A 72,089-nucleotide genomic window follows, 5' to 3' on the forward strand; every position below is an offset into this window, starting at 1 on the left:
TGTCTGACTATGGAACTCATTCCCACAAGAAAACTTGCAGGGCCAGAAACACGCCCCACCCCCTCCTGCAAAAAAAAAACAAAACACCAGAACTCTCTAGGATACTTAGGTTTTCTCATGTTAGAATTGTTCAGCCTACATTTATAGGCATTCTGTAATTAGGAGGTGCCATGTTGCCATAGCCAACAATCTTCACATTATTTGGAAAGCAGACAGCAGCAACAATATTCTTTTAAAATGGCTTTTATTGAGACACTTTTAGGGATTCTGCAACATTTCCAGTTGGGAATCTTTATTTCCAACTCTTAGGGTGGCTAAACCCTTCTCTGAATGCCAAAAGGCACACTCCCACCACCTTAATGAGGAAACACACTTATCTGTCTCTACTCCGATATCCAACTGGGACCTGGACCCCAAGCCCCGTGGTGTCTTGTACGAGTCTCATTAGTCCTCCACGTACAACTCAGAAGCCTGTTAATCAGGGAGGGTAATTTCCAAATAAATGTGAGCTGGCCTAAATCCAGCTGGTATTTCTGATTCGGTAATCTACAGCATCTTAATTTGGGGACATCCTGTCCTAAGTTTTGGCTGGTGCATGTAGAATTTATAATCTACCTGTATAACAACAGATGTAACATAGCTCCGTTCCAGCCCCAAATTCCTTAAAGGTTCTAATCTATTCTTGCACTTCTTTCTGTACTGTTGTTGAGAAGCTTAACATTTTAGGGAGAGGCTGGTCAAATCTCTACTCTCTGGTAACAGCATTAACAAGAGTCTTTTGGAAAGGGACTCAGAAGTTATGGACATCAGCCACTTCAGACTTTACACCAGTATCCTTGACAGATGACTGACAGGCTCCAGCCTCCTCATGGACTGGAGCATCCCATCATTGTTTTAATTGCTGGAAATGTTGGCCTAATTCTGCTTCCTTGTAACTTTCTGCTTTTTAGTACAAGTTGCTCTTGGGAATCTATGCACGGTAAAAATACCAGCTCCTTCCATCTTTACAGCCCTGTAAGTGTGTGCTCTTCAAAGCCTTTCCCTTAATAGCAAGATGGCCAAGAGTGGCAACAGAGGCAGAGCTGCCTACACTACAATTGTTCCCATTGTAAGGTGAAAACGAACACTTAACTTCATCTACAAGGGAAAAAAAAAACCCCATCAAGGCTATTAAGATTCTGCTTGCAAATTAATGCCAATCCATGTTTACATTTTTTTTTAAATCACTGAGACATTTACATATATATCCAGGCTCTGCTCCTTAACAAAAGGTGAACTGAAAAACGCAAGGGTGTTTATTTTTCAGTTAAAAGAGAAAAACAAAAAACAAAAACGCAAAACAGATTTTGTACCAGGTGCCTCAAGAGAAAGCATTCTTTATGCAGATGACAGATCTTGGGTTTTCCACAAGTTTCCTCTGTGACTGTGGCTGCCATCTCTGATGAAAGAGTTATGGCATTAAATGGCAAAAGATATAATGGACACACAGAACTGTCATGGGTAATAAAGCAAATATTTACATTAAGCACAATACAGCAATTTATTTAGATGCTTAAAATGAATACAAAGGGAAATAAAGATCACAAAATTATACATACTACAACAGTGTGTCATATATTAGATGGTATAAATGAATGCACCATGATGGTGTTGAACTAAAGATAAAACTAAATATCCAAAATGCAGCACTCATTGGTTTGCTGCTTCAACACAACACACTTTTATACAGATCTAAAAGGTGTCAAAATTAGTAGCTGCAAAGTCAATTCTTGCATGTGATTTTAGCTTAAAAGATTTCAGAAAACAGATCTGAAATACCAGTTTTTGTTTTTGACAGCTGTAATGTCAAGGATATTCAGAACAAGAAAAATCCTATAATACAAGAGAGTCCAGATATATATCTTACGTGGCTGGCCTCTGTTGCAAGATTGTACAAGGTTATGTGCAAAAACTAAGTCTGTCCAAAAGTCCATACTAGCGCAGTTTTGAGCTTTTGCTAGGTAAACTAGATATAGCGTTTATTACACAGCAAGGGCAACACTAAAAAAAGAAATCTATGATGGGCACACAATAACAGTATCATGAGCATCACTTGAATAGGTCTAAAAGACTGTACAAATATACATTTCAACTATTCAGAATGAATACATGAAAAAAAAATCGCTTTTCCCAAAGTCTACTATACACATTAGACTGGTAGCTTGTATGTTGGCCCTACACTACCATGTGAATTAGGTTAACGCTTCTCAAAGACATCTGACCAATCATTTCACAGAGGGAAAGAAATGTTGAAAAGGCAGATAAAATAAACCTCTGCTTTTCCTCGTATGTATTCATGAGCCACCAGCTTATTGGTTTTTCACATTTAGTTACCGTGTCTGTCAGAGAAGGTTCTGAAGCAAGATCAGCCTGTCGTGTCATAGACTTAGAAATAACCACTGGAACTGCAGCGGCCACATGCCCCACAGTCCAACCAGTACTCACAAGGCAGTACCAGTGAGAAGACAGCTTTGCAGTCACACTGAATGGAGATCAGAGTTCCAGGCTGCAGCATGTCACCAATGCCAAGGAACCTGGCACTTAGGCCTGTTGGCTGCTCAGTTTAACTCCAGCTAAGCTGCCATGCATGGGCTCAGCTACTCCGTCAGTCATGTTGTCAAACTGTTCCCCATCCTCACTGTCAATTGTGCTATTCTGCCACTCAATCTGGGGGTTAGATAAGCGCTCATCATTCTCAGCTGCATTCTTCCACTGTGACTGGTCCTTAGACCAAAACCCTTCAACTTTTCCATAGGAACTATTCTTCCATTTCAACTGCTCTCTGTCACCTTGCATGGTAGCCTTTTTTTTGGCAGCTGGCTTACTGCTCCTTGCATCTTCACTTTGGGAAGACTCATCAGACCAGGTTCCTGGTTTCATTTCACAGGTATTGTCCTCAAAGTCTGACACTTGTTGGGATCCAGGCCCACTCTCAGATGGAGAAGCTCCGTCTTTCCACTCAACAACATCGTCTTGGTCAACCTCACTATCAGAAGCATTGTGCATTAGTTTGGTTGGTTCCTCAGTCAAATGAATAGTTTCGTATTTTGAACCATCCTCCTCTTTTTGGTCTAGCTTCTCCTCAGATTCTAAAGCATCCTCAGGAATTACCTTCAGTACATGTTCCTCTGGGTTACTGTTAGAGATTTTAGGCTCAACCTCAAAAACAGGGTCAAAAGGGCTACCACTTTCATTGGATTCTTCTTCCAAATTTCCAAAACTGTCTGAGGAACTGTCATCTTCTTTCCCAAGGTTAAGCTTTTTGTCAGCAGTCTTACTTGCGTTGACTCTGGAATCCTTCTCATCATGATTTTCAAATAGCCACTCAGCATCAAAATCCATCTCATGCTTGACTTTATTTAATTCTTTCATGTTAAACCCCAGCAACACGCCAGGCTTGTACTTTTCACAATCACGGACACATTTCTTCCTTTTGTTACTAAAATGGGAAGCAATGTCACTCTTCCATAACCATAAACTGGCTGCTAGCTTCTCAATTTCTCTCCTGGTGGGATAGGGCTGTTTGTTGAAATACTTTGTTAGAAAGCTTTTCCTGGCTTCATAGGAATCATCTTCATGACCCTTGGGGTCTAAAGCTAAAACAACAGGCTCTTCAGGCTTCTCCTCAAAGAAGCTGGGTGAATCACTATCATCATCTAACTTTCGTTTTTTCAGTAAGGGAAATTCCATTTGCTCATAAGTGCGCTTCACAGGTGCCAGGCTTGGAGACTGATTAAGCCGAGAGGGTGCATTTGTCTTATCCTGGCCATTTTGGGTCTTTCCAACACCCCTGCAGTGAACTAGATGCAGAGTGATAGTCGAGGCGGTCATGTTGCTGGTATACACACCAAGGCAATGGATACATTTGTAGGTGAGCTTTTTCTCAACTGGATGAACCGTCTGAATAACCTGGTGCCTCTCTCGTAAGTGATGTGCAAGTGCATCAGATATGGGTCCTTTTAGGATTGAAAAGCAAAGAGGACAAAGGGTTTTCCCAACATCTTTTTTATAGGGCACTGCAGCTTGAGGTGAACTTTTAACAGGGATATCTGCCTTTTCCTGAACTTTTGGCTGTGGCTTTGGAGGAACTGGAGGGTTATTCTGGGCATGGTAAGCAACAGATTCAGCTGGGGCATCCCTCAGATTGTATGTGGTCACCAGGAGATGGATGTTAGTGTGACTACCCTGCTGCAATGTCAAATCAAAACTCAAAGTAGAATCTGTTTTAGGTCCCATCTCTTCATCGATGTGAACCATCCGCATGTGTGCGGCCATCTTCTCCACATCATTGAAAGTTGAACGGCAATATGGACAAGACAGACCATGAATTAACATATGGTTGAGCAGAGTATCTGTGGGCAAATAGCGATTACAGTAGAGGCATTTGCTAGTAAAATTGTGTATCTTCATAATGTAGTTGGCTACTGCTGGGACTTTCTCAGCTTTATGTTCTTTTTCGAAGTGCACACTATAGACATTTTCAGGAAAAAGCTCATTACAGATTGTACATATTTTCCACTTTTGAGTTGAGGAAGTGTTACCTGGGGGAGGTCCTGTGGCAGCTGCAGCAGGTTTGGAACTGGACTGACCTAACACTCTGGATGCCTGGGACTGGGAGAGGGAAGGAGACTTTAACTGGCCCGATGAGAGAGAAGAGGCATTAGCAGACTGCAGTGAGTATCTTGCTGGTGCCTGGGACCTCTGCTCTGACCCAAGCCCGTAAGACCTTCCATTTCCACTTGGAAGTAACTGCTTTACAGACTGAGATTGTTGAGGAATAGAAACTGGTGCGTTGCCACCTAGACCCAGTCTCATTGACTGACCAACACTGTAACCCTGGCCTACAGATTTGACTCCATAGTTGTTCTGCTGCAGGTGAACACTGGACATCATGTTGACTCCTGTAGAATTTAAGTTAGGCTTTGGTATTGAGAGTCGATTCACCATCTGCTGTGATGGTAAAGACCGGACATTTCCAGAAGCAAGGGAACCGATTCTTGGTGGAAGTCCCATGCTCTTCTTGTCTTGAGGTTTGGGAGCAATTAGCATCAAGGGTTTGGATCGGGGAACCACTACATTTGTGTGCCCAATCATGGCAGTGACCTGATAGCCTATACGTTCATGGTCTTCGATGACATGCTGTACCAAAGCTTCATAGGACTTTGGCATGAAAAGGCATCGCTTGCAGTGAATACTACTCTCTTCTCGGGCATTTGAGCCTAAGGGGACTGCCCCATTGAGTGATTTTTCTCCTGCCTTTGCTATGTAAGGTGCTGCCACATGCTGAAAATGTTCCCTGTAAATGTGCTTCCTAACTATTTCGTAAAGAGGATCTCGGTAAGTGCACTTCTTACAGTAATAAACAGCTTGCTCTACACTGTCAGCCTGCTTAGGTTTAAGGCCATCATTTTTGTTTTTATCTTTGAAAGTGCTGAGGCTGCTACTTGGTGCGCTGGCGTTTGGAGCATGAAATATTTTAATGTGTGTTTCCAAAGTCTTTTTGTCTGCATTGAAGGTACAGTAGGGGCAATTAAGGAGAATCCTATTTTCAAAGTCTTCACTATGGACATTTCGGAAATGACTTTTGTAGGCAGAGAAGAATTTTGAGGAAAATGGACAAGCGCTGCAGCAGAAAGGTTTTGTCCGATAGTCCTAAAGTAAACACAAAAACTAAAATTAGAATGCCACTTCAGATAGGCAGTTAACAGATTCCAGATCCCCCCCAGACATTCTTAATAATGCATTTATTTTAGGCCAGGCACGGTGGCTCACGCCTGTAATCCCAGCACTGTGGGAGGCCGAGGTGGGTGGATCACCTGAGGTCAGGAGTTCAAGACCAGCTTGGCCAACATGGTGAAACCCCGTCTCAACTAAAAATATAAAAAAATAAGCTGGGTGTAGTGGGCGCCTGTAATCCCAGCTACTTCAGGAGGGTGAGGCAGGAGAATCGCTTGAAGCTGGGAGGTGGAGGTTGCAATAAGCCGAGACCACGCCATTGCACTTCAGCCTGGGTGACAAGAGCAAAACTGTCTCAAAAGACAAAACAAAAAAAAGCCACAGATTTTATTATGTTTTTTCCTTTTGTATAGTAACTTTATAAAATTGAAACTCAAAAAAAGCTATCCTAAACCAAATATTTTTGTCAGTGTAAATTAAAAAGTCAATGTTAAGTTCCTAATGTTTAGGAAAAAAAAGTCACATTTTAGCCAAACCAAAGACAAATGACTTCAAGATAAACATTTTGCAGCTAGAAATAACAATAACCTAAATGAAGGAAGTCGCTAAAGACTTCAGGTTTACTACACAGTCATGTGTTGCTAAACCACAGGGATGCATTCTGAAAAATGCATCATGGTGTGAAATCCTAGAGTGTATTCACACAGACCTAGATGGTGCAACCTACTACACACCTGGGTTACATGGCACAGCTTATTGCTCTTAGGCTACAAACCTGTACAGCATGTTTCTGTACTGAATACCATAGGCAATAATTAACACAACGGTAAATATTTGTATGTTTAAACATAGCTAAGTACAGAAAAAGTATGGTAAAAATACGATATAAAAGATAACTGGTACAACTATATTGGGCACTTACCATGAACAAAGCTTACAGGACTGTAGGTTGCTCTGGGTGAGTCAATATGAAAGCCTGGGGCATTACTGTACACTACTGTAGACTTTAAGAACACTTAAGCTACACAAATTTACTAAAAACAAAACAATTTTTTTGAGACAAAGTCTCATTCTGTTGCTCAGGCTGGAGTGCAGTGGCACAATCGGCTGACTGCAGTCTCAACCTCTTGGGCTCACGCGATCCTCCCACCTCCACCTCAGTCCTGGTGACTACAGGTGTGTGCCACCACACTAGGGTAAATTCTGTAGAGATAGGGTCTCACTCTGTTGTCCAGGCTAGCCTTGAACTCCTAGGCTTGAGCAATCCTCCTGCCTTGGCTTCCCAAAGTGGTGGGATTGCAAGCCACTGTGCCCAGCCCTAAAAAATATTTTTTCTTGAATAATAACCTCAGCTTGCTGTGGTTTATACACTTTTCAATTTTTAACTTTTTTACTCTTTTGTAGTAATACTTAGCTTAAAACACAAACAGACTGGCCGGGCACGGTGGCTCACGCCTGTAATCCCAGCACTTTGGAAGGCCCAGGCGGGTGGATTACCTGAGGTCAGGAGTTTGAGACCAGCCTGACCGACATGGTGAAACCCTATCTTTACTGAAAATACAAAAAATAGCCAGGCGTGGTGGCAGGCACCTGTAATCCCAGCTACTTGGGAGGCTGAGGCAGGAGAATCACCAGGAGGCAGAGGTTGCAGTGAGCCTAGATCAGAGCACAGCACTCTAGCCTGGGTAACATAGCAAGACTCCATCTCAAAAACGAAACAAAACAACACACATTGTACAGCTGTAAAAAAATATTTTCTATCTTCATATACCTATTCTACAAGCTTTAAAAAAAATTAAAAAAAAAAAAAAAAACTTTCCCAGCACTTTGAGAGGCCAAGGCAGGTATGGATCACAAGGTCAGGAGTTCGACACCAGCCTGGCCAACACAGCGAAACCCCATCTCTACTAAAAATACAAAAAATTAACCGGACGTGGTGGCAGGTGCCTGTAATTCCAGTTACTTGGGAGGCTGAGGTTGCAATGGGCTGAGATCGTGCCACTGCACTCCAGCCTGGGCGATAAGAGCAAGACTCTGTCTCAAAAAAACAAAAAAAAAACAAACAAAAAACAGAAAACCCAAAAACTTAAAAATACATTTTCTTCCTAAAAGCTAAGACACAAACACATACATTAGGCCTAGAGAGAATGAGGATCAACAGTATCACTACCTTCCACCTTTACATCTTGTCCCACTGGAGGGTCTTCAGGAACAGTAATACACATGGAACTGCCACCTCCCATGGTAACAATGCCTTCTTCTGGATAACTGTGGAAGGACCTGCCTTAGGCTCTTCTTGAGGCCGTGTCACACTTATCAGGAGTGAGTCCAAGGTGCTTTGTTTCCTTTTTTCATCACAGATTTGCTTGTAAGCAGATAATGAACCATGAATATTCTTCTCTATTAACGAAAAGCTTTTGGTATTGAGATCCATGTTTTCAAACTTTGTTGTTGTTTGAGACGGAGTTTTTTTTCTCTTGTCGCCCAAGCTGGAGTGCAATGGCACGATCTCGGCTCACTGCAACCTCTGCCTCCCAGGTTCAAGCGATTCTCCTGCCTCAGCCTCCCCGGTAGCCCACCACCATGTCTGGCTAATTTTTTTGTATTTTTAGTAGAGACAGGGTTTCACCATGTCGGCCAGGCTGGTCTCAAACTCCTGACCTCAGATGATCCACCTGCCTCAGACTCCCAAAATGCTGGGATTACAAGTGCGAGCCACCACACCCAGCCACGTGTTTTCAAACTTAAGGAGCTTGCTGAGGTCTGCACTGCTAAATCCTTCACTCTGAATTTTCTTAAGGGTTCTTCTTTTGCTTTTCCTGCAGTTTCCTTTTTCTCTTTCCTCTTCACCTATGCGTTCTTGTTCCAGTTCTCACAGCTCCTCACTAGTCAATTCCTCAGGAACCACCTCTAGGAGCTCTTCTATATCGTCCTCATCCACACTCAGGTTAAAGTTGTTTGCCATCTCAACCACAGACTTTGTGATTTATGCAAATCCTTTTAAGTCATGGACAAACCTCGAGTGTATTCTTCCAGATGCCATTCATACACTCCTTGATGATATCACCCCAAGCCCAAGCAAGATTCTTAACGTAGTCACAGATATTGTAATCCTTCCAGAATCGTATCGGAATCTTTAGTGTCTTCCTCAGCTGCGATGACAGGACAAAGGCCTTTCTCAGATAGTAGGCCTTATAAGCTGCTGTAACTCCATCAGTTGGATCAAAGAGGTGGTGTTTGATACTGGGATGAAAAATGCCACTTAAAGGAGGCATCTGCTTATTATCGACAATAAGCAAAAGCTTGAAGGGTATGTTATTCTCTCAATACTACTTCTCAATTTTGCAGGCATATCAATTCAGGACAGCATCTTGAAAGAGGAGCTGGGTCACCCACGACTTATGTCTCCTGCAATGCACGGGCCAAGTGTATGTATATTGATATGCTTGAAGCCCCTAGGGTTCTCACTGTGCCAAATCACAAAGGGTTTCAATTTGTAGCCTGCAACATTGCCCCCAAGCAAGGCTGTCATCCAGGCCTTAAAAGCCTTGAAGCCTGGCATTGCTGTGGTCTCCTTATGGATGAAAGTGCTTTCAGCATCTGTTTCCGGAATAGAAAGGTTTCATCCATACTGAAAATTTGCTCTGGCAAGTGATTTTCCTCCAGACTCAGCTTATCTAGAGTTTCCCAAAATTCTTCAGCTGCCTTCACATCAGCACTCACAAACTCACCACTTTCCCATTATGTAATGAAACTATTCTTTTTATAATTGTTTAAACCACCCAGAACTAGCAGTAAATTCAACATCACAGCCACGTCCAGCCTTTTCTTTCAACACCACACACACAGTTTTTGCTCTGTGATCATCGTGGTGCGGAGAGGTACACAGCACCGTGTGCACCTGTGTCTGCTCTTCACTCCAAGTCATCAGAAGCTTCTCTGTGTCTGATAAAGGTCCTTCTTTAATTTTTGTTAGTCTCATTGCCTTCAATGAAGCAGATGCTTTAACAGCTTCTGTCACTTTGTTCTTGTTCTTCCAAGATCGTAGCTATGGTAAAATGGGACATGCCTGACTGGCAAGAAATAACCATCACTGATTCTCTACCTTCGTAGTCCTTAATCACTTCTAACTCTGTTTTCAGGTCACTCAACATGGCCCCTTACTGGCAACATTATGGATTTTGTATGCTTAGGGGCCATGATGAACAAAATGCCATGAGATTAAACCAAGCACAAGAATATGATGCAATCAAGAGACATAGTAAACACAAGCTATATGAGGCTGCTACCAATTTACCATGAAAAGCTGTTTTAGAAAGTAGGAGTACACTCTAAAATAATAAAAAGTATATATAGTAAATACATAAATACAGTTTTTGGTAAGTTTTTAATTGTCATTGTCAAGTAGTCATGTGCTGATGTTTCCGTCTAGTACAGACCGCATATGCGACTATGTTCCCCCAAGATTATGATGGGGCTGAAAAATTTCTGTCACGTAGTATTTACTATATAGTTGACCCTTCAACAACATGGCTTTGAACTGCTTATATGTGGATTTTTTCCAAACAAATGCAGATCAAAGATACAATATTCTCGGGAAGCTCAAATCTCCTATACAGAGGGCTAGCTTTTGGTATATGCAGGTTCCACAGGGCCAACTGTGGGACTTAAGTATGCAAGGATTTTGGTAATGAGGTTTTTTTTTTTGAGATGGAGTCTTGCCTTTGTTCCCCAGGCTGGACTGCAATGGCACGACCTCAGCTCACTGCAACCTACACCTCCCAGGTTCAAGCGATTCTCCTGCCTCGCCACCCCAACCCCTTCCAACCCCGAGTAGCTGGGATTACAGGCACCTGCCACCACGCCCAGCAAATTTTTGTGTTTAATTAGCCTAGGCTAATTATGTGTTTGTGTCTTTTTTTTTTTTTTTTAACTTTTTGAACTGTTAAAAACTAAGTTTAAGACTAGTAAAAAGTCTGTAAGTATATGAAGACAAAATATTTTTATATAGCTGTACAATTTTTTTTTTTTTTTTTGAGCGGTAGCAATGTTCATTGTGAAGAGTGAAAGGACAAAGCTTCCACAGTGTGGAAAGGGGACCCAAGCAGGTTGCCGTGTTTGTGTTTTAAGCTAAGTGTTATTACAAAAGATTCAAAAGTTAAAAATTTTAAAGTTTTATTTTTTATGTAGCCTAAGTGTGCTTATAAAGTCTACAATGGTGTACAATAATGTCCTTCATATTCACTCACCACTCAGAGCAACTTCCATTCCCGCAAGTGCCCAATACAGGTGTACCAATTTTTCTCTTTTATACTGTATTTTTACTGCACCTTTTCAATGCTTCACTATGTTTAGAAACACAAATACTTACCATTGTGTTAATCACTCTTAGGGTATCCAGTATAGTAACATGCTGTTCAAGTTGGTAGCCTAGGAGCAACAGGCCACACCATGTAGCGTAGGGGTATACTAGGCTATACCACCTAGGTCTGTGTAAGTACCCTTTATGATGTTTGTACAACAATGACATCACCTAACAAGGCATTTCTCAGATGGCATCCCATCATTAAGCAATGCATGATGGTATTATGTGCTGTAAATAACTGTATGTGCTATACTTCTATATGACTGGCAGCACAGGTGTGTTTACACCTAGCATCACTACAAACATGAGTCATATGTTGCGTTATGTCATTAGGTAGTAAGTTTTTCAACTCCATTATATTCTTATGGGACCACTGTTGTAGATGTAGTCCATCACTGACCAAAATGTCGTCATGTGGTAAATGACTGCGGTAAAATTCAGGGTCCGGAATGTTTTAGTGCAATTAGACAATTACAAGAGATAAAGCTGTATCTTTTGTTCCTTTCCCCATTATGGATAAATTTTCATAGATAAAAGGCAAATCTCCATTTTTTTCTCTGATTAAAGTACAGTGTAGTATCAGATTCAGTGCTGATCAAAAGAAAGACTGATCTGAAAAGCTGGCTTTCTTCTATAAGCCTTGCTGTTCCTTCTCAACCAAGAATGCTTCAAAAGAGCTAATGAAGTAACAGCTGCTTTGATTCAAATCAAGAAGTTAAATAAAAATGTCCTACAGACTGTGAGGAGGGTGTGGTATTTAAAAGCCAATAATACATTATAGAATATACTGATATCAAAGAGTAACTTTCAGAATTATGACTGTTAACACTTATGCAGTCAGTCCCTTCGATGAAGACAGGTGAACTGACACATGCTTGGCAAGAGATCTTTTCTCCCTAGAAACCTACTTTGTTTCAGATACTGGTTTGAACCAAGATGAAATACTCTGCTTCTCCTCAAAGCTCAACTCTTCTTTAGTATTCAGCTATGAGGCTTTCAGATTGATAAAACTGAAATAAATGCCGTGTCCCACTGGAAAGCATTCTCATTCTAAGACTGCTGGTTAGTACCTCTGCCTGGGGTATTTAAAAAAAAAAAAAAAAAAAGTCAAATATCTGAGGTAAAGTTTAAAAGTACTAATATTTCATGAAGAGTATGTTCCAATAGATGAACAGATTATTAATGCAGAATGAGAATCACTCCTAAAATAGGTAATGGTAAAAATTGAATTGACAATTACCTCTCTCTATGCAAAAGGAAATACCACCTATACCTCCCTCTATCTGTATGACATCATCTTCATCTACTGACACCTGCTGGCACTGCTAATATTGTTTTTAATGTCAATTTGTAAAAAGTTTTCTCTGTCACTGACATCCTACAGAGTCACCTCCCCAGGCCTCCCATAGAAGTTGGGTGCCATTAACACAGAGAAATAAAAAAAGCTTAAATATAAGGAAGGGTCTTGTCTTTTTCTGTGCAGAAAAAATAATAGCAGCAACACAGATGCAGAAAAATAGAGCCAGAGCACTTTTCGGGGAAATGGTGGGATACAGCAGGCTTCATAACTTTTAAGTAACAAAATTTCCTTTTCTTCTTACACCTCAAGTTTCAGTCCAATGACAAAAAACCACAAACAAAAAGTTTTTCTTAGTCTTCCCACTGGTCGGGAAAATATGAAATGCAATTTTGATACTTTTGATGTTTGGCATTTGCCCACAATCACTGCATTGCTATCAAAGGCCTAGAGCTGAGAGGAGTACACCAAGCAGCTGCCATCTGAGGAGGCCTCCTGTGCCACCACACCAAGCAGCTGCCATCTGAGGAGGCCTCCTGTGCCACTACACCAAGCAGCTGCTACCTGAGGCCTCCTGTGCCACTTACCTGGTTTTTCGTAAGTGAAGGATCCCACAGGCCTACATCCTCCCATGTAGTGTTTTTCAAATAAAAGTCATTAGGTTCAAATTGTTTAAAATCCTAGAAAACAGTGAAAGAAGTTTACAAAAACATAGTGGTATAAATGCTAACCTCATCTTACATGTAAATCCCACCTCTTAACTAAGATGGGGAGAGGCACAGGAAAACCAACGTCAACAAGGACTTAAACTAGGAGTGATGAGGCTCTTAAATATAAAAAGGCATATGGAAGTTGCAGTCTACATTTTGCATCAACCAACCACTTTCCTGATGGTCAGCCAGGTTTCCAAGGAAACTGCTGGAAGTTCTAATTAAGTAAAAAAATTCAGCCACACACTAATATCAAAGCACTTTTCATTAGAGTACTGTAACTTGTCAGTTACAGTACTGGAATCACATCTAAAATAGCAATGTTTGCTTATAGCACTGCAGATATTTCTGGTTCTGTGCAAAAGAAAAAAAAAGTTTTTTGAGGGAAGGGGGCAGGAGATCAGATCAGAAAGAAAACTCAGAAATTTCAAACCCAAAAAGGCAGAAAGAAAGCTATTCAAAGAAAGTTAAGCAGTATGATGTTAAATTTATACTCTCATGAAAAAATTTAATGGTCCACTTCCCTCCAGACTAGGAAGATTGAAAGTCTTAGGGTAAAATCCCACTTGTTCCTAAAAAGTTCACAGTTCAAGGTGGAAAATGAAGTCTACACATAAATAATCATAGGAGGAACAAATCAAATGCATGATAGAAAATGTACTGTGATGTTGCAATTATTTCTATGAAGATGACCCCACAGAGTGCAAAGTGAATGGACTGTTTCATTTGGGCAGATCTACCTGAACTTTGGGGTTGGAGACGGGCTACTTCCACACTTGGAACAACATAACTAGAGAAGTCGACTTTTGAGCAGCTTCAGTTTCCATGACATACTCTTCAAGTGTTATTAGTGGAACTCAAAATAAGAAAACCTGTTGCATGAATGAATTTGCTTTTTTACTTCCAATTCCATTCAAACATTTACTGACCACCTATTATGTGCAAAACACTGTACTAGGTGCTGGGGCTAAATGGATAAACAAGGTAGCTATGGTCCCTAGCCAGCTAGAACTTAAAGGTTAGTAGGGGAAACAGCTTCAAACATTTCTTTTCATTCAGGGATTTTGACCAACAAACCATAAGACCTGAAACAGTGAGATGTTGAAAAGGAGGAGACCACTGCATGGCTATCCCACAGGGCTGTTATAAAGCTCATAGAATAAAACAGCTTGAAAAACAGTTGATAAAGCCCAAACTGTTATACAAGGGGGAAAGTAATAGTCTATGATGGGTCAAAAGGGGCAACAAATGCTCAAATCCTAAGGAAAGAGACGACAAGCACCCACACAAGCATGCCTCAACAATTAGAAGGTCAACCAGAACATTCAAGCGTATCAGAATGAGAACAGGCTTTGAGTCCCACAGACACTGCCACTTTCTCAGTTGCAAGGCTGGGCCTATTTATTAGTTCTTCATCTGTAAAGTGTAGATAAGAATTGCTACACTGCCTCCCACCTCCATGGTTGTTCTAAGGATTAAACGTATAGACAACTTTACGACACCTAGTTCAATGCCTGACATGCTTAAGTCCTCAATGGTAGCCTTTTGCTTCAGGATGCAAAAATGAAAAAGCCCATTTTAGGGAGAAAGGCACAAGTTACGCTGTTGAGAATGCTTTCGTGAGCTACTGCTGTGGCTGAAATTCAGAATCACATCTAAGATTTAGCCATCATGGCCACTGACACAAAGTAATGGATCAGAAGCTGAGTCATGTTAAAATTTAAAAATGACATGCTACTTACTTCTATATGTTCTTTACAGTATTCCAACCCAATGTCACTAAGTATTTTTTTCACAGTTTTCCGGGCTTTTCTTAAACTGCCAAGATTGTTGACAGGAAGTTGGAACATAGTTTCTATTGGAAAAAAAAATTTAAGTCAAAGTCAAAACACGTACAACTTGTAATATTCACTAATTCCACTGATGACAGGATCATAAACCCTACCCATCTGACAAAAAAGGTGCACAGGTATCCTCATCTAGTGTGTACACACACAGACACACACGCTTGCATGTGCATATGGCTCGACTTATCCATCCATCCATCCATGATCCATCCATCCATCCTTTTTTTAAGACAGAGTCTTGCTCTGTCACGCAGGCTGGAGTGCAGTGCAGTGCACTCATGGTTCATGACTGCAGTGCACTCATGGTTCACCACAGTCTCAACCTTCTGGGCTCAAGTGATCCTCTCGCCTAAGCTTCCCAAGAGGATGGGACTCCAGGAGTGCGCCACTACGCCCAACTAATTAAAAAAATTATTTTTTTGTAGAGACTAGGTCTCACTATGTTGCCCAGGCTGGTCACAAACTCCTGGACTCAAGCCATCCTCCCGCCTTGGCATCCCAAAGTGCTGGGATTACAGGTGTGAGCCACTGAGCCAGGCACGTATCTACTATACTTTGAATACTTAAAGCAGGCAGGCAAAATAAGTACTCTCTGATCTTCCCAGTTTTTAATAGGACATTTTGACTATGAGTCTAATCTGGCGTAATTCTGATAAGACTTTAAAAAAACAGTTCAGCAATGAACTTCAAGTTGAAAATTAGAGAAACAATAGCAATCAATTATTTTTAAATCAAGTGTTCTTTTCTCCTTTTGATGTTGAACATCTGAAAACAGAAAAATGTTTACCAGTTCATCATCATTATACAGTTTTGAGTGCCAGGGTAAAGAGGTTTTTGTTGAATTGGAACTGTCCTGCCTACTGCTATGGTATTCTTAAAAAAAAACAAACAAACAAAAACTAAAAACCTTAAGTTTCTGTATACTTCCCAAACTAAATACAGTAATGATATATGACTCGACCAACACATGCCCCCACTCCTGCAACATACCTGGGCAACATACCTGGGCAAAGGCACTCACAAATGTTAACTGTTACAGACTTTAAGGAGGATCCTTTTGAAAAAATGAAAAGCCTGTATGTATGTGAGGGAACTGAAAAATTATTTTAATGACCTCATACATTAAATTAGACCAACTTTCCCAAGTTCCTTAAAACAAAAGTTTGTCTTTAATGAGAAAATAAAATCAGTAAAACTTGGGCAACTATGTATGGTTTCTAATGAGATCATAAATGCTTTCCATAATATGGTAAAAATTTATCAATAATCCAAATGTAACACAATTTCACAGGATGTCAAGTTCTAAAACCCAAAATAGCAAAAACAAAAGGCAAAGCACCAGGAATTAAAATTTAATATATGCAAATCCAGTTTTCTAATTAATAAAGGCTGTTACTCTGTAATACTAATATCATCTGTAAATGGCAAGTCAACTAATCCAAATGTAATAAAATGTTGCCTCATTTATTACTCTAATCCAAAATCAACGTTAACTACAAAAAATGGGAAATAAAAGGAGAGCGTGAAATCTACCAAAATCAAACAGTAACCCCTAGAAATTTTCAAACTGGGTATGTTACTCTAACTTAGAAGTCTCAAAATATTCTATATAAAGTACCAAAGAATAACTGGGGCCAAAAATGAAAAGTATTTTGAAAAAACCTTCTCAGCCTTATCATACTCAAGATAGAATTGCTGCTCACTATGAAGCAATGACTGTGATGTCCCCTGCCCTCTCTGCTCTGCTAATAATCTGACTATTGTGAAGCCAACTACAGACTTAGAAGTCACTTCTGATATAAATTAAGACCAAATCAATTATTTTTCGTCTAAATTGTATTGCTAAATTATTTTAAACCATCTTTTTGTGGTGGCTTAAAATCAGCAAATTCTTTATCACTTGCTTCCTTTAAAACGATTACTACACGCTGGGCGCGGTGGCCCACACCTGTAATCCCAACACTTTGGGAGGCTGAGGCGAGCAGATTACAAGGGGTCAAGAGATCAAGAACAGCCTGGCCAACATGGTGAAACCCCATCTCTACTAAAAATACAAAAAATTAGCTAGGCATAGTGGCACCTGCCTGTAGTCCCAGGAGGCTGAGGCAGGAGAATCGCTTGAACCTGGGAGACGGAGGTTGCAGTGAGCCAAGATCACACCACTGCACTCCAGCCTGGTGACAGAGTGAGATTTCGTCTCAAAAACAAACAAAAAACAAACACAGTTACTACAAATCAGGTCTTTTAGAGAGAAGCACATGCTAGAAAAATATTTCAGAAATACAGAAAAGTGTCACAGGCTAATTCTGAAGAAACCAGGCATTAAAATGGATGCCCACAGATACCTAAGACTGGGAGGAGACGTCTTGTTTCTCTATTCATTTCATAAACTCTCTTTGGGCCAAAATTCAGTTCTTTGGGAACTTCCTGAGTTAACTCTGCTTCACACTTCATAAGAGATGTGTCCAGAAGCCAGACATTAATGGTTTCCCTGCCTCCTGGATCAGTGGCTCAACAATCTTAGAAAAACAAAGACATAAAGATTTGGAAATGTAGCCACCACTGGGGTCATTAGTCTACAGAAAACATTAAGAAGAATCAAGCGGTAGCTTGGGGGAAAGAAAAACCCATTCTCCTAAGTGCCTACCCACAGCTTAAAAAGTTGGTTTAAGACATTAAGATGAAGCATCTCACTGCCTGGTAGGTATTTTTTTCTGAAAAAGTGAGTATGACCATAAGGGAACTTAGTTGTAAGAAACTTGTAATTTATAAAAAGCGGTATTTCAGCCACAGAGTTGGTGTTGGGTTTACTTATCTATTTTGAATTTAAAAGGTTTATAAATAAAGCAGTGACACTGCTTACTGGGAAATGCTGTACCAAAAAAATGTTATTTTGCTGTAGGCTTAGTAACTAAGAGGAATCTGTATTTTTTTTTTTTTTTTGAGACGGAGTCTCGCTCTGTCGCACAGGCTGGAGTGCCGTGGCGGGATCTCGGCTCACTGCAACCTCTGCCTCCCGGGTTCATGCCATTCTCCTGCCTCAGCCTCCCCAGTTGCTGGGACTGCAGGCGCCCACCACCATGCCTGGCTAATTTTTTGTATTTTTAGTAGAGACAAGGTTTCACTGTGTTAGCCAGGATGGTCTCGATCTCCTGACCTCGTGATATGTCCAACTCAGCCTCCCAAAGTGCTAGGATTGCAGGTGTGAGCCACCACGCCCGGCCTTTTTTGAGACAGAGTTTTGCCTGTTGCCCAGACTGGAGTACAATGCACAATCTCAGCTCACTGCAACTTCTGCCCCCCGGGTTCAAGCAATTCTCCTCCTCAGCCTCCTGAGTAGCTGGGATTACAGGTGCGTGTCACACTAATTTTTGTATTTTTTAGTACAGACGGGGTTTCACCATGTTGGCCAGTCTGGTCTCAAATTCCTGACCTCAGGTGATCCACCTGCCTCAGCCTCCCAAAGTGCTGAGATTACAGGTGTGAGCCACTGCGCCTGGCCAGAGTTCCACTTTTCATCCAGGCTGGAGTGTAGTGGTGCAATCACAGCTCATTGCAGCCTCAACCTCCTGGGCACAAGTCATCTTCCCACCTCAGCCCCACCAGGCAGCTGGGACTACAGGTGCACACTACCACGCCTGGCTATATTTTTGTTTTTGTTTTTTGGTAGAGATGGGGTTTTGCCACGTTGCCCAAGCTTGTCCTGAACTCCTGAGCTCAAGCGATCTGCTGGCTTTGGCCTCCCAAAGTGCTGGGATTACAGGTGTGCACCACCATGCCTGGCCAGGAATCTATGTTCACGTTAACTCAGAACATTCTACATCTTTTCAGTGTAAAGATTATAATGCTCTTCATATGCCTATTTCTGACATTCCTAATAACCTTGGAAATTCCATAATGTCCCTTTCTCCAGATAAGTGTGTGCCCTCCATGCGTTTGCTCATGGAGGTCATTTCTCTAAGATTTTCTCCATTTGGAGCTGAAATAACAGTCATATACATTGGCACCTTCAAAAGCATTTGCAAATATTTTTGTTTTTGTTTTTGTTTTTTTTTTGCTTTAAATACTTTCTCAGTAGATAAAACAAGCACACAATTCAGAAATATAAGCAAAGAAGGCTTCCTTTTCACTCCTATCCCACCAGCCACGCAGCTCCCCATCCCAGAAGGGGCCATTGTTACCCTTTCTTGTGGGCTTTTTGAACTATAACAAGCCAAACAATTCCTTGGAAAAAGTTTCAATCAAACTCTATCAGTCAATCATTATGGATGATAAGAAAAACAGAAGGACCCTATGTTTCTTTGCATCTACTGCTTGCTGTTAAGAAACATAAGTTCAAATCAATAGCTGGCTCCAGGGTTCATTAATGTTATCTATTTGATTCTCCTTTACAAGTCTGGACAAGGGATCTATATTTAAGTAACTGAGGGGTGGGAACAGAATAGATAAGAAATTGTCTCTGCCTGAAATTCAGGGTCCTTTCCTCACTTTTGAATGCAAAGAGAGCTAAAAACTAAAATATAGATAATTATTACTCTTAGGGAGAAAGAAACCTTAACACTAATGCCAAAAATTGTCCCAGAGATGGGTTTTGACATGTGGAAAGATGGGCATACTGTCTCCCCAGATTTGCCCCTTGATAGCTAATCCTTTCTCTTTTGCCTCCTTATCAGCATGGCCATTAAAAAAAAAAAAAAAAAAAAAAAATTTGCCTGGTGTGGTGGCTCATGCCTGTAATCCCAGCACTTTAGGAGGCCAAGGCAGGCAGATCACCTGAAGTCAGGAGAGTAGCCTGACCAACATGGAGAAACCCCATCTCTAACAAAAATACAAAATTAGCTGGGTGTGGTGGAGCATGCCTATAATCCCAGCTACTTGGGAGGCTGAGGCAGGAGAATCGCTTGAATCCGGGAGGCGGAGGTTGCGGTGAGCCTAAATCGCGCCATTGCACTCTAGCCTGGGCGACAAGAGCAAAACTCTGTCTCAAAAAAACAAAACAAAACAAAAATCAGAGGAGCATCATTATTCCAATACCAAGGAGAAATAGCTCCCTTTAGCCAAACCTTTCAGCTCATGACATAAAAAAGGAAAAATATCCAATTTAACAAACCCATATATTGTTCATCTGTTAGACAATCATTTTTAAAGCACTTGCAATTAGCCACTCAACGCGCTAGGAATAGAGATGAATAAGACATGGTTCTTCCCCTTCAACAGTCCATTTCTTCCAGGTTGGAATACACATAGCCAGCCAGCCCTCAGTCAGTAGGGTTTAGACATTTGTTTTTGCCTGCCCAGCCTCCTCTTGGAGCCGCCTCTGCCACAATTGATGGAAGAGAGAAAGTCGCTTTTCCAGCAGAGCAGAGTATACATGACTCAGTTTGACTAGCTAAGAATATTTCATCTATGTAAGATAATGACCAGTAGAGTTGGACATGTCCCCTAAACAGGGCTGACACTGACACTGAAAACAAGAGTTGGGACCTGCCATCACATGAAGCAAGCAAAGAGAACAATCCCTATTGATATTGTTTAAGGTCCTCGATGCAGCTGTGCCTGAAGAACAGCACTTCCCTACGCCAGCCTTTTCCAATATATATAAACAAACACATTATCGTTTCTGCCTAAGTTCATGTCACTCACAACCAAAAGTCTTGACAGACCCACTGGGCAGTGGGACACAGAAGAGAAAGTAAATAATTAAGAGGGAAGATAGGGTATTTTTTTTTTTTCGAGACGGAGTCTTGCTGTCGCCCAGGATGGAGTGCAATGGCACGATCTCGGCTCACTGGAAGCTCCGCCTCCCTGGTTCACGCCATTCTCCTGCCTCAGCCTCCTGAGTAGCTGAGCATACAGGCGCCTGCCACCATGCCTGGCTAATTTTTTATATTTTTAGTAGAGATGGGGTTTCACCGTGTTAGCCAGGATGGTCTCGATCTCCTGACCTCTTGATCCACCCACCTTGGCCTCCCAAAGTGCTGGGATTACAGGCGTGAGCCACCATGCCGACCAAGATAGGGTATTTATGCAAAATAATTACACTTGTGAACTGGGTCTAGTAAAAAGAATAGGAGTTTGTAAGATGAAAGTTACTCTAAAAAATGCTTTGGCTCTGATTTCATCAAGTGAAAAAACAAAAAACACTATATGAAAAGAGTTAAACAACCTAAATTATAAATAATTCAGAGAAAGCTCAATGACCTATTAATAATAGAATTAACATTTTCAAGTGTTTTATTTACAACTGAAAGTAACTAGGTGTGGGTACAATGTCTCACACCCATAATCCCAGCATGTTAGGGGGCCGGGTTTGAGACCAGACTGAGCAACACAGCAAGACCTATGCAGAAACGGGTGTGGACCTGTAGTCCTAGATACAGGGGGCTGAGGTGGGAGGATCATTTGAGCCCAGGAGTTCAAGGCTGCAGTGAGCAATGATCGTGCCACTGCGCTCCAGACTGGGTGACAGACTAAGGTCCTGCCTTTAAAATAAATAGAGAGTAACTAGCTTTTTGGTAAGCACATGCCACCTGATGAACTACATGTAAACGTTCCACCATTATTATTTTTGAGAAAGGGTCTCACTCTGTATTACCCAGGCTGGACTGCAGTGGTATGATCACAGCTCACTGCAGCCTCAATTCTCCGGGCTCAAGCAATCCTTCTGCCTCAGCCTCGAAAGTAGATGAGACTAGAGGTAGACGCCACCACATTCAGCTAATTAAAAAAAAAATTTAATAGGGGTCCTCCCTATGCTGCCCAGGCTGGTCTCCAACTCTTGAGCTCAAGTGATCTTCTTACCTCGACTCCGTGAAGTGCTGGGATTACAGGTATGGGCCACTGTGCCCAGCCAACATTCAATTTTGGAGACTAACACTGTTGAGTGAACAAGATACTCATTCCTATTAGCCCTTGCAAATTATACCCACATCTACTGATTAGGGCCCAAACATTAAAGTTGTACTAATCCAGGCCCAAATCCTATTCATGTGCTTTCTTACAAAGCAAGAGTCAGACAGCTGGAATGAAAATCTGAGATTCATCTAGGCCCTAGGCTACAGATAAAGTAAAACCATATGCATAATATATGTATCTGTGCAGAAACTTTTCAGTTTAAGTCCCATCTTCTTTTGGTTTTGTTGGTTGTGCTTTTGAGGTCTTAGTCATGAATTCTTTGCCTAGATCAATGTCCACGAGAGTTTTCCCTAGGTTTCCCTAGTTTCAGGTCTCACTTTGAGTCTTTTTTCTATCTTGAGCTGATTTCTGTATACGGTGACAGATAAGGGTCTAGTTTCATTCTTCTGCATCATGGTAATCCAATTTTCCTAGCAACATTGACTGAATAAGGTGTCCTTGTACATTATTTGGGTGATGGATACACTGAAAGCCCAGATTTCTTTTTTTTTTTTGAGACAGTTTTACTCTTGTTGCCCAGGCTGGAGTGCAATGGCGTGATCTTGGCTCACTGCAACATCCGCCTCCCAGGTTCAAGCAATTCTGCCTCAGCCTCCTGAGTAGCTGAGATTACAGGTATGTGCCACCACACCCGGCGAATATTTGTATTTTGAGTAGAGACGGGGTTTTGCTATCTTGGCCAGGCTGGTCTTGAACTCCTGACCGCAAGTGATCTGCCCACCTTGGCCTCCCAAAGTGCTGGGATTAGAGGCATGAACCACCACACCCAGCCCTAAAAGCCCAGATTTCACCACTGAACAATATGTCTATGTAACAAAACTGCACTTGTATCCCTTAAATTAATACACATAAAAATTTTTAATTAAAAAAAATCTGATCCTCTCTCTCTTCCAAGTATCAAAAGTAAAAACATTTACTCCATGTACCAAGAGGTACAGAGAACCTGGCTCAAGAGGAAAAAATATTTGTAAGCTCACTGTATAGTGGAAGGATGATGACATAACATCGGTAACTGTGAACTTTAAGCAAAGAGGTAATTAACTGACCAACAATCACAATCATTTATGAAACAACTGCTCTGCCAAAAGCCCTGGATCTAGTCAGAGGCTGTACTCAGCTTCTTCTGGGTCAGGCAGACAGATAATCACCCAACAGATGACAGTCCTAGTTTAGCAGGCTCAAGGTAAGGTCTGCAGGATCTGACACACCAAGAATCAGTGGAACTTGTCTATGGTAGTTCTGCAGAGCTACCACATCAAGGATGGCACCGTATAGTCTGTATTTTTAGGGGAAGAAAAAAAGCAGAAAAGCATTTACTAGTATCATCTGAAAGTAAAACAAAACAAAGACAAAACAAACAAAAAGATAAACCTGTTTTAGATAAGCAAAAGACAACCCAGCCGAACACCTCTGAACAGGCACAGATGAGCCAGAAGAAAAAGCTAGCCTCCAAGTCCAAACTTGTCCAGATCACATTTTAAACTATTTCAAGTGCGGATCTAGTATGTCATAGTGTGTCCTACTTTCCTTCAACTGCAGGTATAACTTTGCTACTTTACAATGTTCGGGAACCCAAACCTGAACATATCCCAAAGTGATGATTAATGTATCAGTTACACTAGTGAATGCAAAACTTTCATTTCCACTAGGAAAAGAATCTCTAATATTTCACTGAGAGCTACACAAGGATCGTTACTTCTTCCTGGTTAACACCTAAACATAAGCTGCACTTAGCCTAAACCAGTGATTTTCAAATCTCATTTATTTTTTTGAGATGGAGTCTCCCTCTGTTACCTAGGCTGCAGTGCAGTGGTGTGATCTCAGCTCACTGCAACCTCTGCCTCCCAGGTTCCAGCGATTCTCCCACCTCAGTCTTTCGAGCAGCTGGGATTACAGGCACGTGCCACCAGACTGGCCTAATTTTTTTATATTTTTAGTAGAGATGGGGTTTCGGCATGTTGGCCAGGCTGGTCTCGAACTCCTGACCTCAAGTGATCTGCCTGCCTCGGCCTCCCAAAGCGCTGGGATTACAGGTGTGAGCCACTGCACCTAGCTTCAAACTTTTTTTTAAAAGCTGTGAAATCCTTGTTTCCAAAGGAATCTTAGGTGAAATATAAAAAAGATAAAAACTAGCAGTGCTCAGGTTGAAAGAGAGAAAAAAAGGTTCCCTGCCACCAGTACCTCCAGGAAATAGTCACTAATCTAAACTAAGCCTGTGATGCAAATTTATGCAAAAGTGGCAGGTTACCGAAATGTAGAATCTGGGCCTAGTGGGCAATCAAACCAAAGCATGAAGTTTGATGGCTACAGAAGAATTCTGACAGTTTACTGAAAATCTTCACCAAATAACATTAGTCTGATCAAAGTATGAAGTGATAGGGAATCCACAGTAAACCTACAGGATCAGAAAATAAAAGTTTACAGTGTGATTTTTTTAAAAAACATTTCTACCCTAAAGTTGTAAAGAAAAACACAGTCTCTCTGGGATTATCTTTTACCTGGGGTTGGGAGAAGAGAAGAGTGTGGAATCAAGGGCTAGAAATGATGCTATCACTAGTGAAGAAAACGGCAGCTGTCAGGATGGGCACCATGGCTCATGTCTGTAAACCCAGCACTTTGGGAGGCCAAGGCAGGCAATCACTAGAGGCCAGGAGTTGGCGACCAGCCTGGCCAACATGGTGAAACCCCATCTCTACTAAAAATACAATAAAATTAGTTGTGCATGGTGGCACATACCTGTAATCCTAGCTATTTGGGAGGCTGAGGCCTGAGAATCGTTTGAATCTGGGAGGTGGGGGTTGCAGTGAGCAGAGGTCACGCCATTGCATTCCAGCCTGGGCAACAGAGTGAGACTCTGTCAAAAAAAAAAAAAAAAAAAAAAAAAAAAGGGTAGCTGTATTTTCTAAGTTAATAAAAATGAGGAAGACAATCAGGCTACTATGATATAAACAATTTCATTTTTTGATAACATCAACCCAAGTTACTATGTAAAAATTTCAGACCCTTGATACTTAAATTACTCCAACTGATGCTGATGCAAGAATTTTTACATATATCTTATAACCCCCACTGGGGTTTAAGAGGAGGACTTTTGAAGTTTCTTTAAACCAATGATCTAACTAAAAAATGTCAAGTTACGCTGGCAATTTTCTAAGAGGGACAAGCATTTGATTCTCATGAACAGAATCAAAGCATCAGTTAACCGCTACCTGTGACGACACTTCTATTTAAAGAACAGATTTTGTTATGTCTCTGTGGAAACATTCAGTACCTGTTAAGATAAAAACTAATCAGAAAGAAAACATCAATCCTGGGAAAACAAAACAGAAGGGTGTGTGTCTAACCTAACGGTCTGCAACTGGGCCTACAGCGGAAAGCTGGAGGAGGTGAAGGAGAGGATTCTGGCTAATAAATCCCTGGCTATGAGAACTGACCAGGACACAAGTGCACTGCATTGGGCAGGCTCAACCAGACATACATTAAATTGCTGAATTTTTGTTTCAACTTGGAGTGCCAGTAAATGATAAATACTATGCAATGTTGGTCTCCTCTATAGACTGCTGTTTGTGCTGGCCAGAATGAGACTGTAAAAGCCCTTCTGGAAAAGGTGCTCAAGTGAATGCTGTCAATCAAAATGGCTCTACTCCCCTACATCATGCAGTTTCCAAAAACAGGCATGAGATTGCCGTCATGTTACTAGAAGGTGAGGCTAATCCAGATGGTAAGGATCATTATGAGGCTACAGCAAAGTACCGGGCCACAGCCAAGGGTAACTTGAAGATGATTCATATCCTTCTGTATTACAAAGCATCCACAAACATCCAAGACACTGAGGGTAACACCCCTCCACACTTAGCCTGTGATAAGAGTGAAGAAGCAAAACTGCTGGTGTCCCAAGAAGCAATATTTACATAGAGAATAAAGAAGAAAAGAAACCTCACAAGTGGCCAAAGGTGGCCTGGGTTTAATACTCAAGAGAATGGTAGAAGATTAAACAGCTTGGATTTCTTCTTACTTTATATGTTGTGATGCTGTCCCTAGTGTGCTGGAAAATAACGTACTTGGGCACAAGACATCATCTGCAAATGTTTTCTCACCTTCAAAGTCTTATAAACATGTTGACTATTGTTCCTGTTGAGGTTCTTGTTCTAAACTTACAGCTTGCTTTCCGGGCACTGAATAACTATTGACATTGTTCTACTGTTGTCATATATTCTTGTATACTGAATTTCGGCTAATTCTGAGTAAGTGATTCCGTGGCTGTTGTGAATCTTCAGTACCCCCCGAGCATGCACCTTGTATCAGTCTCTGAAACAGATTAGCTCCAATAGCAACAGGCTAGTTCTTCTGCTAGATGGTTCTAGATGGACTCCCTCCGTGATGTTCCTCCATACAGTTAAACATCCTAACTTTTTTTTCAAGCTCACTCAGGCCTATGCCAAATATTATTTTTCCCCAACCATGAGATTTTATTTTTGTGACAGGAGGAATATTTACATATTTTAGTGGACCACATTTTAAGTTGGGGGTTGTGCTCTAAAGTAATGAAAAACAACTCATGTACACGTGTATTTTTTTTTTTTGATAAGCTTTCCCAAGATAAAATGTATGGTTTTTAAAAAAGAAAGTTTTAAAGTACCTATATCAAGTCATTTTATATTGAAAAAAAGTCAAGCTTGTTAAAATGATATGTAACAAAATATATTGATGTGTGTTTCAGAAACTAAAAAATAAAATGTTGAAAGAAAAAACCATCATTCTTGTATTTACACATTGTCTTTCCTTCCTACCTTTCCCTCAGCAACATATTTAATACCTGTCTATATCACTCATTGAATCAAAAACTGTGGTCACAGTAAAACCCTATTTCTTCTTATAGCCAATAAGCCTTTACTGTTTCTATTTTAGGATTTGCATCTGAACTAGTGAACATACTTTATTTACATGTGCCATTAAGCCCTACATTTAAATCAAACCAGTTGCAAAAAGGTTTATATATTTGCAATTTAAAAAAATTAATTTTTTTTTTTTTTTTGAGACGGAGTCTTGCTCTGTTGCCCAGGCTGGAGTGCAGTGGCTGGATCTCAGCTCACTGCAAGCTCCGCCTCCCGGGTTTAAGCCATTCTCCTGCCTCAGCCTCCCAAGTAGCTGGGACTACAGGCGCCGCCACCTCGCCCGGCTAGTATTTTGTACTTTTTAGTAGAGACGGGGTTTCACCGCGTTAGCCAGGATGGTCTCGATCTCCTGACCTCGTGATCCGCCCCGTCTTGGCCTCCCAAAGTGCTGGGATTACAGGCTTGAGCCACCGCGCCCAGCCTAAAAAATTAATCTTATACAGCTTTGCTTTAAGATTGAGAGCCTACAGCCAGTCTGGAAATAATCACCCCACTCAATCTTTTTCTAAAATACACAGCCCTGAACAGAGGTAGCTGATTTCCATTCTCCTATAAGCTTGGGCAAAAGAGCCTCCAGATGCCGGAAACTCTTCATAGAAAGGCAGCTCTGATGCCTCCTCCTTTTCCTCTCCTCCCTCCCCCATCCATAAAACACATAATTCTGACTATCCAGGGCAGAATGATCTTCTGGATTAGCAGATAAAACTGTGCGGCAAGAGAGAGGTAAGAAAATAAAGTTTAGTCTCCTCTTTCCTTAAGCTTACTGGAAAATGTACAGTAGTACTGAGGCTGAAAAGGGGGGTGAGGGAGTTAGAGAACCAGGAAGATTAGAAAGAAAACTACTTTGCAAATGACGACACTTATGTACTGAAAGCTAAATTTGAACAATGAACATCAATTATATTGCCTAGGATAATCGTATTATAATACTCTTAATAAAGATAAGCGGTTTCTGTATTCCTCTATTTTTACTAGCTTCACTGGACTTTTACTATTTTCCCAGTTTGATAATAAAAGATAACCAAATACAAAACTGCCTCCAAAAATAAACACTGATTTTCTTCAAGTTTTTAACTGTTCTCAATTATTCTTTGTAATTTTTATAACCATTTCTTTAGTGTAAATTTATGCAAGGCGAAAGATGACATTTTATCTAAATACAGCATTCTATACAAAAATGTTTAGTCAAAGTAATATTTTTTGTCACTTTCCATCAACATGTGTGAATCCTTTCTACAAAAAAAACATGCTCTAAAAGATTGTTGCCTGATCACCTCAAGTGAGAGGGGGCACAAAATCCCACCAGGCAGCTCATTCCACACCGGACAGCTTTACAATGTTGTGTAACCTGCCCATAGCTCTCAGTTAGGCTATAAATTCCCCAGTCACATGACAGCCTTTCAAAACTTTAAGACACGCCCCTCTTCTCCCAGTGAACCAGGATCAGTTCTTCTCACCATTCCTTCCGTGATCTCACAGGCCACTCTCCAAAGTTATGCTCCAGCTTGTCAGTCTCCCCAGTTCCCTGAATAAACTGTTATTCGGATGTGACATATTCAGGAGATGTCAATTGATACAACACTACCCTAATTCTGGACATTATTTTTCAATTAATGCCCCTGAAAAGTGCATTTGTGTCAGTGGCATCCATTTCATACATATGACATAAAAAATATTTTTAAAAATATGCAGTGCCTTTTCAGAGTTAGCTTGTTCAGCTGGTGAGGAAAAAGATAGTTTGGACTGAATCTGAATCACAATCACCAGTCTTCAGTGTCTCCTCAACTGCAGGAACACAAACATTCTGTTTCTGAAATGAGGGTTGGAAAAACAAAACCAAAAACGAAAAAACAAATGTCCAGTACAGGCCTTAGGAAAGTCAAAAGACTGAGACTCATCTTCCAAATCACATCAGGAGAATTTCCTGAGCCCAGGAGGCAGAGGTTGCAGTGAGCCGAGATTGTGCCACTGCACTCCAGCCTGGACTCCATCTTTCAACTGAAATCTGTTATGAAAAAGCAGCACTCTGAATCACTGAACCCAGGGGTTGCCTAATCTAAACTCTTCTCATCTTACAAATTAGCAGCTGAGGTGAAGCAACTGCTTGCCCATGAGCGAGCTGGGTCTCAAGGCCACCCTCCATACCTAAGATGCAGCACTCCTCTCATTACCCATGCAGACTGAACTCTATCTCTGACATTCACTAAAAACAAACAGCAGCATATTCCCTACATACATCTGAAAGTGCCAGAACTTCAATACCCAAGGTTGAAATGGTCTTCAAAAATTAAAAGGCTCAGCCAAACCAGCTGAAGCAATAATACGGAGATTAAGAATCTGTACACATCTCAAGTCAGGCAGATGGTTCTATCACATCCAGAGAAGAAAGAATTCAGCTCTGAGGACACTTGTCTTAAATCACTCTTACCATCACCATGGAGGTCAAGAGTCACTAGATAGTCACATCTGAATAATCTGATTCTATCAAAATCATAAGGGCAATATCTTGTAAAATGAAAACCACAACCTTGATATCCTTAAATAACAGGCTAGCTTTTCAAAAAACAGATGTATCCTATGTCTCCCCTTTATTATTTTCCCATTGTTAATCCTCTAAGCATGTTCTTCTGAAAGTCCCTTGGGAAACTAGAGGCTTCCTTTTTTGAAAGGAGGGAGTTGATAGGAGGCTTGTCTGTTCTCAACTACCTCCAGGCTCCAGTCAAACTGGGAGAACAGTTAAAAGTCCAAAAAGTTACATAAGCAACTGGGAAGCGGGAACACAGGACCACACATAAACTTGTATATCAACGTTATCAGCAGCATTATTCATAATACCCCCAAAATAGGAACAACTCAAAACAATTGATAAATGAAACGTGTTTATATCCACATAATGGGATATGATTCAGCCACGAAAAGGAATAAAGTACTGATACATGTTCCAACATGAACCTTGAAAACATTATACTAAGTGAATAAAATCAACCACAAAAGGCCAAATATTGTATGATTCCACTCATGAGGTACTTAGAATAAACAAATTCATAGGAATAGAAAAGTAAAATGGTGGTTGCCAGGGGCTAGGTAAAGGAAGAAACGGAGTTATTAACAGGTATAGAGTTTCAGTTCTGCAAGATTAAAAAAGGCTAAAATGGTAAAGTTTATGTATACTTTACAACAATTAAAAGTAAACACATTCTTTTTTTTTTTTAAAGTGGTTACTGGGAAATTTAAGGCAGCAGTGTTGATTACGGAAGCAGACAAAGTCTGCTTATAATTTCAACAGCAGCGTAGTCTGGGTTCAAAATCAGGGGCATTTCTCACTGATGGGTCTCTTTACCAAAATGTGAGTATCAGGCATTTGTTAATACTCCCCAGTAAAGGACAGATCCTCTAGAACAAACCGTGGATGTAACACAGCATTTTGAAGGTCTATACAAATTTCCAGACCATTTTTAACACTATAATCATTTAATACGAGTAGTAATACATTAATGGAACCTAGGCGGCTCCAAAACCTTTAAGTACTTAAAGAAAAAAAAAATGGTAGAGAGTTCATGTTATTGGCAAATCTGCTCCACTCCAAGAGGCCAGGGACAGTGTATCATATTACTTTTGGCAATGAAGGCCCTGATTCACCCTGGCTTAACTAATAGATTTAATACAGCTGGGGTTCCTTCAGTGAGACATTCAACTACTTTGTTTCGCAGACTTGAGCGTGTGGCAGTAGAAAAAAGATCTTCAGAGAATTCCCACATGTTAAATTTTCAAATCACCTTAAGTTTCCACTACAAAAGCAGAAGTGCAAGAGAAGAGGTCCTGGGAAAAATGAAATGGAAAGCTTTTGAAAGGTAACAGAATGAAAAATCTAATTTTAGCACTTTAAGGAAGTTTGTTTTCTCTCATGCTGGTGTAGTTCATTAATAGCAAATAAATAATCTAACTGTAAACAGCCTGGCTCATCACATTACCTACCAATTATACAAAAATTATAATCACACTGTGATTTAAAAGATTTATTTTATTTTATTTTATTTTTTTTTTTGAGACGGAGTCTCGCTCTGTCGCCCAGGCTGGAGTGCAGTGGCGCGATCTCGGCTCACTGCAAGCTCCGCCTCCCGGGTTCACGCCATTCTCCTGCCTCAGCCTCCCAAGCAGCTGGGACTACAGGCGCCCACAACCGCGCCCGGCTAATTTTTTGTATTTTTAGTAGAGACGGGGTTTCACCGTGGTCTCGATCTCCTGACCTTGTGATCCGCCCGCCTCGGCCGCCCAAAGTGCTGGGATTACAGGCGTGAGCCACCGCGCCCAGCAAGTTTTATTTATTTTAAAAGCTCATCACAGGTGATCTCAGAGATTTAGTAAAATACAACCTGAAATAGTTAGCAGATACGGCCGGCATTTATGTCTATAAATTATTATCATTACATATTATCTTTTAGCACATTCATTTTCCTAACCTCAATTGATGGACTAAACAGAACCCTTAAAATATGCAGCAGGACAAGGGTGCCATCTCACAGGTGTGGCTCCCAGCTCCCAGCACTTTGGAAGGCTGAGGTGGGAGGACTGCTTGAGCCCAGGATTTCAAGACCAGCCTGGGTAAATATAGTGAAACCTCTACTTAAAAACAAATATATATATATATATACACACACACACACACATATATATATATATATATATGTATGTATGTATATAACCAGGTGTGGTGGTGCAGGCCTATAGTCCCAGCTACTTGGGAGGCTGAGGCGGGAGGATGGTTAGAGCTGCAGTGAGCTATGATGGTGCCACTATATTTCAGCCTGGGTTACAAAGGGAGACCCTGGGACTTTGGTTTTTTTCCCTGCTGTATCTCTAACATCTATGTCAGTGGCTAGAACAAAGCAGGCACTCAATAAATGCAGACTGAATGAATGAATCCCTGCCTAGAAAAGGCTTACAGACATGACATCCAATAAATATTTGCAGTAAAAGAGGCGATGTATCAGATGTGTCCCAAACTAAATCCTAAGAGGCTTCATGTTTAGTTCACTCTCAGCAGGAAGGGTGGCAACAGCTGCTGAGTTGGGGCCACTAACTTAGGTGGAGAATCTGCATTTACTGCAAAAAGCTTCTGGCGCAGTTCCAGAGGCCGGAAAGCAAGGTGATCTAGGAACTCCTTGCTCAACTCCACTGAGTCAGAATGGTTGCTATGTCAAACTTCTGAGTAACAAGGAACGACATGACTGGACAGGCAGGGTGAGAATAGGATGGGGACCCTGAACGTGAAGCTGGTCTGCTGCCATGTCTGGGAGGCACCGAGGAGATGCTGCAGATATCAAAGTACAGAAGGGACATGATTCTAATGGCACTTTAAGAGGATTAATCTGGGCCGGGCGTGGTGGCTCATGCCTGAAATCCCAGCACTTTGGGAGGCCAAGATGGGCGGATCACCAAGTCAGGAGCTCGAGACCATCCTGGCCAATATGGTGAAACCCCGTCTCTACTAAAAATACAAAAATCAGTCGGGTGTGGTAGTGCATGCCTATAGTCCCAGCTACTTGGGACGCTGAGGCAGAAAAATTGCTTCAATCTGGGAGGCGGAGGTTGCAGTCACTGCACTCCAGCCTGGACAACAGAGCCAGACACCATTTCCAAAAAAAAAAAAAAAAAAGGCATGAATCTGGTTGTATTCAGCAGATTCCATTAAGAAAGGTCCAGAGGGCCAGGCGTGGTGGCTTACACCTGTAATCCCAGCACTTTGGGAGGCCTGACCAACATGGTGAAACCCATCTCTACTAAAAATACAAAAAATTAGCTGGGTGTGGTGGCCAGTGCCTGTAATCCCAGCTACTCAGGAGGCTGAGGCAGGAGAATTTCCTAAGCCCAGGAGGCAGAGGTTGCAGTGAGCCGAGATTGTGCCACTGCACTCCAGCCTGGACTCCATCTTTAAAAAAAAAAAGCCCGAAGGAAGTCAATTAGGTAAGAGTACATACCAGCCCTACCCAACCCTCAGAATCACCTGAGGGAGCTTATACCCATGCCGCATCTTCTCAATCTGAGAGGTCTGAGAAACCATCACTGCCTTAGGTATGAGATAATAGGATACTGGGGTGATAGTAAAAGGAGGAGAAAAGAAAAAGTTCACAGGTGAAGCTTATAGCCTTAAGTCAAAATTTGTGCCAATAATACTATTTTCATGGACAAAAATTTACTGATCAGCCATATGTAAAAAAATTTACACCTTATAACTTCAAACCTCCTTAACAAGAGATAGGATGACATAGCACAGTAAAGCTTTTATTCGTTATGAAATAAAGATAGGATGCAGTGGTCCACCCTACAGTTGGACAGATCTGTATTTAAATCCTTGCTCTGCCACTTACTAGCTTTGTGATCCTAAACATGTTATTTAACCTCTAGAGGTCTGTTTTCTTATGGTATAAGCAGAAGGACACTGTCTAATTGTTTTAATGTCAGAAGGATTAAATGAGATGATGCAAGTTAATGCTTAAGGCAGTTACCATTATTACCTTAAACCAGATGAGATACTAAAATAATCACTTTGAAAATTCTGAGTTCACACCAGGGCATAACCTCTCCAAAAAGCTCAAACTATTATGACTGAGAATCAGATGTGGTTGCCATAACAACATCTGTTCTTGTACACATTACAATGTGCTACATGCACAGTAGTGTTTTTATATAATATTTTACATCTGTGTGAGCCATTCATACTCAGGTTAGCGTATTCCTAACTTTACAAGCTCAGTGACACTTAAAATATTTATGCAACAGAACATCTGCAACTATCTTAAACAAACCCAGGTGACTTACAGTTATGTAGAAACATAAAGCTGTCATCTCGATTTTGCATATCTTATGTTTTAAAAAATATGTGGAGTCACTGGTCTTTTAGGAAGATTTGCAGACTACAAGACTGGTGCCCACAACCGGAAAACTGCTACTGTGTTGCTGCTTATCCTGATGCTTTCCGTATTCAGATTTCAGGCAAGAATTCTAGCAGTGACCACCAGAATTTCCAGCACACCAGTAGAACCAGTTGTTTTCAGGTGGAACTCCTCTAAGAGTTTAAGATATGTATACAAATAGAGGGAAGATGATGCCTGAGGGACAAGGCGACAACTGGGCAGTCAGAGGTGACCCTTCATCAATTTAAGAGTTCACCTAAAATTGTATTTGAAAGCTGGGGAAGATGCCTCAGTACTTAAACAAGAAAAACAGACTGAGGATCCTTTATAATATACCGATCTAGATTTAGGAAGAGTGTGAGGTGAGGACCACTTCTCAGTTTACTTCACTCTAAACAGGTATTGCAGCAAGGCAGGGACACAGCACAGAGTGATTCTAGCACTCCACTGCCTACATAAGAACTCCACAGGGATACAGTCACTTGCTGTCACTGTAAGCGGACAACTTGGCTTAAGATCAATGTAAAAAAGGGAAATAATTCACAAGCAGCCCTTAAGGAGTGTTTTAGGGGAAGACTCTCAAACTGCATTTTTCCTCTGCCCTCACACCACACAGAAGTCGTGAAGTCGTCTTCTGTGACCAAACGTGTGGGTTTTTTTCCCAAGCAGCGGACACCAGCTGAGTGTCCTAATTTGGTTCTGACACTGTCTACCTGGATATAGTGTCATATTCCACAAGTTGGGGGCTCAGTCTAACCCCAAGACTGCTCTCTCCTTCTTCAGACACCAATTAGAAGTCTGCGCCTCCAGAACTTTTGACTGATGCTTCAAGCTGGGGTTCCCAAGACCCCCTCGAGTTCTATTAATTTGCTACAGCATCTCATAAAACTTGGGGAAATACTTATGTTTACCGGTTTATTATAAAAAAATACAGATAAAGAAATGCATAGGGGCACTGGGCTTCCGTGCCCTCTCTGGGGGCGCTACCCTCCAGGTGTGTTCAACTATCTGGAAGCTCTCTGACCCCAGTTCTGTTTTTGTTTTTCTAGATGGAATCTCACTCTGTCCCCCAGGCTGGAGTGCAGTGGCACAATCCCAGTTCACTGCAACCTCTGCCTCCTGGGTTCAAGCAATTCTCCTGCTTCAGACTCCCAAGTAGCTGGGATTATAGGCCCCCACCACTACACCCAGCTAATTTTTTTTATTTTTATTTTTAGTAGAGATGGGGTTTCACCATGATGGCCAGGCTGGTCTCAAACTCCTGAACTCACAATTTGCCCGCCTTTGGCCTCCCAAAGTGCTGGGATTACAGGCGTGAGCCACCGTGCCTGGCCTCTCCTGGGTTTTTATAAAAGCTTCATAATGTAGTCATCTCTTCTTACCTCCCTTCCTTGGGGTATAGGGCAACACCCTCTCTCTAGGGAGGGTCTCAAGACTTACAATCAGAAAGCTGGGTAAAGATTAGAGTCTTGCCTTGGGGCAGGTGTAAAGCGAGAGCAGAAGGTCAGAGATTATTTTCTGAGACCTAACGCACCCTATAACACAACATGGTAATGGGGTTATGGGTGGGGAAGCCAGGAACCGTGGTGGACGAAAACCAGTATGTATCACACCACCACGAGAGGACACATAGATACGTCCATTTATAAATTATTTCAGAAGCATGCCAAGTCTATCTAAATGACATAAAATGCATGCCTAGTCTTTCTATCTAAACGACATAAAATGTTATTTTAATCCCCTAATAATACATTTTTTACGCTCTACCAAAACTATTCAGAAATAATTTCCCACAATAGGAAATATATTTCTTTCACCATTCTTGAGTAACTATTTATTTAAACTATGTTCTCAAGTTTTTCTAAGCCATCTCCCAGGATCAAGGCTTCACCAAAGGCAGCTTTTCAAAAGCATTCTTGTACCAGGTTTTGCCACTTGATGGCTCACTTTTTTACAACTTCCCCAGAGAAGTTTTATTTGCATTTTTCTTGTTGCTGTTTTTATTTTTACTTTTTTTGAGACGGAGTCTCACTCTGTCGCCCAGGCTGGAGTGCAGTGGTGCCATCTCGGCTCACTGCAACCTCCGCCTCCTGGGTTCAAGCGATTCTCCTGCCTCAGCCTCCCGAGTAGCTGATACTACATGTGCGTGCCACCACACCAGGATAATTTTTGTATTTTTAGTAGAGACGGGGTTTCAGCATGTTGGCCAGGCTGGTCTCGAACTCCTGACCTCAGGTGACCCGCCAGCCTTGGCCTCCCAAAGTGCTGGGATTACAGGTGTGAGCCACCACACCCGTCCTCTTGTTGCTGTTTTTAAGTGTAACTGATCTTGAAGCAGGATTCTGAGCACTTCTTGCATTTGGATACTCCCAGTCTTAGCCCACTTCCTTCACAAGAGCAAGGATTCTGTCAACCTAAATTTATAATTCCAATTTAAAATTTTAATAAATTCCACCATATTTCCACTAGACAGGAGTTTCTTCAAAAGAGACCATTCAAAAAGTTCTCAAGTCACCAGCTTCCAGCAGAAGAGCAGAGCTTTACAGATCGTCAACTGAAGCACAGCCTTCGACAAGCTCTTAAATGGAGCATGAAGGATTCAGAAAAAGAAAGTGTAAAAGCCAGCAATTATCTAACAAAAAAATAACTGCTAAGGAGAGACTGTCTTAAACCAAAAAACTGGGAAAAGGGAACATAAAGTTTCTTTTTCGATCCATATACAGTTAACTTCAAAGCAGAAATATGCTACTCCAATTAACTGCCAACTGCACAATTTATACCCAGACTCTCCCTACTGGGGGTGTGGCTAGCTTATTTAAATGTAGACGCCATTGGGATCCTTGGGTGTAAGCTCACGTGGAAGCATAAAGCCTCACTATGAAATGGGAAGCATTCATGTGAGCCCCCCTTAGCCAAACAGCTTACAAGAGCACCATAAAGGCTTGTGTTCCAAGCACAGGCCTGGGAACCAGCCCAGACACATTCTGTGGCTCATTTCATCATTGTATGTGGTAGTGTCTTGATTTCCCTATTTGTGAAACAAGGATAGTCCTGACAGAATTGGGAATAGTTTATAAAGTGCTTGGAAAATAAAACAGGCAAGCCATCAATACTATCATCCATAAAGGCCAGTGAGGGGGCCTTTACACTTAAACAGCACATCCTTATTAAAGCCATCACAGTCACATGAGAAGTGACATATAAACACAACCCACAGCTAAGTGACTCAATTACAAATCTATACCCTACTGAAGAGGGTATTAGGATATACAGATTCATTTTTAATTCTAACAGCTGGTCAAATAATGCATGACTCTTTTAGATGTGTATGTATTTAAATTAAATCTTTAACTGAAATCTAAAACTGTGGCATATATTCAGAGCAGCCTTCCCTTTGTAAACTCTATCCAACGTTGTCTATACTTTCCTCTTATTTTCTAAATCTTTATTTCTAGAACACTGTTGAAATTCTTGAAGGGTTCCAGGATTTCTCTAGCTGCTGTCTTGGAACCAAGGTAGGGATCAATAATACCAAAGCTTGTGAGTGACTCTCAGGGAACTCCTAAAGGCAGAGGACTGAATTAATACACAGAGATGAGAAGACCCAGGACTAAAACAGTAATATGAATTTTGCATTTTTTATTGACTAGAATAAAAACGTGTGCCCTGCAATCAAAACTGTCACTTTCCATAGTTGGCTCAAATTTTATCAGTGATTTCCTACACACACACACACACACACACACACACACACACTCTCCATAATCAAGTTGGCTTATATATACCAACTTCAGAAGCATGGTAATACGTGAGGAGACCCTTCTCACTCCAGTGAAGCAGAATATGAATTGACTTAAGATGACCCCAAAACTGGCAGATAGCAAAGGTAGGTCATAATGTAACGCAGGTGTAAGGAGTACTAAGACACTGAGAGGATGAAAGAACACAATCATTCTCTCCTCACTTTCTAATTAACAGGATCAGACAAACAAAAAACCATGAAGTCACAATGGCCACCTATGATGGGCAAAGCATGGATGGTTTATCTAATAAAGTATCTCAAGAATCAAAGTGGAAAGTGCCAATGTAAAAACAAGAAACAGCTTTTACATTCAAAATATCAATTAATTAGCATGGGGCTTTGGTTTATACCAGTTTCAAACACCGAGTTTCCAAACTGACAGTAATGTACATAAGCAAACTACGACATCTGCTTCACAGTTAATATCACAAGCTCTTACAAAACTAGGAGAGGGGCTGGGCGCGGTGGCTCACGCCTGTAATCCTAGCACTTGGGGACGCCAAGGCAGGCGAGGTGGATCACTTGAGGTCAGGAGTTCAAGACCAGCCTGGCCAACATGGCGAAACCCCATCTCTACTAAAAATACAAAAATTAACCAAGCATTGTGGCAGGCACCTGTAATCCCAGCCACTCAGGAGGCTGAGGCAGGAGAATCGCTTGAACTCAGGAAGCAGAAGTTGCAGTGAGCTGACATCGCACCACTGCACTCCAGCCTGGGAGACAGAGCAAGACTCTGTCTCAAACAAACAAAAAACAGAAAAACTAGGAGACGAAAACCTTTAAGTTTATTTGATGCTAATAACAAGTCAAGCTCTGTGAATCTAACTATAATTAAATTATTTACACATAGGGGAGCAATGTTTCTCTTAATGTACATGCTTCTCAGGCAAGAGAATGAAGGTTAAACTCCCACTGAAAGTATTTTACCTTATGTAAGACATAACAGACTTTATGACACTCATTTAAAGTAAAAGTCCTTTGGAACTCCAGGTTGAACAAGTAGCTTATTTACACAACAGTCATGGGTACTCTGGTGTAAACCATAATAATGCTTCTAATGTTGTAAAATAAAAACTTCAATTTTTTTCTTTTATATCATTTTAAAAATCTTTATTTCACTAAGATTTAAATAGGATACTTGGAAAAAATATGTATAGAAAGTTTAATTCTGGTATGTTTTTTATTACACTTAGATGTATTGTCCCCAAACTACATCTCAAAACTAGGTGTACTTTCTCCCAAACTACACCTGATACTTGAACTTTTCATCTGTATTTAATAATATGACAATCATTTCCAGCTCTAGAAAACCCACATGTATTTTATGTGTATGTGTACATATAAACACACACACACCCCGATTATGAAATCAACTGGCCAAGGTCTATTACAATTTATGCAATTTTGTTACTTATGTATGATTCTCAAAAGAAACACAAATGCTGAAGTTTTTCTTTTTTTTTACCCTATGAAGCATCAATCCCTACTTTCTCCTTTACAAAACAGTTCTATCTTCCTAAGTTGCAATTTTCAAAATAAAATTTGTAGCCAGCATCATCCTATTCAACCAATATACTGCTGAGTATTTTAGTTTTAGTACTTTTATTAAAAAGTACTAACTTTTTAATACTTTCAAAACTTGTAAGTAGTTACAAGGAAAGCAACAACTTCACAGTATGCTTTATATACCTATGCTTTTAATAATCAAATATAAATAATAAGCCATTTTCGCCTGATAAAAGTCTACTGGTTGGTTACTTGCAAGTGGTACCAAAACAATCTGTTCAACATTGTGAAGTTCTTATTTTAATATAAATAGTATTAAAACTCTTCCTGCACTCTGGCATAAGGAGAAAAAGGTAAGATAAACGTAAGCAAAGCAAAGCAAATTCACAGCAGGCATGTCTAAAATCTACGACTTCCAAGGTTGGAAGGGCCAGGGATGATTAACAGATTTTCAGCCCAATCTCCTGCATTTTCTATACAAGGACTATAAGAACCAAAATCAAAGAGGTTAGTTTCAATATATAGCAGCTCCTGATAAGCTAGTCTCAGGAAATTTTTCAACAAAGGCCAAGATAAAGAAGGAATTTCTGCTTAAAGTTCAGCTAAACAGAATACCCATTCCCCACACTCTAGTTAATTGAGTCTTTTACTATACTTTAATGAAGTATATAGTTTACCTACTATAAATTCCAGTCTGCAAGCCCAATTGTCTCACTTTTTTTTTTTTTTTTGGTAGAGACGGGGTCTCATTATGTTGCCCAGGCTGGTCTTGAACTCCTGGCCTCAAGTGATCCTCCTGCCTCAGCCTCCCAAAGTTTTGGGATTATAGGCGTGAGCCACCTTGCCTGGCCTCACCTTATTTTTTGAGTGTTAAAACCAAGAAACCTTTGAAACTGTAGAATACATGCTTTCTAAGAGCTCACAGCAAGTTTTCCTTTAAGGGAAAATAGCTGTTACCACTTAGGACTTCATTCAACACTGTATCTCATTTGCCAAATCAAACAAAAGCCCCTCGACAATCTTTATTTCAAACATTCCCTCAAATAAGCTGCCTTCAAATTATATGCTCATTTTCAGAACTTAAATAACTGCATATAAAACACCAAATAAAGATCAAAACTATACCTGTCTACAAATACTATACAGTATTTAAAAATTAAAATAATTCCATTTAAATATGTGATTTTTCACAATGATTAAGAAATTGTAGAAGCAATGTCTCTAGTCAAATACTTGTACCAAAGGCCCTCCTTTTCACTCACCAAAATGTTACTTGGTAGCAATTCTCCAATGAAAAATTCTCCTGTTAAGCACCAACTGGTTAACTAGGTATCAAAGAATACACCCATTCCATTCCCCATAAACTTATCTTGGTGTATTTATGTAACATACTTGTAACAAAGTCTTAAAGGTACCCACAAACATCAACCACTGTCAATCTTTGGTAGTAAGAACAGGTTCATGGAAAAGCAGGTTTTCATCAGACATTTAAGGCTTTTAGAAGCTTAGCAACTCTAGAGATTGGGTTATCAAAATAACAGTAACTGAATACTTTATACACAAGGGTGTAGAATGCAAATGATTACAATATTAGCATCTGTAAAAATTTCTTTAAAAAGCTGTAAATCATTTCTTATGTTAATAAGTGTTCAGAACCCACTACTGCAACCAGCTCTAACCGGTTCCTTGAGGAATGTGGCTAGGCTGAAATTTTGGAAGTGTTGGTTTTGGTGGTGACCAAGGAGGAGGAAGTCTCTGGCTTCCCTGTTGCTGCAGTTCCCACCCTCCAAAATGAATATACCCACCGGTGTGAATTGACAATGTGGTCCAAAGAGCAAGGCAGGAAACGGAGTCCAGATCCTCAAAATGGTAGTACAGGGCATAACCACTAGGCCACCTATCAGTTCAGTACAAAAAGTACAACCCTGCGCATCATGGTGTAAAAGCTGGGGCCTAGGTTTCGCATTGTGCATCTCACACCTATGGAAATAACAAGAGGAGTAAAATCTATAGAAATCAACACACCCTAAGAAGGTGGGTGCTCACAGAAGACTGGTATCAACATTTTTGTAAAGGTAGTTGGCTGCTGGGATAATGAATGGCAATTACAAGTCCAAATTTGGAGGGAAACGAAATTTTTACAATCAACACTTGAGTTCGACAATGAAGAACCCAACATGGGCTTGATATTTACCAACAAGGCTTTGCAAATCATGACACCCATCTACACACTTATAACTATTACTACCCCACAAAAATCCAACATCTCTCAAGAATGATTTTTAATTCTCAAAGAATTGGAAAGATTTGGCCTATGAAGAAGGGAGTTAACCAGCAATGCCCCCAAACCTGTTACTTTCAGGTTTCAAACCTCCTTTACCACCAGACTTAGGAAAGATATGGTGACACATTCAAAACTTGAGGTGGAAGAATTCCAGAGGAAGGGAATCTGAACCAAGGATGTGCCAAGGTGATTCGTCAAGAACAAACATGGACTAGGGGCCAACAGTTTTGAAAAAGTAAAAGGAGAAAACTTCTGAAATGCAGGGTGGGCTCTTTAAAAGAAGTAAAATCACTGCTCTTGACTCACTTAATCCTTCGCCATGTTGCTGTCAGCTCACCAACTAAGAGTGCGAGTGTGTCTTGCTGGGCCCATTTTCCCATGGTCTGTAGAAGGCGCTGTGAAGCACATCCTGTTCTAGCTCGGGGGCCCTTCCCCCCTCTGCAGCCTTACCCAGTGCAGAGAATGCGCCCCCTACTGACTCCAACACTCATCGCCTTTAGCCGACTTGGCTGCGGTGCATTTTGGGTGGGGGCTGGTATTTTCTCCATGGCCATAAACCAGAAGCAACAATGCAGATTTCTAAAGAAACTGTATCAAGCTATCCAAGAGATTTTTTTTTTTTTTCATTCTGAAGGTTCAAGATACAGGCACAAGAAGCATCAGGGATGGGAACTGGGTGTGTGGGGATGGACATCATTAACATGGCAAACACTGAAACAGTTTGTTTCTTTTTCCCTCCTAAGCCTTTGTCTGTGAAATGGGGTTATGGCAAGAAGTGTCCAGAGGAACTGGTAAATGCAAGAAGATTAAGAAGACTCGTGGGTGTGTGGGGGGTGTGTGTGGCTAAAAAGGATATCAGACCTACAGTCTTGGTCTTGGGCAGAAGAGGAAGAGAAGCAATCGCGCCTTTTCCAGCAGACAGGGATCAAGGTTGGGGGGGAGGGGAAGGCAGGCAGGCCGCCCAGAGGAAAGAAGAGGTGAATACGAGGGTGTTCACAAAAACTACTCCCCATTCATTACATTAAAAGAAGATCTTTTTGCAGCTCTCTGGATTTCCATTTTCTACCATCTTACTGCAAAGTTGGGGCTCAGAATGTTCGAAAGAGGTGCTGACCAGGCAGCTGAGACTGGGGAAAAGGGATGGTGGTGAACTGTGGTCAGGATAGGAGGGAAGCTGGCAGGTTGGGGAGGAAGGATTGCACAGGGGAGGCAAAGACTTTCACTCCATGCCATGCATGCTCCCCGCCCCCCCCAACCCCGTCCCCCCTCCCCCAGGTAAGGGTGGGCAGACCTGGCAGAAGGCTCGTTCCAGGCATGGGGGTGTGCGTGGGGGGGCTCCTTTTGGGGGTGGGGGGCGGACAGGATTAGTTCCAGGGATGGGAGAAGCTCGGTTCTGGCTGGGGGCGGGGTGGGGGAGATGCCCTTAGCTGCAAAAGCTCCCGGCGGCCAGGCAGGCTGCTGGCCTCGGTGGGCTCACGGAGCGGAGAAGGGGGTCGGGCTGCAGGAGGAGGCGCCTGGACCTCCAGAGCAGAGTCGGGTAGCGGTCCGTGCCGGGACGGGCGACCGGTCCGCGCCGGGGTGTGCAAAGGAGCGTGTGTGCGGCTGGAGGGCGGCGATGCGAACAACAATGCGCCCGCGCCCGGGGCCGGGCTGGGCTGGCGGCCGCGCGGGCCGGGGTCGGGAGGCAGGGCAGGGCCGCGGGTCCGCGCGCGGCGGCGCCGGGCTTACCTTGACTCGGCCTCGAGGCGCGCGCGGGGCCGGCGTGCTCGGGGGCCGGACAGCGGCGGCGGCGGCGGCGGGCGGATGGCGGCGGCACAGCGGTGGCGACAGCGGGGAGGGCGCGCCCGGGGCCTCGTCGCGCTCCGGCTCGGCGGACTCCGGCTCGCGCCGCGGCCGCGGGTGCTGCCGGGGGGCGCGGCGGGCGCAGCAGAGCGGCGGGCGGCGGCGGCGTCGTCGAGCGGTGCAGACAAAGGAGGGGCGGAGGGAGGAGACGGAGGGTGTGGGAGAGGCGGCTTCACCGGCGCGGGCGGCGGCGGCCGCGCTCCTCTCGCTCCTCAGCAGCGGGGACCGAGAGAGGGAGCTGTGTCTGAGAAGACGCCAAAATCCCCCTTAGCGCTGCCTGCGGGAGGGGGAGGGGGCACAAGATGGCGGCGGCCGGGGGGGCGGGAGTTCAGCTCATGGATCCCGGCGGGCGGCGGAGGGGAGACCGGGCCGGCGGCGGCGGCGGCGGCAACGGGCGGGGGAGGGGGCTGATCCCGCGTCTCCCCTCAGCAGACAATACAAGCGCCTCGGACCGAGTCCCCGAACCTGCCCTAGCCAAAATGGCGGCCGAGAAAGAGCGGAAGTGACGTAAGTACCTCATTAGCATAAGAGGACTCATTGTCCAGCTAAGTAGGGGGGGCAGTGGAGACAGCACCCCAACCCCTTTCTCCCCGGGGGGGGGTTCCTCTCACTCCCACCTGTGCTTGCACCTAACTTTTCCTCAGGGAGTGTGCTCCCAGCACCCCCACCCCCGCCTGAGGGAAATTATATAATCCCCACTGAAGGGGGGAGCTCTCGCGAGAACCAGGCGGATTTGCCATTGACCCACTAGGAGGCGCCGCAGATAATGGCCGCAGTGCGCTCCCGGGGCCCGTGTGCTTGGCGGGCGCCTTCCTCTGGCCGCAGCGCCGGCGGCGGAGGCAGAAGCAGCGGGCCGCAGCACGCCCAGCACTCAGTCAGGTGGCCGTGCTGGGGATCCCTGCGCGGGCCCAGCTGGGCCTGGACTACATCTGGCGGGAGGGGTGTGCGGGGCGGCCTGGGGCGGCTCCACGTGCTCAGATGCCCGCGCTTCCACGGCTGAGAAGCGGCGGGAAGGCGCCGGGACACCTGGCCGGTCGCCCCTGACGCCTCCTTCCTTAAATGAGGTGTGAGGGCCTCGTGCTTCACACAGCGACTGGAGATGAGACACAACCCCATGGATGCCTTAGCCCTTCCTAGTGGGGTATTCGGTGCAGAGGGGCCGAGATTTTATTAAGGTCCGCCGTTACCCTGTGACTTGACATTCTTCCCAGTCACAGGATGGACTCTTCTCTTTGACCTGAATTAAAAAAAAAAAAAAAAGGAATCCTAGTGCCTTGAGGCCACCCAACTGGTGAAACTTCAGGATGAGAAGTGATGTTGCCAACAGGCGCATTGGCTCTCTGCACGATCCTTAAAACAACACACTTTGTAGTCCCAGGGACATAGCTTTTGGTCCTCCCGCAATCTGGGTAGCATAAAACAGCACATGGTTGCCTTGTATATTTAGGTCAATCCCAACCAATACATTATCTCCTCAACACGTTTGAACCAACCTTAAAAGGTTGGTTAAAGTATCATTATGATTTAAAGTATCACTGCTTGGTTAAATGTATTGACAAGTAATAGATGTCAATACTGAAGAATTAACCAAGCCTATTTCCTTAATATGTTGATTTTTACGTAAATACACCTGTCCTTTGCTGTTTCTTTACATTTCAAGTTAACACAGTTTCAGGCCATACTTAACATCCGAAAATAATCTGAGTTCGCTGCAAGTAGTATAAATTGTGGTTACACATAGCTGTTCAACGCCTAAGACTTCAGTTAGCCCTGTTTAACAAACTTTTATACAACGCATTTCTGCAACTGTGATAAAATGTATCTTTAAAAACCAAGTCAGTACTTCAAGGGAAAACAGCTGAAAAAAGTCGTGGAAAAAGGGGTTGGGGCAAAGCATTTGATTCAGAGAACTAAGATAAAGAATCTAATTACACACTGCAGAAGACAGACAAAAACTAATGAAATAAAGTAAGTTTAAGTTTAGTTTTCCTTGGATATACGTAGATTTCCATATAGTGATAATACAAATACAAAGGGAAAACATCTGGATTTCATCTTTGGCCTCATTTACAAAGCAAAATGGGATGCTGAATTCAGATGTAAATATTTAATTTTACAGTGTTTAAGCACCAGATTTACTACAAAAATGCATCTAAATATTCCAGATTCTTTTCTAAATGACTTCCAAATGCTTTGAGTCTTCACTGCTCAAATACTCTCTATGGTAAATTCCAAGAGTGACAGTGTTGTGATAATGATTGTGGGAATAACTGAAAAGATTTAAAGGGCAAACATTATCTACTTAGTATCTGAGAAGGCAGTACTATCTCTATAGTAGGTTCTCTAAGGCTGTTACTTAATTTCTGCTCCACATACTTGACACTGAGAACTCAACTTTGAGTTTAGGTTAAGAAAAAATGAATTCTAACCACTCCAAAAAACCTGAGAATATTACATTTCTATTATCTTAGCTTGAAACTAATTTCACATCAAGCACTGATGAATTTTCTTGTTATGAATGAGAGAAGTCTCTTCCCCAAGGCAGGCAGGTCCCTCACTGGCCAGCTGGACAGTTCTGGACATAAGGGAAACAGAACAAGAGTGGTCCTTATTGGAATGTGTACTATGGGTTCAACTATAGAAGTGTGGGAAGGGGTGTTTTTTTTTTTTTTTTTTTTGAGACGGAGTCTCGCTCTGTCACCCAGGCTGGAGTGCAGTGGCCGGATCTCAGCTCACTGCAAGCTCCGCCTCCCGGGTTTACGCCGTTCTCCTGCCTCAGCCTCCCGACTAGCTGGGACTACAGGCGCCCGCCACCTCGCCCGGCTAGTTTTTTTTGTATTTTTTAGTAGAGACGGGGTTTCACCGTGTTAGCCGGGATCGTCTCTCGATCTCCTGGCCTCGTGATCCGCCCGTCTCGGCCTCCCAAAGTGGGGAAGGGGTGGTTTTAATATTCAAAACGACACCAGAGGTTTTATAGTCTGGGATTAATTTCTGGTAGAATCTGTCAGAAATGCAAATGAAAAATTAGACTTTCAATTTTTTTTTTTCTTTTAAAAAAGACAGGGTCTCACTCTGTTGTCCAGGCATGATCATAGCTCACTGCAGCCTTGACCTCCCAGACTCAAGTGAGCCTCCCACCTCAGCCTCCCAAGTAGCTGGGACCACAGGTGAGTGCCACCACACCCAGCTTATTTTTTTATATTTTTGTAGAGACAGGATCTCCCTATGTTCCCTAGGCTGGTCTCAAATGCCTGTGCTCAAGCCATCCTCTTGCCTTGGCCTCCCAAAGTGCTGGGATTACAGACATGGACCACTGTGCCTGGCCTCAATTTCTTCAGCAGCCAAATTAAGCCAGGAAAATCTAGTAATTACGAATATTGTTCAATAAATAATTTAGAGACACCTCTTACTTTTATTTCCAGAAGAAAGTCAACTTAAACTTACTTGCTCAAAGCACGCCCTTACTCAAATTTTAAAAGATACTACATGACCATAACCTATGCTACAGTTAGAAATTAACTGATCTCTTCTGAAACACCTACTTTAGAGAAAGTGGGTAAACGTAATATTTGCCCTGGCTTTACTGGATAGCTTAGCCTGAATTTTAACTGGCAGAACACTTTTCTAAATGGAGAGAAGAGCTTAAGGCAGAGATTTTTCAAATTAGTGGGGATGTGAGCTTTGCTGAGGGTCTTTAATATGAAAACAAGTCTTTTGAGAAAAAAATTGTTATATAATTCAGTAAGATGTTTAATAATGACTGTAGCAGCTAAAGTTTCTGCCTCAGTGTCATTAATATTTTTCCTTACTGATAGAAGTTATTGCTCAAAAGAGAAAAAAACGGCTATGTAATCAACTGCTGCCAAATTGTTTCCCAATTCACAATATGCATTTTAAATAGACCTGCTTTGGTAGATGAAATGGTTCATCAATTCAACAGCTGAAAAGAACCCAACTGTAAATGCCTGCTCTAAATGCATTTTCTAGTTTAAGAAATTTGAGATACATTTTTAAGGAAAGGGCAGAGGTATGTATTTCTTTTTCAATTCCTACAGACACAGCCACAAACATTTCATCAGATAACATTATCTTACTTCTGATACCTATTAGGTATAAAGGTCTATGATTCCAGTTTTTAATAAAGACTATTTCAAATTATTCCCCATGTAAAAAATTCTACATTCACATACTCTAATGAAGGCAGCAATACTTTATGCAAAAAAAAAAAAAAACCATATATATTTATTTATAGGTCTCAATACAGCAAAATGTAAACGAAAATTAAGAACATTGCTCATTAGGCCAGCAACTTTAAAATCATTTAATTTGAAATATAAAATAGGTGGTCTTCATAAAAAGATGCATGAAATTTACCTTACCTTATGTTTTATACTTTAAGAGTACATTTTATAAAAATCAGTAACCAGGCTTCTTTCATGTATAAACTGAAATGAACATAAGTATAAATGAGTATCTTTCTTTTACGTAGTAGCAAAAAGAGTCAATAATCCTTTCAAGAAAGATACTATTTCATTTCCTCCCAACTTGGATTCACCATAAACACGATCCACAAATGATATTGGAACCTAGTTAAAAAAAAAATAAAATTAACGTTAGTCTTTAAAAAAAAATTAGGCAGTTTAGCAGGTATACCACATTACCAACACAACAGAAATAGGATTAGTACTACAACAGAGGTCCTTAAAGTAAGTATAAAATTAGGGGATTCTTAAAGCAACTGTGTGTATCTCCAAGTCTTTAAAATTAAACATGCATTATCTAAAGATAGGTCATATGAACCAAATCTACAACTTTAAAAAGCACTGATTCTAGGTATTATCTTGGTTTACTCAAGTTTCAGTTGGCATTTCAAGGAAAAGTTATACTCCAAAAGTAAAATGGCCTTTTGCTCAGATTTTTCAGTTGTCAAATTTAGCTATAATGGTTTAGCATTAAGTAAAATAGCTTGTAACTTCTACAAGAAAAGTGACATTCCAGGTTAGGTATTTTCTTGCTCTGAGTAAGAGTTTTACTATTAAATGAGGAGAGTCTCCCCTACCCTAAGAGCTCACTCACTAGCCCTAAATAGTACAGATCACCACTCCCTTTGCTCTGTAATTCCTGATCTTCACTGACTAACAGGAAATGGACATACAGAACTCATCATTCATTTTAAAGTATGGTGGCCATTGGCTGTGACAAAAAGAAGAGAAGCAAAGAGACTCAGTCCATAATGCTGACTGGTTAGAAGAAAGGGCTAGGATTGAGAAAGTACCAGGAACTTTTAATTATTTAAAAGAGAATGCTGACTGTTAATGTTTTAAATCTTACTGTTCAAATGTAAATTTTTACCCTTTGTGCCTGAATATTCTAAACAACTAGAAGACCTCTACAATTTAGCAGTTATGGAAGTTAAACTTTTTATTACAAAAATTCTAAACCTTACTGCTCCTTTACCAGGAACATGACATACTATTTAGCATCAGTTGCATACCTCGCCAATAGTATAATTCAGCTGTCTTGCCCGAACAATCATCTCCATCTGGAAGACGTAGCCTTTAGAAACACATTTTTCTATTAATTTCTCTAGAACTTCTTTTCGGTATAATCTGTAAGAAATCAAAAATATATATCAACATCTGGATAAATACACGTGCCTACATGTATCCTGACCTTTCAAAGAGTTCACTGGTATGTATAAAGCCTAAAACTTTCACTGGCCATTGGTAAACAGAAAAGCTTGCACACTTGATGATTATGATACATTTCTCCTAAGCATGAAAGGTCATTAAATATTTGCTAAATAACTTAGAATAATTTTGAAAATGAATTATCAATATCTTTTATAGAATTATTTTCCCATACTATCAGAAATTAGTGAAATACAGTAAAATGAATCATGTGATGCAGAACCATCATTATTTAAGATTTTCCTAAAATTTAAAGTTGAAAGAAACTGTTCCAAATATTGAAACAACTGGGTGGACAGATGATGATGAAGCAACAATATGTATTAGATGACAAGAAAGAATCTCATATTAACAGTCATTTCCCAATAAATGTTTATGATGAGTTTCAATTTCTCATGATTTCCTTTATAAATTCCCTAGGATAAACTAAGTTGCTCTAGGATGAGCTTGGGAAGCTTGGTTAAAACAGGAACGAGGCATCACAGGATAGAAACAATCCTGGTGGATTCACCTATCACCAATTGAGGTCACAGATAGACACTTAACAGCGGGTGAATGTGCAGCCTAACTTTAGATGGACTGCAGGCCAAACACCAGATTTACAAAGATAGCGGAGTTGGGCAGTCCAGGGGTAAACCCAAGCACTTTCTTCAGTAACTAAATAGCAGGGAGCTCCCTATTTTCAGAGTCACAGACACTTTACTTTTTTTTTTTTTTTTTTTAAAGATCAGTGTTTCAGTTGGTAGGGAGGCAGCGATTTCTACCTTTTTTTGTGGGGAGAGGGGAGAAAGCAGGAAGAGGCAGTTTGGTGTAATTTTGTTCTCTTCAAAGTTAAGGCTATCTGGACCTACTATGCCTCAGGGTTTCACTCTGAATCCACATTTTTTTCCCTCAGACTTCTAACGCGACCTTATCTTTTGACTATGAAGTGGGTATAGGACAGTACAGCCCTTAGAAAAACATGACAGCTTAGTGTGTGCATTCCTTTATCCACATAGTTTCCTTAAGGATTCAAAGGAATAAATTTGGAATAAATATGGAGAGAGGAGAATCTGATGGTAGCAGTATTTATTCAATAACAAATATTTATTGACCAATGTACTGAATATCAGGTACTATTTTATGTTTTGGGGTTAAGGAGTGAACTTAAAAACTCAATAAAGATATATAATATGTCAGATGCTGTTAGGGGAGTGAGCACTGGGATGGTGGGCTGCGAAGAACTATGATACCGATGGGACAATGTTTCCGCATTACCTTTATTTATATATTTGTATTTTTGGAGACAGGGTCTCACTCTGTTGCCCAGAGTACAGTGGCACAACCATGGCTAACTGCAGCCTCAACTTTCCAGGCTCAAAAGATCCTCCTACCTTAGCCTCCCACATAGCTGAGACTACAGGCACGTGCCACCGTGCCGTGCTAAGCAAGAAAGGCCATTAAATATTTATCCTAAGCAAGAAAGGTCACTAAATATTTGCTAAATGATTTAGAATAATTTAGAATTTTTTTTTTTTTTTTTTAGGTTTTGTAGAGATGGAGACTCACTATGTTGCCAGAGCTGGGGTCTTGAACTCCTGGGCTCAAGATATACTCCCATCACTGGCCTCTCAAAAGTGCTGGGATTATAGGTGTGAGCCACCACATCCAGCCAGCATTACTTTAAAATTGGGATTAGGCTATGAAGTATTTCCTGACTTTAAGAGTTGCTTTATTCCCCTTAAGAATCATTTTCTAAGATTTCTTTTCACTGCCACTTCCCTCCTCCCCATCCACATGATATATTTAACACTGCGGCCAGTAAAGTAAAATGTTACATGAAGCCATATAATCCCATAAATAGGATTAGGATCCAGGTGATCTATGCTATTAAATGGCTTTATATTAGACTGCAGCCTTTCCAGGATTCCTTTTCTTATTTAGTAAAAAGCACCTGCTTCCTAAATCTAGGGATTTAATGACAAAAATGAACTTTGTCTACCGACAAGTGAACTTTAATGCATGTATTTAAGAAACCACCACTCAAATGAGAAGACAATGAGATTTAACTATTTAAAAAGTTTTTTGGGCCAGGTGCGGTGGCTCATGCCTGTAATCCCAGCACTTGGGGAGGCCGAAGTGGGAGGATCACCTGAGGTCAGGAGTTCAAGACCAGGCTGACCAACATGGAGAAACCCCATCTCTACTAAAAATACAAAATTAGCTGGGCATGGTGGCACATGCCTGTAATCCCAGCTTCTCGGGAGGCTGAGGCAGGAGAATCTCTTGAACCCAGGAGGCAGAGGTTGTGATGAGCCAAGATTGTGCCATTGCACTCTAGCCTGGGCAACAAGAGCAAAACCCTGTCTCAGAAGAAAAAAAAAAAAAAAATTCTGCAATTAACAGGTTCATTTTTGTCTGTTTGGCTGCTCTGTCATTTATACAGAACACAGTTAATCACTGCTCTCAATATATGAAAATCCAGAACTCCCAGGCCATCCTTCAACCCCATCCCCTCCACTAATCCTTGTAAGGTTCTGATGCAGCAAAGCACCCTCACCCCATTCCTCTCCGTGTGGGTTTTTCTTCACAACCTCTATCTCCACAACCAGTTACCCTGAGTTTTTATTCAAAACCATCAAAACTGTGGCCTGTGAAATCCACACTGGCCCTTCCCTCTGTAGAGAGATTTTGTGAGTGCCACTATTCTTTGCATTGTTGCCACGTGGCAATCACAGAGAGAGATATATATATATTTTTTGAGACGGAGTCCTGCTCTGTTGCCCAGGCTGGAGTACAGTGGCGCGATCTCAGCTCACTGCAACCTCCACCTCCCGAGTAGCTTGGACTACAGGTACACCACCATGTCCGGCTAATTTTTTGTAGTTTTAGTAGAGACAGGGTTTCACTGTTAGCCAGGATGACCTCGATCTCCCGACCTTGTGATCCACCCGCCTCAGCCTCCCAAAGTGCTGAGATTACAGGCATAAGCCACCATGCCCAGCTTTTTTTTTTTTTTTTTTTTTTTTGACAGTCCTCCTCTGTCACCAGGCTGGAGTGCAGTGGCGCAATCTCAGCTCACTGCAACCTCTGCCTCTGGGTCTCAAGCGATTCTCCTGCCTCAGCCTCCTGGGTAGCTGGGATTACAAGCACACGCTACCACACCCGGCTAATTTTTGTATTTTTAGTAGAGACAGGGTTTCCCCATGTTGCCCAGGCTGGTCTTAAATTCCTGACCTCAAGTGATCCACATGCCTCGGCCTCCCAAAGTTCTGGGATCATAGGCGCAAGCCACTGCCCATCCACCAGCCACCGCCCATCCGCAATCAGAGATCTTCATCATATCACAAATGACTCTTTAGCCTTAGGGTATAGCCTCCCCTCTCTTTCATCCCCAAGTTCAGCTCTCCAGTCTATTTGCTTTTTCGTTCCAGAGAGGCTTCATTTTTCTTTTTGACTGTCAACAGCCAGGTCCTAATTTGTGTGTGTGCGTGTCAATTCTCACATTTAAGGACTTAAATTTTCCTGCATCAAGCAAAGGACCGAACAATCAACATTATTTAGTGGAAAAAAGTATCAACGAATATAAATTATTAAGTAATGTATGGGGGGCTTGGGGCCACTAAAGTAGATGCAGGGGCATTTTATAGTTTCAGAGATTAAAAAAAACATCTGGCAAGTTTTGTCATTTGCCATGGTCAGTCACACAAAGCAGCTCACATCTACTACAGCAAATCTAGACCACCACCCCATACACCCAGAAACAGACACACAGAACTCAGAGGGACTGAAGCTTTGACCAAATTAAACAACAACAAAAATTTCCTTAAACATGGAGAACAAGGTAAGTGAGAGAGCTCTATATAAATATTAAAAAGTTTAACCTTTTCTGTGGACAATGCTGTTAGTATTCATATGAAATGCAGAAAATTACTGAAGTATGTGCTGTTCTTTGGAACAAATTATCAGTAATAGCAATGTTCCAAAGAGCAGTTGAGCCTTAATACTAATGTTAAAAAGCACACAAACCTAACTGCCTTCAACTTTTTCAAGGAAAAGCACAATATGTCTCCCGATATGTTTAGGTTTCATTAGCAACTTTTAGGAATTTTAGTCTGCCTTTTTAGTATCCCAGTATGCATACAAGGTGGAAATGTAAAGTGTTTCTTTAAAATATCCATTGTAAAGAAAGTCAGCCAAGAAGTTATATAAAAATAGTGGAAATTTTCACTGTACCTGAAACTTCCTGTTAAATCAGATGCTCCTGGTCTCAGCAATATCTGAGTTAAAAAATTGGCCCCACGGCTGCCAAATAAAACAATCAGATTTTCTTTACAAAATACAATTTATAAACAAGAGAAACACATTGAAGAACAGTGTTAAAATGCTATACTAATTTCATAAATGTAACATTAATTTCATAAAAATGTTATTTATCTAGAACAAAAGAGAAATTTTTGGTCAATGAAAGGAGACCTGGCTAGGTGCGGTGGCTCACACCTGTAATCCCAGGAGGCCAAGATGGGTGGATCACTTGAGCCCAGGAGTGACCAGTCTGGACAACATAGCAAAACCCCATCACTACCAAAAAAAAAAAAAAAAGTATACATAAATATATATATAAAAATACATATATAAACATAAATACATATATATAAAAACATAAATATATGTACATAAATTAGCTGGGCATGGTGGTGCGTGCCTGTAGTCCCAGCTAATGGGAAGCTGAGGCAGGCGGATCACCGGAGCTCAGGAGTTAGAGGGCAACCTGAGCAACATGGTGAAACCCCATCTCTACAAAAACAAAAATTAGCCGGGCATGGTGGCGCGTGTCCACAGTCCCAGGTACTTAGGAGGCTGAGAAAGGAGAATCGCTTGAGCCCGGGAGGCAGAGGTTGCAGTGAGCTGAGACTTTAACCCAGGTCTGTCTGAAATCGATCTTAATTAAAATAACACTATAATTATGGAGAGAAACCCTACATATTTAGTCTACAAGTATGGGACAGGTCACATAAATTAAAACTGGAGGTCCAGTATAGTAACTTTTGCTGAATGAGGCCATTTCTACCAAAGGTCCAAAGGTTTATACTGATTTTTCCTTAATAAAAAACATCCAGGCTCTAATCACAGGAAAAACTGTAAGGAACTATCTGGGAATATTTACCGGAAATTATAACCTGATCCCACAAATCCCAGGCAGCATGATAGCTAATCCAAATACTTGCTATGAATACACTTCCAGTAGTTATACTAATAAAGAAGTTGTAACACATGTACCTACCTGATTATTTTTCTTTTCAAATCCCAGCCATATACACCTCCATTTCCTTTGTAGCGAGTTCCAGAGACAATATCAAAATTGCCCTCCTTTTGCTTCCTGTAGAATAAATTAGCTGTCAATTAGAAAAAGCCATTTCAACATCATTTTCATGAGCTACACAAAACTTTTAAGAGAAGCCAACACAGGCTGGGTGCAGTGGCTCACACCTGTAATCCCGGCACTTTGGGAGGCCGGGGCGGGTGGGTCACAAGGTCAGGAGTTCAAGGCCAGCTTGGCCAAGATGGTGAAACCCCATCTCTACTAAAAATATAAAAATTAGCCTGGCGTGGTGGCGGGCGCCTGTAATCCCAGCTACTCAGAAGGCTGAGGCAGAGAATCGCTTGAACCCAGGAGGCAGGCTGCAGTGAGCCGAGATCATACCACTGCACTCCAGCCTGGGCGACTCCATTTAAAAAAAAAAAAAAAAAAGTCGGGCACAGTGGCACATGCCTTTAGTCTCAGCTATTTGGGAGGCTGCAACGGGAGGATCGCTTGAGCCAGGGAAGTTGAGGCTGCAGCGATCTGTGATTGTGCCACTGTACTCCAGCCTGGGTGACAATGGAAGACCTTGTCTCTCAATTTCCCCAATACCCTTCCATTCTGTTCTTGCCTTCTCTGAAGCAAATAATACTAAAAAACAGCCTGATGTCCTGCCACACTTTTCTTTGCCTACAGAAAGATAAAGACACACATATACCCCTAGGATTTTTGTCTGCATTTACAAAATTGGAATGCAAAAAAAGTACATTTTGTGACCTGGCCTTTGTCAGTTAACGATACAAATCATGGAGTCAGATGTGGTGGCTCACGCCTGTAATCCCAGCACTTTGGGAGGTGGGTGGATCACTTGAGGTCAGGAGTTCGAGACTAGCCTGGCCAACATAGTGAAACTATCTCTACTAAAAATACAAAAATTAGCCAGGCTTAGTGGCACATGCCTGTATTCCCAGCTCCTCAGAAGGCTGAGGCAGGAGAACTGCTTAAACCTGGGAGGTGGAGGTTGCAGTGACTGAGATTGTGCCACTGCACTCCAGCCTGGATGACAGATCGAGCTTCCATCATAAAACAAAAACAATGCAAATCATGGAATCATAGACATCCCTATAGGTCAAGAGAGCTCTTTCCCATTCTTTTTAATAGTTGCAAAACTACTTCATAGAATATTCAACTCACACACCTCTGTGGTTGTCTTCATGGTGCCCCACCCTCTCAACCACAATAAACAGTGCTACAATAAACCTTTCTTTTTTTTCTTTGAGATGGAGTCTCACTCTGTTGCCAGGTTAGAGTGCAATGGCGAGATCTTGGCTCACTGCAACCTCCACCTCCTGGGTTCAAGTGATTCTCCTGCCTCAGCATCCCAAGTAGCTGGGACTACAGGCAAGTGCCACCATGCCTGGCTAATTTTTTGTTTTTCTAGTAGAGACGGGGTTTCAGCATCTTGGCCAGGATGATCTCTATCTCTCTTTTTTTTTTTTTTTTTTTTTTGAGACGGAGTCTCACGCTGTTGCCCAGGCTGGAGTGCAGTGGCGCGATCTCGGCTCACTGCAAGCTCTGCCTCCTGGGTTCACGCCATTCTCCTGCCTCAGCCTCCTGAGTAGCTAGGACTACAGGCGCCCGCTTGACCTCATGATCCACCTGCCTCGGCCTCCCAAAGTGTGGGATTACAGGCATGAGCCACTGTGCCTGGCCACAATAAACATTTTTATAAACTGCTTAGACTCCCCAAAATGGAATATACTGGAATTGCCCAAATGAAGCCTGAGTATTTTTAATTCTAACACGTGTTTTCCCAAATTCGAACACATATTTTCCAAAAGGGTTATAGCAACTTATATTTGTGTGTCCATTTTTTACCATCTTATTGGTACTGGATATTACTGCTCTGAAAGTTTTTAACTTTGTTAAACTAATGGATAATAAAATGGTAACACGCAGTTATTTTGTGTTTATTTCCTTGACTACATCCCAGGAAGAACGTCTTCTTTTATTAGCCATTTGGATTTCTCCTATAGATGGTCTGTTTGTATCTTTTTGCCCATTTTCTACTCTACACGTTAAAGAGGCTTTTGCGCACTGGAGATATAAGCAAAAAAGGTATAAGGTGACTTTATGCAGAGATCGAAGGATGAGCAGCAGACAGTCATCAAGGAGCATGGAAACAGCATTTCAGGCAGAGAAGCATGCTTATGGCATGGAAAGGAAAGGAAGGAGCACAAGACAGAGGAAGGAGCACAAGACAGAGGTCAGAAAGGGAGGCAGAGGCCAACAAACACATAGGGGCTTGAGGGACAAGGGAATGCGCTTGAATTTTTCCCTAGATGTTAGCAGGAACTCCCTGAACTATTCTAAACTGGAGGGCCAATAATCTGATTGTTTTTGTGTATCTAGCTTAAACTCAGAACAGCTTCCAAAATCTTATTCACAGAGGTTTTGTGATCTTTGGGCTAAGAATATAATTATATTGCCTACAAATAAATTATGTATACTTTACTAATATTTAACTAAATTCTTGCGTTACTGTATTAACATTTCCATGTTTAATGATAGCTAGCATGCCTATCTTAATGAATTTACTGGAAATGATTCAGCATTTCACTATTTGGTGTGATATTTGTATTAGGACTGGGTTATTTTTATTATGCTTAAGAGGTTTCCTTCTATTCTTAAAGTTTTAACTAGAAAATGGTAGTAAATAATATCTCTTTTAGCATCTACAGAGTTAACCACACTACTCATGAATGAATTATGAGTGATTACCAATAACGAGCCATTCTGGCATTCCTGGAATAAACTCTTTTGTTCATGGTGTTTTACTCTAATAACTCAAGGCTTAATTCCATTTATCAAAGAAGCCGTCTTCCACCTTTTTCTGTGGTCTGAAAGAATTCAGATTAACAAAGGAACTACCTATTGATTTGCTCCTCAGGACTCCTAAAGTACATCATTTAGTCTCAAATGTGTGTTGTATGTGTGTGTGTCTACTATCTATACAGATAAATATTTTAGAGACAAGGTCTCACTCTGTCTCAGGGTCACCAAGACTAGAATGCAGAGGCATGATGATAGCTCACTGCAGCCTTCAAGTCCTGGGCTCATGTGATCCTCCCACCTGAGCCTCCTGAGTAGCTGGACTACAGGCGCATGCCATTGTGCCTGGCTAATTTTTGTTATTTTTTTTGTAGAGATAAGGACTTGTTTTGTTGCCCAGGCTGGTCTCAAACTCCTGACTTCAAGCAACCCTCTTGCCTTGACCTCCCAAGCTTTGTTTATATTTTTGATAGAAAAAAAAAGTACGTATATTTTTGATTAATAAAAAATGAAAATAAGCCCAAAACCAGTAAGATAAACGGTTCCAGTCATATTTCTTTCAAATATTAGAAATAGTACCTACCTAATAAATTCAGGAATAAATTTTGGCTGAAATTTGGAAAGAATAAACAGTAAAGTCAGTAAAATAGGCTAAGATTATCATAAATAGCTAATAAAGAAACATACCACTTACATGGTGTGAGAGATCAGCATCCATAATAATTATGTAGTTTCCTGTGGCATGTTTCATTCCATGAATATATGCAGTTCCTAAAAATGAAAGTATATCCATTCAAGAAAGTCAACAGAAATCTTAACATATACATTTGAACATGGAGGAAACTGTTTAGCACCTGAAGAGCATACATTAGTCCTCTAAAAGTGGTATTAATAAATCGGTATTTTTCACCTTAAGTACACAGGTTCATGTATATTACATATATAATCAAGAAGGTAGCTGGCCACACACCCCCATTCAGATGTCAATTTAATAGAAGAGATCATACCTCTATTTCAGTTGAGCAAATAGTTTATAAGTTCAAAAGTCTGAGATTATGTAGCAATTATCACATTCTCATGCTTTAAAAACCCATCTGGTGTTTCCTTAGCGTCCCCCTAAGAGACTGATGAAGTCAGACCCTTCCTTAGAGCTCCACATTTACAAACCAGCTTCCTACTTAACATCTCCTTGTGGGTATTTCAGAAATCTCAAAGATAGCATCGCAAAATCATCTTCCAATTCTCTACCTCTCTCTTACAGGCCACCTCTCCAGGAAATGGCACCAACTATCCAATTGCTCCATCCACAGGTCTAGAGATGACTCTTGATTTCCTACTTTTAACCATAACTTCTAAACTATAATTAAGTCCTATTGATTCACCACCCAAAACATTTCAATTCCCTTTTTCTTGTCGATCGTCACTTAGTTCCAGGTGCTACCTTCTGATGCTTAGATGACTACCTAACAAGCCTCCCTGCTTCTGCTCTTCCTAGCTCTAAGTCCACTTCCACAAAAGCCACACACTGTCTTTTACACCGTACGCCTGGTACGCTAGACCCCTGCTCTGGTATTTGAGGCCAAAGGCCTTGCTGACAATTACTTAGCCAGCTCCATGCCTCAAAGTCCCACAGGGACTTGGCAGGCTAGGGTAACTGGTCAGGAGCAGGACTTGGGGATTCCTGCATTCTCTAGTCCAGACACCTCACAGGTGTTTTATAAGCAAGGCTGAACTCTTCTAACTTATTTTGTTAAGAAGTGAGTATCAGCTGGGTGTGGTGGCTCATGCCTGTAATCCTACCACTTTGGGAGGCTGAGATGGGTGGTCACTTGAGGTCAGGGAGTTCAAGACCAGCCTAACCAACATGGTGAAACCTCATCTCTACTAAAAATACAAAAAATTGGCCAGGTGCGGTGGCTCACGTGTGTAATCCCAGCACTTTAGGAGGCTGAGGCAGGTGGATCACCTGAGGTCGGGAGTTTAAGACCAGCCTGACCAACATGGAGAAACCCTCACCTCTGACTGGGAATTTCCCACAGTTCTAGCTCCTGCCAGGCAGCCCCCACCCCATCATTCTAGCTCCCTCTGGGCAGCCCAGGTTCTTAGGCTCTTAAAACATCTCTTCCTGCTGTTGCTCCATCCCTAGGGGTGGCAGTGACCTCCAGCTGTTACTAATCTTAGTAGCCTCACTGCTCCATTTGGTTTCTCAGGAACTCCTTCACCAGTGTAACCAGCGACTCAGTATTAAATTCCCTACACCGAAAGACTTACAGTGGTTTCTATCGTCCTGAGTGGGCCTTGACTTATACAGGCAACCCAAGTTATACCATTTAAATGTCATTAAGATCATTAAAAACCATCACAGTAAGTTACTGTATTTTGGCCCTATTCCAAACTGGGCAAATACACACTGGATCATGTCACCAGGCAAGTAGCAGGCATGAGGGGTTAGAGGTTCCGCGACTTACCTAGTCCCAACTTTTTCTCCCGTGGTTTTAGAAGCTGTAAAATAAGAAACAGCATTTTACACAAAGAAACAGAAATGTTATCATGTTAAATTTTATTTTATTCAAAAGTGCATACTCATTTTAATAGAAATATAGTTGCACTTGTTAGAACTTAAAGCAGAGTATGGTTAATGTTTTTTTGCCAAAAGGAAAAAAAAAAGCATTTGGTAACAAACCAAATAGTTTAACATAGCTTCTGAGGCAAAGCAACATTCTTTAACCCCGACCCTACAATCAAAATTAAATTTTTTTTTTCTGTTGTCACTCACTCTATTTTAAATAACATGTCCTTACATCTATACTTGAATTTCCTTTTAAACCTATTGATTCCTTCCTAGAAAAATGTAGGACTTACCTCATTATTTCACACCTTCTTGGGAAATCTGATGTTTGTTCTCTCAATTCCCTTTGGGTTTTGAATACTAATATCACTCTTCCTCTATTAACTTATCTTGACCTTATGCTTGGATGACCTCATCTCCTCTACTGGTCCAAGGACATGTCATATTCCTAATTAAATTCTTTCTCTTTTTATTTGTCATTTAGTCCTTCTTAATATTTTTGCTTAATAATTGGAGCCTGACTTTATTTGTTTAGTTTTTCCTTTTGGCTGGACACTTAAAAAGTCGAATGCCAAAGTTCTCACTGTGCCCTATGTTTCTGAGGTATGGGGTTCAGGTAGACTCATTAGTGAGCATGTCTTGTCTATCTTGTCCCCTTCTACACTTGCCAGTATATAAGCAGGTTGCCTCTGACTGCAAATCTCTCAACAAAGCATTTTCAATTAAAGCAGGATGAATTTTTTTTTTCACTACATGCAATCTGCTGGAGGTTTTTATTTGCATGGAATGTTTTTTTCCATCCCTTCACTTTGAGTCTATGTGTGTCCTCACAACTCAAGTCTTTTGTGGGAAGCATATAGTTGGCTCTTTTTAAAAAAATCCATTCAGTCACTGCAGGTCTTTGGAGAATTTAATCTCTTTATATCCAAGGTAATTACTAACATGTAAGAACTTCCTACTGCCATTTTGTTAATTGCTTCTAGTTGTTTTGTAGATCTTTTGCTTCTGTCCCTTTCTCCTTTCCTTTATGATTATTTTCTGTACTGTCATGCTTTGATTCCTTACTTTTTATCTTTTGTGAATCTACTTTAGGCTTTTCCTTTATGATTACCAAGAGACTTACAAAACCCATCTTATAGTGATAACAGGCTATTTTAAGCTGATAACAATCTAACTCTAACTGCTAAAAAAAAAAAATCCTCTACACTTACTGCACTGTCCTCATATTTAAAAATTTTTAAGTCATAAAACCCTATTGTTGACATGGACTATAGGATTGCGCTGTTATCCCTAGGGTAACTTGTTCCGTTGGTCAAGTTATTGGGTCAATTGTGTGTTGCGCTTTGGCTGGTGTAGTCTTGGCATAGGTTGTTCGGAGGTTGGTGACTATAGTTAATAGTATCATATTATATACTTGAAATTTACAGAGAGCAGATCTTAACCGTCCTCATCACTGTCAACTCGCCCCCAAGGGTAACTAAGTGAGGTGATGGACAGATTCATTCTCCAAATGTGGTATTCATTTCAGAATGTATACGTGTATCAAACCATCGCATTATATACTTTAAATATATGTAACTTTGTCAATTTTACCTCAATAAAGCTGGAAGAAAATATGACAAAATATCAATGACTTTATCTGATCTCAAGTTGGGGGATGAAACAAACTACATAAACCAAACATAATAGAAGCACTCAACATAGGGCAGTTGAAGTCCTTCACAATTTCAGATCTCTGCCTTGTAAGCATTGTGAATAGTTCAGAGTAAGTGCCCCAAATTTCTCTATGGTCCTACCTAGTTAGGTCATTAAAAATGACCTAACCTCTTGCTTCAGTTGTGTCACTTACAGAATTTTAAAAAATATCTTCTTTGGCTTCTTTTCTGAAAGATTCATTTCAGCCAGTTTGAAAGGCTGACAAAGCATCTGTGGTGAATACTTTATCTGAGGTATTCTAACATGGTTTCCATAATCCCTCATCTTCCCAACTAAACATACGTATGTCACTGAAAGCAAGTGTCATCCCTAGCATGGATTAATACTGTTTTTCTTTTTTTAAAGTCACTTTCTTCTTAACTTATTTAAGTGTCATAAAACAATGAATGAATAAGGAATTTTATCTGGTAGTAGAGGGAAATCACAACAGTGAATGCAAATTCTTTTCTCATTTTGAATTTTATCGGGTTGATAGGAAAAATGTCTTTGAAGACAACCTTGTTTCAAAATTTGAAAGGTTTAGTAACCATTCCCTAAAATCAATCAATCACATCCTAAGACTGAGGTTTTATGACAAAAGTATTCAAAATGTTGTCTGGTTGATGGTCCCAGATTAAATGGCAGCACATAACTCAGAATGTTGTGAATCAGTGGCCTTCACCCTGGGCTTCTAAAAGAAAACCTGGGGAGCTACTGGGCAGAAATTCGAACCTCGCATTACCGAAAGTCTCTGCTAGAAGCCTGAAAATTTGTCAACTTTTTACCTCCTTCTGTATTCCTATCCATTAGAAGATTTTCAGAGGAGACTTGAGGTGTGACAGACCTGAGTTACTCATCTGTGAGACAGACTGAAAGATTTTCTAGTATAGATTTACCATGTAGTGAGTAACACAGTTCCTTTAGAACTTTTGCCACTAAGACCTCATACAACTGACACTGACCTCTATGTAGAAAGTATTTCTATTACTGAGATTTATCAAGACCAGATGACTGTTTTTTAAAAATGATGATTAATTTACCATTTCTTGAATTGTAAATAACAATAAAGGTTCTCAAAGGGACTTCTTTCTCTATACCAATGGTTCTGTACTGGAGGCAAAGGATAATTTTTCACCTAAGGAAATATCTGACAATATCCAAACATTTGCGGTTGCCAAGTGGGGAGGAGGGTTTCTAATGGCATCTAGTGAGGAGAGTCCAGATACGGTGCTGAACATCCTACAATGCACAGGACAACCCCCACAGTAAAGAATTAATCTGTCCACACGTCAATAGTGCCAAGACTGAAGAACTCTGGTCTGCAATTATTTATGAATATAAATTATAAAAGCACTCACAAGCATACATAAACACTTATAAATCCAAACCAGTGACCAAAAATAAAATTCATGAAGCCATTATAAAATAAACTCTGTATTTGCCTAAGTAATTTCTATATTAGAATAACAAGTTTCAAGGTGCAGTGGGAAAATCTAAAGTTTAGAACTAAGAAAGTCAATCTACTTCCACAAGACTATTCTATAGACTAAAAATGCCAAGTACTCTGAGAAGTCATTAATGTTTCACAAGAAAACAATAACTTTTTCTACCTACAAGCTCTTAATTTCAGGCAGTATTCTCTAATGAAAATATGAGAATACTTACCGAAAGGGAACAAGAAAGATTAAAAAACACACACTACCAATTACAACCCAATTCTATAATATTCCTTGTCAATTCAGTATCATACTTTAATTTTTGCCCTTCAAGAATATTTACCTGCAGAATTAGTCATAAACAGAGTTTATCCAAAAGCACACTCTTTGCTGTAAAATGACCATTGACCCAACATACCAAAGATACGTAAAATTTTACGGACAATGAAAATGCATTTAAATCCCAACTGTGTTAAGTTGCTCTTTATCTTTTCAGTTTCTAAACAAATAAGTTGAATTTAAGCATTGTTCATGTCTCATCTTTCCCCTACATAATCACAATTCATATGACAGAAAAATGTTTGTATAGCTTACAATTCTGTCTGACCCATAGATCTTCTCCAACTGTTCAGCAACATCCCTTGTTCCATCTGGGCTTCCATCATCTATGATTATAATTTCATAGTTGATTCCACTAAAAAAAAATTAAATTTGTATTAATAATTGATGACAGTGTTCTCAAATTTAAAAGTAATTTAAAAATTACTAATTCCTTAAACGTGTAAGTGGAGATTTATTGCTATATTGATCATTGAGGAAAACTTCAATTATCAAATGAAATAAATGTCAAACATTTAGTACTTTACCTGCAAACCCAGTATGTTGCTGAAACATGCTAATGTCCTGAGATATTAAAGAATTCTTACCCAGAGAACATACATTTTAGTTCAAAAGAAAATCAGGTAATGACCCATGTATCACATGAAATTTTTTTTTGAGATGGAGTCTCAAATTTTTTTTTGAGATGGAGCCTTGCTCTGTCGCCAGACTGGAGTGCAGTGGCACAATCTCGGCTTACCTCTGTCTCCTGGCCTCAAGCGATTCTCCTGCCTCAGCCTCCCAAGTAGCTGGGACTACAGGCACCCGCCACCATGCCAGGCTAAGTTTTTGTATTTTTAGTAGAGACGGGGTTTCACCGTGTTAGCCAGGATGATCTCGATCTCCTGATCTCGTGATCTGCCCGCCTCAGCCTTCCAAAGTACTAGGATTACAGACATGAGCCTCCGTGCCTAGCTATATGAAATTTTATTACCTACTTCGGAAATAGAATTCTGAACCTTAATAGCAAATCTTAGTTACATAAAATATTTCAAAAGTACTTTACACGTTAACTCAAACCAAACTGAGTAACTCTGAGTGATTATTCTTGTTAATTTGATCCAAATAGAATAATCAAATATAAATCTGATTTAATTTCACCTTTTAAAAAAACCTATTTTAGAATGGTGACACAATCTTAAACCACAATTTCAAATAATTGTGCCTATTACTTCACATTATCAAATTAAAAAAAAAAAAGCAAAGTAGCATTACAAAAGATTCCACTGCGCTTCAGAATTAACACGTTACTTCCCATTAACCTCAGGTGGTACGTTTCTAGTCTAAAAACAAACCAACACAATACTTGGTGGATAAATACTACATGGCTGTACATGCGGTCACCCCTACTCCTTCCCTTTTCAAAGACATTTTAAAAATTAATTTTATAAGGAAAAGTTAAGGAGAAAGAAGAAGAGACACAGCCCAATGACCTATGACATAACATTCCGTTTTCTCTTGGTCCTGCTCAAAGAAACATATGCAAGAAAATCAACCAGAAAACATATTCCACTGTTAAAAGGCTTTAACAAGTCAGCCCCAGCAAACTTTTAAGACAAGAAAGCAAAACCCTGTGTTATCTATTCTCCAAGAGTAGACACAATGACTTTGGCTTCCCACTGTGCCTTAAATTTGGGCGCTGGTGCCTTTACATGCCAAAATATGTAAGGTGATTTTAATAGACGTGCTGAAAGAGAAATTCCATAAACAAAATGGGGTCGTTAAAAGCAAATTACTGTCCCCTACCACTTCAAAGCAGCTACACCACCTGAGGGTGAGGCAGCTTAAAGATACCAAGCTGGGCTAACTTCAGGTAATTTGATTGCATCTGACAAGAAAAGTTTTGTTTCCTTTATCAAACTTCATTTTGATCTTAAAAGATTCGTTCACAAACCATTAAAAGTAAAGATAAACTGTACTACATAAAAAAATTAAGGCAACAAAAAAATTTGCAAAATTAGAATACAAGCCCTGAACGAGATCGGTTGTATGACAGTTAATTTCTTTAATTTACAGCTTATAAAAATAAAAATTAAAATAGTAAACAGGAAAAACAAAAACTTTAAAACTTTGAGGGGCAAGGCATGTGCAGGCAGTTATGCAAGGAAATACAATCAAAACAGCAATGGTTTTCACAAATGGGTACTTCCAGCAATGTCAAGTTTAACAATGCTCAGGCTGGCTGGCTGATGGGAAAACAGGCACTCTGAAGAATGGAGAATCCTAACTTGTACAATCTTTTTTTTTCTTTAGAGCAATTGTGAAGAATGGAGAGTCCTAACTTGTACAACCCTTTTTTTCTTTAGAGCAATTTGGCAATAACTGTCCATTTTAAGCACATTTCTGTCTACCTAGCAATCCTACCTCGAATCATTTATCCCCAGTACACAAGTAAAAGTATGAGTGTGTCTGCTGCCAACATTGATGCAATAAAGGAGCACCGCTATGTGTCAAGCATTTTTCTAAATTTAGCTGGAAAATATGGTGTGAACAAAGTCCTTGTTCTTATTTGCAAAGCAAAAGTCAAAAAACAAAAACAACCTAAAGCTGCTGGAAATAATCCAGCTCATTGCCATGACCTGGTTAAATAACACAGCCATATGGAATGTTACCTAACTTCCAAAGTAATTTGCTATGTTTCGATATATTAATATGAAAAAAAGTATTCAAAGATTTCACAGCATGATCCCATTTGTGCAATCGTAAAACAAGTTACTCCGTACTGACTCCAGGATTTTTTGCAGTTTTTAAAAACACTGCATTAACACACTTCCAAATTCGAACTCCACCCACCCCCCATCCCGGTTCTAACAATCACACCAAACATCCACCAGTGATCAGCGAAGATGCCCTTCTGCTCTCTCCTTTCCAGAAAGGTTATTGTGCCCAGCAATAGCTCCCTAACCCACACACACCAAACCTCATGCTTATATAAGCACTCGGCACCGGAGTGGAGAGTGAACACTCTCGCTTGGACTCCTGGCTCTTGCCGCAGATCCTGACCGCCTAGAGGGAGGAGTGGGGTCACGCTTTCAGCCCCGCTTCCAAGTAAAAGAGTGGCCAACCTTTCTACGAAAAGGCAGGGGACGCGAGTACTTCATAATAAATGAGGGTCTCACAAAACCCAAGGGCAGGAATGAGAACCCAGGACACGAAGAAAACCCAAGAAGCATCTGTCTCTGCTTCCCTCACAGGGTGGCCCTATCCCTGGGCCTTCCTGCGTGAGGCAAGGAAGGTTGGACAGGGCCGCCTCGCGCAGCCAGCTGCAGACACCCGGGCCGGGGAAGCCAGCTCATCTCATTCCTCGGGGAGGGAGACCTGGTGCGCTACCTCTCGGAGAAGCTTTTCACCAGTAACCACACGATGAGTGGCAGGTTCTCGCGCTCATTGTAGGTGGGTAAAAGCACCGAATATTTGTCCCGTCGTGGACTGCGCACTTCCAGCTGCCGCCGAGACATGGGAGGACTACGTCTGACTTCCAAGGAGGCCATGGCGGAACTGAGCCAGACGCCGGAAGCGGAATTACGTAAATGCGGCGCGGAAAAGGACGGGTCGGACCGTACCAAATTCGGAAGCGGGGGATGATCTGTGTGATTGAGCGCTAGTTCTTCTAGAGCTATTGTGTGGTTCAATTACAAATATGCAGGATTTATGCATCTTTAAAGCTTAATCTGAAGATTTCTTCAGGAAGTAAATATCTATTATCATCTTTTCCCAAGCTCCATAAAGTTTTTTAGTTTATCCCAGTCGCTAGGAAACAGAAGCCGGAAGCGGAAATGCCTTTTACGACAACTTCCGGAAGAGGTCGCCATGGCTTCCCGGGAGGAGGTACTCGCGTTACAGGCTGAAGTTTCGCAACGTGAGGAGGAATTGAATTCCCTGAAGCAGAAACTGGCGTCGGCCCTTTTGGCGGAGCAGGAACCGCGGCCAGAACGGCTGGTTCCTGTGTCGCCGCTGCCGCCGAAGGCCACTCTTTCCCCAGATGAGATTCTGCGCTATAGCCGGCAGCTAGTGCTGCCGGAGCTGGGCGTGCACGGACAGCTGCGCCTGGCGACCGCGTCCGTGCTAGTCGTGGGCTGCGGTGGGCTTGGCTGTCCACTGGCGCAGTACTTGGCAGCGGCCGGCGTGGGTCGCCTTGGCCTTGTGGACTATGACGTGGTAGAGATGAGCAACCTCGCCCGCCAAGTGCTGCATGGAGAGGCACTGGCTGGCCAGGCCAAGGCCTTGTCGGCCGCCGCCTCGCTGCGCCGCCTCAATTCGGCAGTGGAATGCGTGCCGTACACTCAGGCCCTTACGCCAGCCACTGCCCTAGACCTGGTCCGCCGATATGATGTGGTGGCCGACTGTTCGGACAACGTGCCCACTCGCTACCTGATTAATGACGCATGTGTGCTGGCGGGTCGGCCCCTCGTGTCTGCCAGTGCCTTGCGCTTCGAGGGCCAAATCACAGTCTACCATTATGACGGTGGGCCTTGCTATCGCTGCATATTCCCCCAACCACCCCCAGCGGAGACAGTGACCAACTGCGCGGACGGCGGGGTGTTTGGTGTCGTAACTGGGATCCTGGGCTGCCTGCAGGCCTTGGAAGTGCTGAAAATCACTGCGGGTCTGGGCCCCTCTTACAGTGGCAGTCTGTTGCTCTTTGATGCCCTGCGAGGGCATTTCCGCTGTATTCGGCTGCGGAGCCGCAGGCTCGACTGTGCAGTTTGCGGGGAACGGCCCACTGTGACTGATCTGCTGGACTATGAAGCCTTCTGTGGCTCCTCAGCCACTGATAAATGCCGCTCCCTGCAGTTACTGAGCCCAGAGGAGCGTATTTCTGTCACCGACTATAAGCGAGTTCTGGATTCTGGGGCATCCCACCTGTTGCTGGACGTCAGGCCTCAGGTGGAGGTGGACATTTGTCGTTTGCCTCATGCCCTACACATCCCTCTGAAACATTTGGAACGCAGGGATGGGGAGAGCCTGAAACTCTTAAAAGAAGCAATCTGGGAAGGGAAGCAGGGCACACAAGAAGAGGCTGCTGTCCCCATTTATGTGATTTGCAAACTGGGAAATGACTCACAGAAAGCCGTGAAGGTCCTCCAGTCCTTAGCAGCAGCTCAAGAGTTAGACTCTTTAACAGTTCGGGATGTGGTGGGGGGCCTCATGGCCTGGGCTGCCAAAATCGATGGAACATTTCCGCAGTACTAAGGTGACTGGTATAGTCTGATGGGAAAGATGTGGATTGCTGTAATGCCTCAAAGATACATTTATTTGAATTTTTCAGTAATATGCATAGGAGCTGGGGATTCTACAGTATCTGTGAATACATGGACTCCTTTTTTATAAGGAGTTTTAAAAATTGTTTTGTATTGTATGACTTATTAATGGTTTATACTGTTTCTGAGAACCATCATTTTTTTTTCCAGCACACGAGGGTGTCTTGGACATGTGAGATGTGACGTGACAGGAATTTGTATTTTAAACTGCAGATCATTTACCTGTCCTTATTTTCCACCTCCCGCATCAAAGTGCTTTCTAAATCATTTTCACAGATTATATACTTAGGATCTGCTTACTGTTAAGAAATTCTTAGATCTTATTAATATTTCAGATGATAGAATACATCCTACAGAAATACATGTTTAAAATGTAAATTGTTTTAATTATTCAGAAAGGGGGTCCTTTTATTTGACATTTTGAATTAGTATCAAAATGAGATTTTTTTTTTTTTTTTTTTTGAGACAGAGTCTTGCTCTATTGCCCAGGCTGGAGTGCAGTGGTGCGATCTCGGCTCACTGCAACCTCTGCCTCCCAGGTTCAAGCGATTCTCCTGCCTCAGCCTCCTGAGTAGCTGGGATTACAGGCGCACGCCACCACGCCTGGCTAATTTTTGTATTTTTAGTACAGAGGGGTTTCACCAAGTTTGTCAGGCTGGTCTCGAACCCCTGATCTTGTGATCCGCCTGCCTTGGCCTCCCAAAGTGCTGGGATTACAGGCGTGAAGCACCACGCCCACCATAGATCTTTAAAGTTTACCAAAATAAAGGAAACCACCTTTGTAGTCTGTCAGTGCCTCTTATAAATTGCTACTGTTTTCTTAAAGTTGGTTTCACGGTCCACCTTATGTTGCACACATATAACATTGTGTAAATTGCATACTATGGTTTGACTTGCTTTGGAATCTTCAAGTCGAAGTCCCAACCCTTTGCCTCTCCCCCTTTAATTTGCCTTTTCTCTTTTGATTTAATCTTTTTTTATTCCACCATTTTATACTAATGTAAAATGTGTTTTTGTGTTTGTTTACTTAACATTTTCATAAAATAGTAGGTAGTCTCCCCAACTTCCAATATAGACAACAACATTATAAGTAAAAATTTGATTTGTGAGTGCCTATCAGTGGCCGGTTGAACTGATGGCCTGTCAAAAGGGGGCCTGTTCCTTCACTGCTTGCTGCGTGCAGGCTCATAATCAGTTGCTGCTGTTGTTGTTTTTAAAGAATGGCAGAAATCACAGATATAACTACAAAATCTTTGTATCTCTGTTAACCTTTTTTTTTTTTTTTTTTGAAGCTTAAATGCATCATAGGCCAGAAAAACCCTCTGCGGACCAGATTTACTTACCAGTTTGCAATTTGTGATATAGAATCTTGTTTTAAGAGGGTGGTATTTAACAAATTCAAAATTAGTGATCACTTTTTAACTGTGAAACATTGTAACTAATTCTTTGAACAGGTATACCTAAAGTATGGTATGCCCTTCTTTTATAAAGATGAAGCAGGTCTCTTATGACTGTTCCTCCCAACAACTTATGGAAGTAAATGACTGAGACCTGGAGTGGAGAACGAAGATGGCTGGCCTGTGTTTTTCATTTCCTTCCAGGGACAACTGATTCTGATACATATCAGGAAACAAATAGCGAGACACAGAAATGATTTCATATTCTAAAGACTGATGTCCTAAAGTTATAGACAGTTGTAGTTCCTATAAACCTGGTTGTCACTGGGGACAGGCAAGAGCTGATTGACTAAGTGGGAAAAGGATTTACTAAAGTGATAGGAGGTGCTTTGAGAATTTTGGGGATAGATTCAAGCCTATACTTCTAGGAATGATGCCCGAAATCATGCACAAAACTGGCCTTAGGAGAATAGTGTCTATGTTGTACTACTCTATCAAGTACCAGAGGAAACTGCCACTACAGTCTCACCAGTTTCACTTGACGTGGCCCCCCTGCTGTCCCAGAAAGCCCAACACTTCAGCCACAGTCCATGTGTCAAGAAGCAGAGTCACTATATTATTTTCTGAGTGAAACCTTATGACGGTGTCTGGTAGGCAGAGTCTAATTACATGCCTACATCTTAGCTGCAAGAGAGGCTGGGAATTTGTGTTTTGATATCTACAATAGGAAGATAGAACTCCTGATGTGGGATTTTCCCAAATAGTGAAATATTTTTCAAAAGATGGGCTGTTAAGAATATAACAACTACCCAGTACACAACCCAGATATATTTCAGGGTTTTTTTTTTTTTTTTTTTTTTTTTTGAGACAGAGTCTTGCTCTATCCCCCCAGGCCGGAGTGCAGTGTCACAATCTCGGCTTGCTGAAGCCTCCACCTCCCGTGTTCAAGCGATTCTCGTGCCTCAGCCTCCTGAGTAGCTGGGATTACAGGCACCTGCCACCACACCTGGCTAATTTTTCTATTTTTAGTAGAGATGGGGTTTCGCCATGTTGGCCTGGCTGGTCTTGAACTCCTGACCTCAGGTGATCTGTGCACCTTAGCCTCCAAAGTGCTAGGATTACAGTCGTGAGTCACTGCGCCTGGCATATGTTAGTATTTGAAATTTGGTTTTCTCTGGGGATTGTAGCTAGGTTTTTATGGTGAGATAGGATTTGAACGCAATTTTTTTTGAGACAAAGTCTTGCTTCGTCGCCCAAGCTGGAGTGTAGTGTGATCACGGCTCACTGCAGCCTCAACCTCCTGGGTTCAAGTGATCCTCCCACCTCTGCCTCTCAAGTAGCTTGGATTACAGGTGTGTGCCACCATGCCTAGCCATTTCTTAATTTAAAATTTTTTGTAGCTGCGGGGCACGGTGGCTCAAGCCTGTAATCCCAGCACTTTGGGAGGCCGAGACGGGCGGATCACGAGGTCAGGAGATCGAGACTATCCTGGCTAATACGGTGAAACCCCGTCTCTACTAAAAAATACAAAAAAACTAGCCGGGCGAGGTGGCGGGCGCCTGTAGTCCCAGCTACTCGGGAGGCTGAGGCAGGAGAATGGCATAAACCCGGGAGGCGGAGCTTGCAGTGAGCTGAGATCCGGCCACTGCACTCCAGCCTGGGTGACAGAGCGAGACTCCGTCTCAAAAAAAAAAAAAAAAAAAAAATTTTGTAGCAATGGGGGTCTCAGTATGTTGCCGAGGCAGATCTCAAACTCCTGGGCTCGAGCAGCCCTCCTGCCTCAGCCTCCCAAAATGTTTGGGATTACGGGTGTGAGGCACTATGCCCAGCCTGAACTTGATTTTTTTTTTCTTTTTCATAACAAACATCAGATGCCTTCAGTGTACTTGTTATTCTAGGTTCTGGAATAAAAATGAGCAAAAGGTTTCCTGTTGTAGAGGAGTTTATATTTAAATAGAGATAAATCAAGTAAATTACTGATAAGTGCCATAAAAGAAATGAAACAGTGACACGTTAGGGTGGGGGAGGGGATCTGTTTTGAATAGCTTAATTATGGAAGGCCTCAGAGATGACATTAAACCCAAAACCTGAAAGGTGAGAGAGAGCCAGTTACAAAAGATCTGAAGAAACGATTCTATACTGGGAGAAAAGTAACTGTAAAGACCCCAAGGCAAATAAACTTGGAGTGTTCCATTCAAGAAACTGCAGAGGCAAGTTGGGTTGCGAACAATTAGGGAGAGTGGGACAGGGTGAGGTTTGAGAAGCAGGGAACATCATAAACATTGTAGACCATAATAGTTTGGTTTTTATTCTAAATACAATAATAGCTAATATTTTGAGCATGTACTGTGTTATTTGGGATTCGAATCCAGATGCTCTGGTTGAAGAGCCCATTCCCTAAGTGTCATCCTTTACTGACTCTAAGCAAAACTTTGTAATTGCTTCATATGTGTTCATG

General features: G+C 41.5%; 3 protein-coding genes and 1 pseudogene across 6 annotated transcripts in view; 2 read left to right on the forward strand and 2 right to left on the reverse strand.

The window, feature by feature from the left end:
* Positions 1-227: 227 nt before the first annotated feature.
* On the reverse strand, positions 228-43,596 carry ADNP (activity dependent neuroprotector homeobox). Of its 3 annotated transcripts, NM_001266818.2 has the most exon segments (5): positions 228-5,691; positions 12,965-13,057; positions 14,830-14,942; positions 40,772-40,946; positions 42,979-43,085. In NM_001266818.2, coding segments are annotated over 3 exon segments (3,312 nt in total). In that variant the 5' UTR covers positions 14,938-14,942; positions 40,772-40,946; positions 42,979-43,085; the 3' UTR covers positions 228-2,580.
* Positions 24,439-25,843, forward strand: LOC144331515 (uncharacterized; annotated as a pseudogene).
* Positions 43,597-47,400: 3,804 nt separating the features above from the next.
* On the reverse strand, positions 47,401-66,473 carry DPM1 (dolichyl-phosphate mannosyltransferase subunit 1, catalytic). Its single transcript, XM_001094366.5, has 9 exons — positions 66,304-66,473; positions 63,190-63,289; positions 59,364-59,397; positions 57,590-57,666; positions 57,479-57,504; positions 54,046-54,141; positions 52,998-53,066; positions 48,587-48,701; positions 47,401-47,678 (listed from the first exon to the last, which is right to left on the reverse strand). Exons 1-9 carry the CDS (start codon positions 66,462-66,464, stop codon positions 47,574-47,576), a joined length of 783 nt encoding a protein of 260 aa, XP_001094366.3. The 5' UTR covers positions 66,465-66,473; the 3' UTR covers positions 47,401-47,573.
* A 285-nt stretch (positions 66,474-66,758) lies between these two features.
* Positions 66,759-72,089, forward strand: part of MOCS3 (molybdenum cofactor synthesis 3) — an 8,727-nt gene continuing 3,396 nt past the window's right edge. For both annotated transcript variants that reach the window (XM_077951991.1, XM_077951990.1), the window contains exon 1: positions 66,759-68,167. In XM_077951991.1, coding sequence (XP_077808117.1) covers positions 66,784-68,166 — 1,383 coding nt within the window. In that variant the 5' untranslated portion in view covers positions 66,759-66,783 and the 3' untranslated portion in view covers position 68,167. The remainder of the gene's footprint in view (positions 68,168-72,089) is intronic.

Source organism: Macaca mulatta, chromosome 10 (genome assembly GCF_049350105.2).
Source record: "Macaca mulatta isolate MMU2019108-1 chromosome 10, T2T-MMU8v2.0, whole genome shotgun sequence".
NCBI classification, from domain to species: Eukaryota; Metazoa; Chordata; class Mammalia; order Primates; family Cercopithecidae; genus Macaca; species Macaca mulatta.

Bases quoted from the DNA above. Each gene is read 5' to 3' on its own strand.
- ADNP (XM_077948305.1), bottom strand. From the start codon at position 14,937: ATGTTCCAACTTCCTGTCAACAATCTTGGCAGTTTAAGAAAAGCCCGG. The intron at 13,058-14,829 runs GTAAGTAGCATG...ACTGTTTTCTAG, and splicing joins ACTGTAAAGAACATATAGAA to GATTTTAAACAATTTGAACC. The intron at 5,692-12,964 runs GTAAGTGGCACA...TGTTTACTTTAG, and splicing joins CTTCACTTACGAAAAACCAG to GACTATCGGACAAAACCTTT.
- DPM1 (XM_001094366.5), bottom strand. From the start codon at position 66,464: ATGGCCTCCTTGGAAGTCAGACGTAGTCCTCCCATGTCTCGGCGGCAG. The intron at 57,505-57,589 runs GTAAGTGGTATG...TCCAAATTTCAG, and splicing joins ATGCTGATCTCTCACACCAT to CCAAAATTTATTCCTGAATT. The intron at 54,142-57,478 runs GTAGGTACTATT...TTTATTCTACAG, and splicing joins TTTATTCCTGAATTTATTAG to GAAGCAAAAGGAGGGCAATT.